Source organism: Chiloscyllium plagiosum, unplaced genomic scaffold (genome assembly GCF_037043375.1).
Source record: "Chiloscyllium plagiosum isolate Xiang-an unplaced genomic scaffold, Cpla_swu_hap1 HiC_scaffold_42, whole genome shotgun sequence".
In the NCBI taxonomy this organism is placed as follows: domain Eukaryota; kingdom Metazoa; phylum Chordata; class Chondrichthyes; order Orectolobiformes; family Hemiscylliidae; genus Chiloscyllium; species Chiloscyllium plagiosum.
This window is the reverse complement of record NW_028270180.1, coordinates 105,646,634-105,718,722: the sequence shown is the minus strand read 5'-3', so window position 1 is coordinate 105,718,722 and position 72,089 is coordinate 105,646,634. Positions and strand designations below refer to the sequence as shown.

The following is a 72,089-nucleotide window of genomic DNA, read 5'->3' as shown; positions in this document are numbered from 1 at the left end:
GAGCGAGGGACACACACACACACACAGAGCGAGGGACACACACACACACAGAGCGAGGGACACACACACAGAGCGAGGGACACACACACACACAGAGCGAGGGACACACACACACAGAGCGAGGGACACACACACACAGAGCGAGGGACACACACACACACACAGCGAGGGACACACACACAGCGAGGGACACACACACAGCGAGGGACACACACACACACACACAGCGAGGGACACACACACACACAGAGCGAGGGACACACACACACACACAGCGAGGGACACACACACACACACAGCGAGGGACACACACACAGCGAGGGACACACACACACACAGCGAGGGACACACACAGACACACAGCGAGGGACACACACACACACACAGCGAAGGACACACACACACACACAGCGAGGGACACACACACACGCACACAGCGAGGGACACACACACAGCGGGGGACACACACAGCGAGGGACACACACACACAGCGAGGGACACACACACACAGCGAGGGACACACACACACATACACACACACACAGCGAGGGACACACACACACACACAGCGAGGGACACACACACACACAGCGAGGGACACACACACACACAGCGAGGGACACACACACACAGCGAGGGACACACACACACACAGCGAGGGACACACACACACAGCGAGGGACACACACACAGCGAGGGACGCACACACACACACAGCGAGGGACACACACACAGCGAGGGACACACACACACACAGCGAGGGACACACACACACACAGCGAGGGACACACACACACACACACACACACAGCGAGGGACACACACAGCGAGGGACACACACACACACACACACACAGCGAGGGACAGACACACACACACACACACAGCGAGGGACACACACACACAGCGAGGGACACAAACACACACACAGCGAGGGACACACACACACACACACACACAGCGAGGGACACACACACACACACACACACACGCACAGCGAGGGACACACACGCACAGCGAGGGACACACGCACAGCGAGGGACACACGCACACACACACACAGCGAGGGACACACACACACACAGCGAGGGACACACACACAGCGAGGGACACACACACACAGCGAGGGACACTCACACACACAGCGAGGGACACTCACACACACAGCGAGGGACACACACACACACAGCGAGGGACACACACACACACTGCGAGGGACACACACACACACTGCGAGGGACACACACACACACAGCGAGGGACACACACACACACACAGCGAGGGACACACACACACACACAGCGAGGGACACACACAGCGAGACACACACACAGCGAGACACACACACACAGCGAGACACACACACACAGCGAGACACACACACACACACACACAGCGAGACACACACACACACAGCGAGACACACACACACACACACACACAGCGAGACACACACACACACACACACACAGCGAGACACACACACACACACACACACACTGCGAGACACACACACACACGCACAGCGAGACACACACACACACACAGCGAGACACACACACACACACACACACAGCGAGAAACACACACACACACACACAGCGAGACACACACACACACACCGAGACACACACACACACACACACACACACACACACACACACACACAGCGAGACACACACACACACACACACACACACACACAGCGAGACACACACACACACAGCGAGACACACACACACACACACAGCGAGACACACACACACACACAGCGAGACACACACACACACACACACAGCGAGACACACACACACACACACAGCGAGACACACACACACAGCGAGACACACACACACACACACACACAGCGAGGGACACACACACACACACAGCGAGGGACACACACACACACACACACAGCGAGGGACACACACACACACACACAGCGAGGGACACACACACAGCGAGGGACACACACACAGCGAGGGACACACACACACACACACACACACACACACACACACAGCGAGGGACACACACACACACACACACACAGCGAGGGACACACACACACACACAGCGAGGGACACACACACACACACACAGCGAGGGACACACACGGACACACACACATACACACACACACACAGCGAGGGACACACACACACACACACACAGCGAGGGACACACACACAGCGAGGGACACACACACACACACACACAGCGAGGGACACACACACACACACACACAGCGAGGGACACACACACACACAGCGAGGGACACACACACACACACACACAGCGAGGGACACACACACACACAGCGAGGGACACACACACAGCGAGGGACACACACACAGCGAGGGACACACACACACGCACACACACACACACACACACACACACAGCGAGGAACACACACACACACACACAGCGAGGGACACACACACACACACACACAGCGATGGACACACACACACACACAGTGAGGGACACGCACACACACACACATACACAGCGAGGGACACACACACACACACAGCGAGGGACACACACACAGCGAGGGACACACACACACACACACAGCGAGGGACACACACACACACACAGCGAGGGACACACACACACACACAGCGAGGGACACACACACACACAGCGAGGGACACACACACACACACAGCGAGGGACACACACACACACACACACAGCGAGGGACACACACACACAGCGAGGGACACACACACACACACAGCGAGGGACACACACACACACACACACACACACAGCGAGGGACACACACACACACACAGCGAGGGACACACACACACACACACACACACAGCGAGGGACACACACACAGACACACAGCGAGGGACACACACACACACACACAGCGAGGGACACACACACACACACACACACAGCGAGGGACACACACACACACACACAGAGCGAGGGACACACACACACACACACAGCGGGGGACACACACACAGCGAGGGACACACACACACACACACACAGCGAAGGACACACACACACACAGCGAGGGACACACACACACACACACAGTGAGGGACACGCACACACACACAGCGAGGGACACACACACAGCGAGGGACACACACACACACACACACAGCGAGGGGGACACACACACACACAGCGAGGGACACACACACACACACAGCGAGGGACACACACACACACAGCGAGGGACACACACACACACACAGCGAGGGACACACACACACACACACAGCGAGGGACACACACACACACACACACACACACACTGCGAGGGACACACACACACACAGCGAGGGACACACACACACACACACACACACAGCGAGGGACACACACACACACACACAGCGAGGGACACACACACACACACACAGCGAGGGACACACACACACACACACACACAGCGAGGGACACACACACAGACACACAGCGAGGGACACACACACACACACAGCGAGGGACACACACACACACACACAGCGAGGGACACACACACACACACACACACAGCGAGGGACACACACACACACACACAGAGCGAGGGACACACACACACACACACACACAGCGGGGGACACACACACAGCGGGGGAAACACACACAGCGGGACACACACACACACAGCGAGGGACACACACACACATACACACACACACAGCGAGGGACACACACACACATACACACACACACAGCGAGGGACACACACACACACACAGCGAGGGACACACACACACACAGCGAGGGACACACACACACACACACACACAGCGAGGGACACACACACACAGCGAGGGACACACACACACACACAGACACACACACACACACAGCGAGGGACGGACACACACACACACACACAGAGCGAGGGACACACACACACAGCGAGGGACACACACACACACAGCGAGGGACACACACACACAGTGAGGGACACACACACACACAGCGAGACACACACACACAGCGAGACACACACACACACACACACACACACACACACAGCGAGACACACACACACACACACACACACACACACACAGCGAGGGACACACACACACACAGCGAGGGACACACACACACACACAGCGAGGGACACACACACACACAGCGAGGGACACACACACACAGCGAGGGACACACACACACAGCGAGGGACACACACACACACACACACAGCGAGGGACACACACACACAGCGAGGGACACACACACAGCGAGGGACACACACACACAGCGAGGGACACACACACACACAGCGAGGGACACACACACACACACACAGCGATGGACACACACACACACAGCGAGGGACACACACACACACAGCGAGGGACACACACACACAGCGAGACACACACACACACACACACAGCGAGGGACACACACACACAGCGAGACACACACACACACACACAGCGAGGGACACACACACACAGCGAGGGACACACACACAGCGAGGGACACACACACACAGCGAGGGACACACACACACAGCGAGGGACACACACACACACAGCGAGGGACACACACACACACAGCGAGGGACACACACACACACACAGTGAGGGACACACACACACACACAGCGAGGGACACACACACACACACACACAGCGAGGGACACACACACACAGCGAGGGACACACACACACACACAGCGAGGGACACACACACACACACACACACAGCGAGGGACACACACACACACCCACAGCGAGGGACACACACCCACAGCGAGGGACACACACACACACAGCGAGGGACAGACACACACACACACACACAGCGAGGGACACACACAGCGAGGGACACACACAGCGAGGGACACACACACACACACACACACACACATAGCGAGGGACACACACACACAGCGAGGGACACACACACACAGCGAGGGACACACACACACACAGCGAGGGACACACACACACACAGCGAGGGACACACACACACACACAGCGAGGGACACACACACACACAGCGAGGGACACACACACAGCGAGGGACACACACACACACACACACACACACATAGCGAGGGACACACACACACAGCGAGGGACACACACACACAGCGAGGGACACACACACACACAGCGAGGGACACACACACACACACAGCGAGGGACACACACACACACACATAGCGAGGGACACACACACACACACACACACACAGCGAGGGACACACACACACACACACACACACACACACAGCGAGGGACACACACACACAGCGAGGGACACACACACACACAGCGAGGGACACACACACACACACACACAGCGAGGGACACACACACACACACACACACAGCGAGGGACACACACACACAGCGAGGGACACACACACACACACACACAGCGAGGGACACACACACACACACACAGCGAGGGACACACACACACACAGCGAGGGACACACACACACACCCACAGCGAGGGACACACACCCACAGCGAGGGACACACACACACACACAGCGAGGGACACACACACACACAGCGAGGGACACACACACACACAGCGAGGGACACACACACACACACACACAGCGAGGGACACACACAGCGAGGGACACACACAGCGAGGGACACACACACACACACACACATAGCGAGGGACACACACACACAGCGAGGGGCACACACACACACACATCGAGGGACACACACACACACACAGCGAGGGACACACACACACACACACACACACACAGCGAGGGACACACACACACACAGCGAGGGACACACACACACACACACACACACACAGCGAGGGACACACACACACACAGCGAGGGACACACACACACACACACACAGCGAGGGACACACACACACAGCGAGGGACACACACACACACAGCGAGGGACACACACACACACAGCGAGGGACACACACACACACACAGCGAGGGACACACACACACACACAGCGAGGGACACACACACACACACAGCGAGGGACACACACACACACACAGCGAGGGACACACACACACACAGCGAGGGACATACACACACACACACAGCGAGGGACATACACACAGCGAGGGACACACACACACACAGCGAGGGACACACACACACACACAGCGAGGGACACACACACACACACACACACACAGCGAGGGACACACACACACACACACCGCGAGGGACACACACACACACACCGCGAGGGACACACACACCGCGAGCGACACACACACACACAGCGCGAGGTACACACACACACACAGCGCGGGGTACACACACACACACAGCGCGAGGGACACACACACAGCGCGAGGGACACACACACAGCGCGAGGGACACACACACAGCGTGAGGGACACACACAGCGCGAGGGACACACACACACACACACAGAGCGAGGGACACACACACACACACAGAGCGAGGGACACACACACACACAGAGCGAGGGACACACACACAGAGCGAGGGACACACACACACACAGAGCGAGGGACACACACACACAGAGCGAGGGACACACACACACAGAGCGAGGGACACACACACACACACAGCGAGGGACACACACACAGCGAGGGACACACACACAGCGAGGGACACACACACACACACACAGCGAGGGACACACACACACACAGAGCGAGGGACACACACACACACAGCGAGGGACACACAAACACACACAGCGAGGGACACACACACACACACACACAGCGAGGGACACACACACACACACACACAGCGAGGGACACACACACACACACACAGCGAGGGACACACACACACAGCGAGGGACACACACACACACACAGCGAGGGACACACACACACATAGAGCGAGGGACACACACACACACACACAGCGAGGGACACACACACAGCGAGGGACACACACACACACAGCGAGGGACACACACACACACACACAGCGAGGGACACACACACACACACACAGCGAGGGACACACACAGCGAGGGACACACACACACACAGCGAGGGACACACACACACACACACACACAGCGAGGGACACACACTCACACACAGCGAGGGACACACACACACACAGCGAGGGACACACACACACACACAGCGAGGGACACACACACACACACAGCGAGGGACACACACACACACAGCGAGGGACACACACACACACAGCGAGGGGCACACACACACACACACACACACACACAGCGAGGGACACACACACACACAGCGAGGGACACACACACACACACACACACACACAGCGAGGGACACACACACACAGCGAGGGACACACACACACAGCGAGGGACACACACACACACAGCGAGGGACACACACACACACAGCGAGGGACACACACACACACACAGCGAGGGACACACACACACACAGCGAGGGACACACACACACAGCGAGGGACACACACACACACACACACACACATAGCGAGGGACACACACACACAGCGAGGGACACACACACACAGCGAGGGACACACACACACACAGCGAGGGACACACACACACAGCGAGGGACACACACACACACACAGCGAGGGACACACACACACACAGCGAGGGACACACACACACACACACAGCGAGGGACACACACACACAGCGAGGGACACACACACACACAGCGAGGGACACACACACACACAGAGGGACACACACACACACACACACAGCGAGGGACACACACACACAGCGAGGGACACACACACACACACACACAGCGAGGGACACACACACACACACACACACACAGCGAGGGACACACACACACACAGCGAGGGACACACACACACACAGCGAGGGACACACACACACACCCACAGCGAGGGACACACACCCACAGCGAGGGACACACACACACACAGCGAGGGACACACACACACACAGCGAGGGACACACACACACACACACACACACAGCGAGGGACACACACAGCGAGGGACACACACACACACACACACACATAGCGAGGGACACACACACACAGCGAGGGACACACACACACACACACAGCGAGGGACACACACACACACACAGCGAGGGACACACACACACACACAGCGAGGGACACACACACACAGACACACACACACAGCGAGGGACACACACACACAAACACACACAGCGAGGGACACACACACACACACAGCGAGGGACACACACACACACAGCGAGGGACACACACACACAGCGAGGGACACACACACACAGCGAGTGACACACACACACACAGCGAGGGACACACACACACACAGCGAGGGACACACACACACACACAGCGAGGGACACACACACAGCGAGGGACACACACACACACAGAGCGAGGGACATACACATACACACACAGCGAGGGACACACACACACACAGCGAGGGTCACACACACACACACAGCGAGGGACACACACACACACACAGCGAGGGACACACACACACACACACACACACACACAGCGAGGGACACACACACTCACACACACCGCGAGGGACACACACACACACACACCGCGAGCGACACACACACACACACCGCGAGCGACACACACACACACAGCGCGAGGCACACACACACACACAGCGCGAGGTACACACACACACACAGCGCGGGGTACACACACACACACACAGCGCGAGGGACACACACACAGCGCGAGGGACACACAAACAGCGCGAGGGACACACACACAGCGCGAGGGACACACACACAGCGTGAGGGACACACACAGCGCGAGGGACACACACACACACACACAGAGCGAGGGACACACACACACACACAGAGCGAGGGACACACACACACACAGAGCGAGGGACACACACACAGAGCGAGGGACACACACACACAGAGAGCGAGGGACACACACACACAGAGCGAGGGACACACACACACACACAGCGAGGGACACACACACAGCGAGGGACACACACACAGCGAGGGACACACACACACACACAGCGAGGGACACACACACACACAGAGCGAGGGACACACACACACACAGCGAGGGACACACAAACACACACAGCGAGGGACACACACACACACACACACAGCGAGGGACACACACACACACACACACAGCGAGGGACACACACACACAGCGAGGGACACACACACACACACACAGCGAGGGACACACACACACACACACAGCGAGGGACACACACACACACACAGAGCGAGGGACACACACACACACACACACAGCGAGGGACACACACACAGCGAGGGACACACACACACACAGCGAGGGACACACACACACACACACAGCGAGGGACACACACACACACACACAGCGAGGGACACACACAGCGAGGGACACACACACACACACACAGCGAGGGACACACACACACACACACACAGCGAGGGACACACACTCACACACAGCGAGGGACACACACACACACACAGCGAGGGACACACACACACACACAGCGAGGGACACACACACACACACAGCGAGGGACACACACACACACACACAGCGAGGGACACACACACACACACACACACACAGCGAGGGACACACACACATACAGCGAGGGACACACACACACACAGCGAGGGACACACACACACACACACACAGCGAGGGACACACACACACACACACAGCGAGGGACACACACACACACAGCGAGGGACACACACACACACAGCGAGGGACACACACAGCGAGGGACACACACACACACAGCGAGGGACACACACACACAGCGAGGGACACACACACACAGCGAGGGACACACACACACACAGCGAGGGACACACACACACACACAGCGAGGGACACACACACACACAGCGAGGGACACACACACACAGCGAGGGACACACACACACAGCGAGGGACACACACACACACACACAGCGAGGGACACACACACACACACACACAGCGAGGGACACACACACACACAGCGAGGGACACACACACACACACACACACAGCGAGGGACACACACACACACACACACACAGCGAGGGACACACACACACACACACACACAGCGAGGGACACACACACACAGCGAGGGACACACACACACACAGCGTGGGACACACACACACACAGCGAGGGACACACACACACACACACACAGCGAGGGACACACACACACACACACACACAGCGAGGGACACACACACACAGCGAGGGACACACACACACACAGCGAGGGACACACACACACACAGCGAGGGACACACACACACACAGCGAGGGACACACACACACACACCGCGAGGGACACACACACACACACAGCGAGGGACACACACAGCGAGGGACACACACACACACAGCGAGGGACACACACACACACAGCGAGGGACACACACAGCGAGGGACACACACAGCGAGGGACACACACACACACAGAGCGAGGGACACACACACACACAGAGCGAGGGACACACACACACACAGAGCGAGGGACACACACACACACACACAGCGAGGGACACACACACACACACAGCGAGGGACACACACACACACACAGCGAGGGACACACACACACACACAGCGAGGGACACACACACACACAGCGAGGGACACACACACACACACAGAGCGAGGGACACACACACACACACAGAGCGAGGGACACACACACACACACAGAGCGAGGGACACACACACACACACAGAGCGAGGGACACACACACACACACAGAGACACAGCGAGGGACACACACGCACAGACACACACAGCGAGGGACACACACACAAACACAGCGAGGGACACACACACACACACACACAGCGAGGGACACGCACACACACACACAGCGAGGGACACGCACACACACACTCACACAGCGAGGGAGGGACACACAGACACACAGTGAGTGAGTGATATGCATACACACACATACAGAGCGAGGGGAGGACACCCTCACACACAATAAGAGGGGCACACATACACACGCAGCGAGGGTAGGACACGCAGACTTAGCAAGTGGTGGGACATGTGCTCAGAAAGCTAGAGGGCACACACACAAAGTGAGGGAGGGGGACATGCAGACATACGCACACACAAACACACACAGCGAGGGGACGCACACACACAAAGTGAGGGAGGGGGACATGCAGACATACGCACACACAAACACACACAGAGTGAGGGAGAGAAACGCAGACAGTGAGGGAGGGACATGCTCACACACAGCGATGGAGAGACAAACACACACAGTGAGGAGAGTTACACACACACAGCGAGGGAGGGGGACATACATGCATACACACACACAAACACAGAACAATGGAGGGACACGTGTAATCGTCCAGCTCTCACTCCACTCTGCTCCCTCACAGGGTCACCTTCTCTGTGACTCCCAGGTACAACTAGGCCTCGATCCTCAGTGCTGATTTATATTCTCCCAGGTGTGAGTCAGCCTCAAGCTCCTGCTCCAAGTTGCTCCCTCACACGGTCACTCCCTCTGTGACTCGGTGCGGATTTCGAGCCTCCTGCTCTGCGTTTTATCCAAATCCAGGTCCCAGTCGGCCTTGACCCTCGCTGCTGATTTATATTCTCCCGCTCTGTGCTGCTCTCTTTCAGGTTCTCTCCCCTTGTGACTCCCAGGTAATGGTCGGCATCAAGCCTCAGCTGAGATTTATAACATCCCATTCCGCACTGCTCTCTTACAGGATCGCCGTTGTGGCTGGAAGACAGTGGGAAAGAGGAGGATTAGACAGAGCAGAGGGTGTAACAGTGATTGAGGGAGCTGTATGGGGATGAAACAGGTTATCTGGGGAGCCAGGCAGACCTGCAGAAACTAAAGAATGTTACTGGAAGATATAGCGAGAGTTGCAGACACTGAAGAAGGCAAAGGAAATAGAGAGATGGTGGCTTGTTCATGACGGAGCTTTGTAGAGTCTAAAGGGTTCAAAGTTTGGGAGAAGATTTGTAGCTCGGGTGCTCCTTGTTGTGGTTCTGTTCGCCGAGTTGGGAATTTGTGTTGCAGACGTTTCGTCCCCTGTCTAGGTGACATCCTCAGGGAGCATCCTGTGAAGCACCTCTGTGATGTTTCCTCCGGCATTTATAGTGGCCTGTCCCTGCCGCTTCCGGTTGTCAGTTCCAGCTGTCCGCTGTAGTGGCCGGTATATTGGGTCCAGGTCGATGTGCTTATTGATTGAAACTGTGGATGAGTGCCATGCCTCTAGGAATTCCCTGGCTGTTCTCTGTTTGGCTTGTCCTAATATAGTAGTGTTGTCCCAGTTGAACTCATGTTGCTGGTCATCTGCGTGTGTGGCTACTAAGGATAGCTGGTCGTGTCGTTTCGTGGCTAGTTGGTGTTCATGGATGCAGATTGTTAGCTGTCTTCCTGTTTGTCCTATGTAGTGTTTTGTGCAGTCCTTGCATGGGATTTTGTATACTACATTGGTTTTGCTCATGCTGGGTATCGGGTCCTTCGTCCTGGTGAGTTGTTGTCTGAGAGTGGCTGTTGGTTTTGTGCTGTTATGAGTCCGAGTGGTCGCAGTAGTCTGGCTGTCAGTTCGGAAATGCTCTTGATATATGGTAGTGTGGCTAGTCCTTTGGGTTGCGGCATGTCCTTATTCCGTTGTCTTTCCCTGAGGCATCTGTGGATGAAATTGCGTGGAGTTTGACCCCACCCCGCAGCTCACCAATAGGATAAACAACACACTGACAAACCTGCAAAAAAAATCGGACAGATAATCAGGTTTGACCGACAGAGAATGAAACCTGAAAGCAACACACCCTCAGATTCTATGGACTACCTAAAGTGCACAAACCAGACATCCCACTCAGACCCATAGTATCACGACCAGGGACACCATCACACAAACAGGCTAAATAACTACAGCAGAAACTGAAACACCTGATCAGCGGATCCAGACACTTTGTACAGTCAACACAGGAATTCTTGGACACATAGACAAGGAAGAATCTATGGTCTCATTCGATGTAACAGCACTGTTCACCTCTATCAACAAAACCCTAGCCAGAGAAACAATAGCCAACCTGCTGGACATGCAGAACAGACAACAGGACGGTGAACCTATCAAAAAAGACTGCATACTCAAACTACTGGATCTGTGCCTCACAACACACTTCACATTCGACAACCAAATATATGAACAAATCAACGGCACACCCATGGGCTCACCCATCTCTGGACTCATAGCAGAAGCGGTAATGCAAAGGTTAGAACAAACAGTCTTAACGCAAATTCAACCCAAACTCTGGGTCAGATATGTAGATGATACCTTTGTAATCATTAAAAGCAGAGAAGTAGAGAACACACACAGGATCATCAACGCCACACTCACAGGAATCCGATTCACTAGAGAGGAAGAAAAGGACACCCAACTCCCATTCCGAGACGTGATGGTACAGAGAACACCGAACGGAGAATTCACCACAAAGGTATACAGGAAAGCCACACACACAGACCAAGTCCTAAACTACGAAAGCAACCACCCCAACACACACAAAAGAGGTTGCATCAAGACACTGTTCAAAAGGGCCACAACACACTGCAGTACACCAGAACTGCAAAAAGAGGAAGAAGAACACCTCTACAATGTATTCGCCAAAAACGGATACCTGCGCAATTTCATTTGGGATTGTCTGTATGGAGTTGGTAGACGACTGTCCTCTGATATTGATGAGGGCAGTGCAGATGATGTGGTTTATATGGAGTTCATTAAGGTCTTTGACGAGGTCCCAGATGGAAGGCTGGTTCAAAAGGGAAGAGCCCATGGGATCCAAGGCAAGTTGGTAAATTGGGTCCTCAATAGGTGGAGGGTTGTTTTTGTGATAGAAAGCCATTATCCAGCGGGTGTACCACAGGGATCTGTGCAGGAACCATGGCTGGATGTTACGTACATTAATCGCTCGGATGGGAAAGCAGAAGGAATCACTAGCAGGTTTGCAGATGACATAAAAGATGGAGGGTGTTGTCTACAGTGAGCGGGATGGACTCAGGCTGCAGTCTGATATCGATCAGATGATAAACTGAGCAGAGTAATGGCAGACAGAGTTTACTTCTGATCACTGTGAGGTAATGCACTGTGGGAAGTCTAATAAATAAATGATATACATCATGAATGGTAGGTCCTCTTGGAGTACTGAGGAACACAGGGATCTTGGTGGGCAAGTCCCTGGATGTCTGAAGGTGTCAGCACAGATAGACAGGGTGGGGAATACACCTGAACTGGGAGCAGGAGGGGGACCCACATCCTGGTGGGGAGCGTTGCTGGAGCTGCTCGAGAGGATTTAAACTCGTCTGGCAGGGCTGTGTGACCCCAAAGAGTCGTAAGGCCAGAAAGAAAGTTGAGGCTGGTACAAATGTTCAAGACAGGAATATAAGTAGACAAGGCAGGCAAGAACATAGCAGACAATGAGGGAAAACTGGTGGATTAAACTGCAGTTATTTCAATGCAAAGGGCCAGACAGATAAGGAAGATGAACCCAGATCATGGATGGGAACATGGGATTGGGATACCATAGATATTACAGAAACACAGCTGAGGGAGCAACAGGACCAGCAGCTCAATGTTCCGGAGACGGATGCTACAGGAAGGATAGAACAGGAGGCAAAACAGGAGGAGAGCTGGTGGTTTTGATTGGGGGAAACATCCCAGCAGTACCTAGAGGGAGTATTCATGCAGGATCGCCCAGTTAAGCGATAGTAGTGGAAGTGAGAAATAAAAATTGGCCATTAGTTTTCTACGGTCAGACTACAGCGATAGGCAATGGGAGATGAAGGAGCAAATATGTCAGGAGATTTCAGATATCTCTTAGAATAATAGGGTTTTAATGATAGGGGATCTTAACCGTTCCAAACCTGGACTGGGATTGCTACTAAGTTAAGCATTTGGATGGAAGGAATTTGTTAAGTGTGTTCCGAAAACTCCCAGTCATTATGTAAGTGTCCCAACTGGAGAATGGGGCTAAACCTGACCTCCCCTTGGGAAACAAGGTCGGGAACGGGACTGAGGTGTTAGTGGGGGAGCACTTGGGAAAGTTACCACAATTGTATTAGTTTGAAAATAGCGATGGAAAAGGACAGGCCTGGTCCACAAGTTAAAGTTATTCAATGGAGCAAGATAGTATTAGACGTGATTTTTAAAAGTAGATCTGGGGAGGCTATTTGCAGATAAAGGGAAGTCTGGCAAGTAGGAATATTTTAAAACTGAGATAAAAGGAGCGTTCAGCGCCAGCGTGTTCCTGTTAGTGTGCCGCTCAATGCTGACTGAATTAGGAAACACTGGCTGAGTTTCAAGGCTGTGGTCAAGAAGAAAAGGGGTCACATGTCGATATAACTGGCTGACTCAAGGGAATCCCTTCAGGAGCATCGGGGCTGTAGAAATACACTTAGGATGGAAATCAGGAATGTAAAAAGGGGACATGAGATAGCTTTGGCAGAGAAAGTTAAGGAGAATCCAGAGACTCTACAAGTGTATGAAGAGCAAAAGAAGAGCTAGGGACAAACCCGGTATCCTTAGTGATCAATGAAGCCAATGATGTGTGAAAGTACAAGATCCGAAACAAATATTTCACTTTGGAACTGACTGTGGATAGAGACTGGGGCGCTCAGGGAACTAAACAGTGTTTGGCCTGACTACTATTGGAATACTGTGTGCAATTCTGGTCTCAATGTCATCGGAAGGGTGTGTGGAACATGAAAGGGTTCAGAGGAAATGACCAAAGATGATGCCAGGGTTGGAGGGTTTGTGCTTCAGGGAAACGCCTGAATAGGCTGGGGCTGTTTTCAGTTGAACATGGGAAGCTGAGGAGTTAACCGATAAAAGGTGTTTAAAATCATGATGGTCATCGACAGTGTCAAGAGACAAGGTCATTTCCCCAGGCGAGGGAAACTTTTCAAAGGGATCGAAAGGACAACTGGCTCCCGCAGAGTGGATGGAATAAGCTGCCAGAGCAAATAGTGGAGGCTGATAGAAATACAGTTAAAAGGCATGTGGATGGGTGTATGAATAGCAAAGGTTTAGAGGGATATTGGCAAAATTGTGGCAAATGTGACTAGAAACGCGATGCAGGAGTTGGTCCGAAGGGCCTGTTTCCGTGCTGTACATCTCTATGACTCAAAGTCTTGAAATGAATCCACATTATAGAAAAGGAGGTGCTGGAGGTTTTAAAACACAAAGGTAGATAAATCTCCAGGACCTGATCAAATGGATCTCAGGACATTGTGGGAAGCTGGTGAAGAAATTGTAGGGCCTCCAACAGAGATATTTGTACCATAGAGTGCTATGTGTGATAGGCTGTTAGACTGGAGGGTGCCATTTGGACAGTGAAGAAGGTTTTCTGAGATTACAAAGGGATCCTGATGAAATGTGTGAATGGCTGAAAAACTGTAGATGGAGTTCAATCTGAATAAATGCGAGGTAATGCATTTGGTACAACAAACATGTGCAGGACTTATCCAATTAATGCAAGACTTTCGCTGGTGTTGTAGAACAGAGGAACCTCAGCTACATAATTCTTTGAAGTTTGCAACATGGAGAGACAGGATAGTTTAAAAAAGGTTGCTTGCCTCACTTGCTTTCATCGCTCAGTCCTTTGGATATAGGAGTTGGGAAGTCGCATTGAGACTATACAGGCCATTGGTGAGTCCTCTTCTGGAATACTGTGTCCAGTTCTGGTCGCCCAGTTATAGGAAGGATATTATTAAGCTGGAAAGGGTTGGGAGATTTACTGGGATGTGGCTGGGTACGAAAGGCTTCAGTATAAAGAAAGGCTGAATAGGTTGGTATTTTTCACTGAAACCTGAATATTGACAGATGACCTCATAGAAGTTTATAAAATCATGAGAGGGCTAGATAGAGTTAATGGGAGTTGTCTTTTCCCATGGACAGGGGAGGTTCAAGACAAGGCACTACATTTTTAAGTTTAGAGGAGAGACATTTAAAAAAAAGACATGAGAGGCACATTGTTACACAGAGGGTGGGTTGTGTGTGATATGAACTTACCAAGGAAGGGGTGAACATGGGGACAGTTACAATGTTTAAAAGACATTGGGATTAGTACAGTAGTAGGAAAGGTTTGAAGGGATATGATCCAGGAACAGGCAGGTGGGATGAGATCCATTTTAGAGTATGGTTAGCGTTAACCGAACAGTGCGGTCTGACTCGGACTATGATTATAATTTTGTGTCATCAATTGAGAAAGGCTGCAAGAGAAAGCCAGGGAATTACAGACTGATAAGCGAGACATCATGGTGGGTCAGTTGTTGGAGGTCATTCTGAGAGATAGGCCATCCATGCATTTGTAAAGATAAGGCCTGATTACGGACAGCCAGCATGGCTTTGTGCATGGGCAAACATGTCCCACAAACTTGACTGGAGTTTGCTCAAGATGTGACCAAAAAGATAGACGAAGGCAGAGCAACAGACGTTGTTTCTAGCTTCCGCAAACCCTTGTTCAGGATGTAGCATGATACATTGGTTAGTAAGGGTAGATCACAATGGATCAGGGAGAGCTTGCCAACTGGATACAAAATGGGATGACAGTGGGAGACAGAGGGTGGTGGGAGAGGGTTGTTGTTCAGACTGGAGGCCTCTGACCAGCAGTGTGCTGTAAGGATTGGTGCTGGGAGCACTGTTGTGCACCACTTACATAAACAATTTGAGTGAAAATATAGGAGTCCCTGTTAATATGTTTATAGATACCAAGATTAGTGGAAGAGTGGGCAGGGAATATAGTTATCGAAGGGGATGTTAATCAACTGGGCCAAGGAATGAAAGATGGAGTTTAATTCAGGTGTTGGATTTAGATAAGACAAACCAGGGAGGACTAACACGGGTAATGGTTGGGCCCTGGACAGTGTTGTAGAAAAGAGAGAGACCAAGGGGTGCAGTTACATTGTTCCTTGGACTGGCATCACAGGGCGACAGGGTGTTGAAAGCAGCAATTGGCACACTTGTCTTCATTGGTCAGAGCATTGAGTACATGAATTGGAGATATTGGTAACACTGTCGTCAATATTTCTCCTGGGCAGAGGAGGCCACTGGGTGACCTTATAAAGGTTTATGAAACCATGTAGGGTCTACGTAAGGTGAATTGCCAAGGGTAGGTGATTCCAAAGCTAGAAGCATAAACGTGAGGTGAGAGAGCAAGGATTTGAAGAGGGAGCTGACGGACAACATTATCCGCATAGATGGAATGGGCCGCCAGAGGAAATGGTAAAAACAAGAACAATTACAACATGGAAAAGACCCTCGGGCAGGTACGTGGAGAGGAGAAGGTTTGAAGGGATATGAGCCAAACACAGGCAAACGCGACTGATTCCATTTAGGAAACCTCAGCCGAAGAGTCATGCTTCACAGAAACAGACCCGATGTCTCCAGTTATTGGAGGAGGAGACTATCGAGACAAGGCATGTTGTAGAGACTGAAGCAAGTTACAGCGATACGGATGGTCATCTGGACTGGAGGTTTCAAATCTGTGAAATAATTGGTGAGAGGGGAGGAGATGACAGAGATAGGAACGGTTATAGGAGTTAGAATGATTGAAGACACTGGTCCTCAATACAAGTCATAGATACAATGTTGGAGAGGGAATAGGGAACAGAAAGATCCCAGGCAGCATTACCACCCTCTCGTGGGAGGCCTGCTTTCCCCTCAGTTGTTCTGATGCTCCCTAAGAAAGCACAGGTCTGGACTGATAACTGGGAACTCCTGATTCTGTCTCATTACAACAAAACTTGCAGCAGGCGTGGTGATTAAGCCTGGGGTGTGTCTATACTGTGCTCCCCCTCCAGCACTTTCTCTATGTCATGTCTTGTTAGCTGATGTTTGGATCCCCCTTATTACTTTCTGCTCTGTGCACTGGAATGATCTTACCTGGCAGCAGGATTTGTTGAAGACTCCCGACCTCCCTGACTTTGTCTTTCTGGCTGACCAACCATCGTCCCAACCAGCAGTTGGCAAGTCTATTGAGTGAGGAACTCCATGAGTACCTGTAGAAATAAGACACAGAAATAGGCAGAATGGGAAATTAGACTAATGCTTTGAGGGTTACATATATAGAATGGCACTGAGCCCACAGAGATCTGGAAAATCCCAGTCTCCATTCCTGACTGTGCTGCCTCATCTCTCTGGAGTGGAGAATTCTGTTGGCTCATGATCTGGAGTAGCTTCAAAGGTGAGAGACGGTGACAGAGGCAGCAATTAGACCCACACAGTGAGGGATACTGAGTCACATCACCAAAGTGCCGGGTCAAACAATTGTGCAGGAAGAAAGGGTCTTGATTCATGTTGCACTGGGATATATAAACTGTGAGCAGACGAAGTGATGGCCTCGTGGCATTATTGTGTGACAATTTATCCACAAACTCAGCAAGTGTTCTCTGGACACAGGTTCAAATCCCAACATTGCAAATGATTGAATGTGAAGTAAATGCTTCAAAAACGATGTAATTAAAAACCTGTAAATGAGTATTAAACAATTGCTGATGTTAAGAAAAATCCATCGGGTGCATTCCTGTCTTTAGTGAAGTAATCTAAGATGGGACTGGGATATCACAGGTTTTACAGAACAACAGCTGAGGGAGGGACAGGACAGGCAGCTCAATGTCCCAGGGGACAGATGCTGCAGGAAGGACAGAAGGGGAGCTGAGAGAGGAGGAGAGCTGCTGGTTCTGACTGGGTGAACCATCCCAGCAGGACTGAGAGAGGATATTCCTGCGGGACCGCCCAGTGACGCTGTGTCCGTGGGATTAATCAGTAACAATGGGTCTTCCCTTTCCTCTGATTGTTCTACAGACCCCGAGAGCCCCGCCCTCCTGCACCTTGACCTTCTCAACATGGCGGCCCTGAGGCCCGCGCTCCCTCTTCCCTCAAACAAATGGCGGCCGTGACACTGGGCCCCTTCCCTGATCAGAGACCGCCGCCCCTTTACACGGGCCTGGAGTATTATTTTCGCTCTTTTTACCTGTTTTCGGGATGTGTGAAATCTCTTCGCTCTTTTCTCCCAGCGAGGCTCCCACACACCGGCTCTGAGCGCCGCTCTCTGAAACCGATGGCAGCCGCTGTCGGAGAAAGCAGCTCCATGTGTCTCTCTCGGTGGCCTGATCGATGTGACACTGCGCATGCTCTGCATAGAAACCAAACTGCGCGTGCGTCTGAGGTTATCGGTGAGTTGATATATGATATTCCTATCTGCACAGAATCATGGGTGAAATATTAGTCATTAACAATTGCTCTGTCGACTTACAGTCATAGACATGTCTAGCTTGCCAATAAATTGTTCGTCCCAATTCAACCATACCGGCCAGGTATATAAATTACCAATCGTTCTGGGAATTTGAAAATAAGTTTCTTACTCGAGTTGTGTAAATCGATTGGAAATATGTATGTTATCAGATTTACATCTCAACTATTTCTTAAAATGTCACATAGATTTATGAGAGAGGTTTAACGCTGTACCATGTAGTGAGAACGATCAATCGTGCAAAACACTTTGCTTTCTGACCAATCCTGAAGCGTTCACTCCCGAGAATGCTTTGGCCCCGCTCCTCACTCACTCTGGTTGGAAGACCGGCCGCTGCTCGGTCCTCTAGTTCCGCCCCTTCCTCCCAATTGCAGAGTTGATTCAACTGGCCAAGCAAAAGAAACATGAAGGGACAAGGGAAGTTAGAGTCGATGCCTTCTGATGCGGTGAAAATATCCTAATCTTGGACCGAGAGGCCAGAGATTAATTCACAACTTGTGCAGGTTTGTAATAACATCTTTGAACAGGTTCATTAGGAAAAACAAGGGAAGTCCGGAACAGCACTAAAACAATAACAAAACCCATGCAATATGGTGGGACTCTCAATGCTCAGATGATTTTAGTCTTTACCAAGTGTTTCAGGGGCCCAGTTGGTCCCAGTTCAGACTGTTACACTCCTTCTAGTGCACAGCCAAATACCACAATTGTGTGGCAAAGTGTTGTGGTGGGAGATAGAGGTGCTTTTCTGAAAGGCGTTCGGTTTTGGAGGTGATAAGAATTGAGAAGGAGTAGGGTTTTGTATGGAGTTACCTGTTCCCCTCCTGTTGCAGCATCTTATTATTGCCCTGATTCTACCTCGTACATGTTTGGTAGATATCAGTGACATTTCGTAAGCCCACAATACAAGATTTGTCACTCTGTTTAAGACACCAGAAATCTCTTGTAGCACTATAGTCATAGAACAATACAGCGCAGAATAGGCCCTTTGCTCCTTGATGTTGCGCCAACCTGTGAACTATTTTCAGGCCAACCCCCTACACTATCCCAAAATCATACATGTGCTTATCGAAAGGATTGTTGAAATCTCCATAATGTGGCTGAGTTAACTATATTAGCAGGTAGTGCATTCCACGCCCTAATCACTCTGAATAAATAACCTGCCTCTGATATTAGTCTTAAATCTATCACTCCTCAATTTGTAGTTCTGCACCCTAATACGCAATGATGTCATCATCCTTGAAAAAGACCTGCACTGTCTACCATATTTCAGCCTCTGATCATCTTGTATGTCTCTATCAAATCCCTCTTGGCCTTCTTGCCAATGAGAACAGGTTCAAGTCTCAACTTTTCCTCATAAGACCTTCCCTCCAGACAAGGGAACAACCTCGTAAATCTCCTCTGTACCTTTTCCAATGCTTCCACATTCTTCCCGAAATATGGGCACCAGAACTGCACACAATATTCCAAGTATGGCCGCATCAGAGTTTGTATAAGTGCAGCATGATATTGTGGCTCAGGAATTCAATCCCTCTACGAACGAAACCTCACACACCGTATGCCGTCTTAACAGCACTATCCAACTGGATGGCAACTTTCAGGCATCTATGTACATGGACCCCAACATCCCTCTGCACATCCACACAACCAAGAATCTTTCCATTGACCCAGTACCCTGCCTTCCTATTATTATTCCCAAAGTGCATCACCTCACATTTAGCTGCAATGAACTCCATTTGCCACCTCTCTGCCCAATTTTGCAGTTTATCCATGTTACCCTGCAACCTGTAACATTCTTCCACACTGACCACTTATTCCACCGATTTTAGTGTCGTCTGCAAATGTACTAATCCATCCACCTATGCCTGCATCTAAGTCATTTATAAAAATGACAAACAGCAGTAGTCCCAAAACAGATCCTTGTGGCACACCACTAATAACCGGACTCTAGGCTGAATATTTTCCATTAACCACCATTCGGTGCCTTCTCTCAGAAAGCCAGTTTCTAATCCAGACTGCTAAATCACCCTCAATTCCATGTCTCTGCATTTTCTCCAACAGCCTACCATGTGGAACCTTATCAAAGACTTTACTGAAGTCCATGTATACCATGTCAACTGCCTGACCATCATCTACATGCTTGTTCACCTTCTCAAAAAACTCAGAGGATTGTGAGACACGACCTGCCCTTGATGAAACCATGTTGACTATCTGAAATCAAATTGTTGTTTGCTAGATGATTATAAATCTTATCCGTTATAATCATTTCCAATATCTTTCTGACAACAGAAGTAATGCTCATTGGTCTATAATTACCTGGGTCATCTCTACTACCCTTCTTGAACAAGAGCACAACATTTGCAATCCTCCAGTCCTCTGGTACCAAACCTGTAGACAATGACGACTTAAATATCAAAGCCAAAGGCTCACCTGTCTCCTCCCTAACTTCCCAGAGAATCCTTGGATAAATCCCATCCAGCCCAGGGGCCTTGTCTACTTTCACTCCTTCTAGAATTGATAACATCTGTTCATAACTAACCTCGATCCTTTCTAGTCTAACATCTCTTACCTCGTTCTTCTCCTCTACAATATTCTCCTTTTTCCTGAGTGAAAACTGATGAGAAATGTTCGTTTAGCACCTCTCCAATCTCCACAGGGTCCACACTCAACTTCCCACTTCTGTCTTTGATTGGTCCTATTCCTACCCTATCGCTTTATTCCTCACATACCTATAGAATGCGTTAGGGTTCTCCTTTATTCTATTTGCTGAAGACTGCTAGTGTCCTCTTTGCTCTTCTTAACTCTCTCTTTAAATCCTTCCTAGCTGATATGTGCTTCTCCATCACCTCATCTGTACCATCTTGCCTCATCAACACATAAGCTCCAACATCTTCTTAACAAGAGATGCAATTTCTGCAGTAAGCCACAGTTTCCTTACCTGATCACTTCCTCCCTGCCTTATAGAGACATACCTATCAAGGACACGCAATATCTGTTCCTTAAACCAGCTCCACATTTCAATAGTCTGCATCCCCTGCATTTTGCATCCTAATTCTTGCTGAATCGCATTATAATTGCCCCAGCCCCATTGATAAATCTTGACCTGTGGCATGTACCTATCCCTTTCCAATGCTAAACTAAATGATCACTCTCTCCAAAATGCTTACCTACAACTGAATCAAACTCCTAGTCTGGTTCATTACCAAGGACCAGATCCAATGTGGCCTCATCTCTTGTCGGCCCTTCGGCATAGTGTGTCAGGAAACCCTCCTGTACACATTGGACAAAAACTGATCCATCAGACATACTAAAGTTATAGCATTTCTAGTCAATGTTGGGAAAGTTATAGCCCCCATAATGACCACCCTGTTACTTTCACGCCTACCCAGAATAATTTTGCTAATCCTCTCTTCCACCTCTCTGGAACTCTGCGGAGGCTTATAAAAAACTCCAAGCAGTGTGACCTCTCCTCTCCTGTTTTTAACCTCAACCCACACTACCTCAGTAGATGAGTCCTCATCAAAAGTTCTCTCAGCCGCCGTTATACTATCTTTGACTAACATGACATGCCTGGACCCATTGCAGAGCTTCAAACTCCATGAGGCAGCCATACTCTGTATGACAGACAGGCTCAGTCTGGAACCTCCTCTGTCCTGGAGACCTTATACACTGCCTGCACTCCTCCGTTTCCCCTTTGCATGTTCCCTTTCCAACCCACCCCACCTGCATCACTCCACAATTGGAGCTGTCAAGGGCAGAAGTCTGTCAAATACCCTCCCTAACCTTTTCTATCCTCCTTTAAGATTTTTTTAAAAATTATTCTCCTTAATCAATGTTTTGATCATCCATGAAGCACCTTAGGAGATTTGCCATTGTGAAAGATTCCATACAATGCAAGTAGTTGTTGTTATTGCCATACATTAGGAGAAACAGGAATGATGCATTCAAAATTATAACAAGAAATTCACTGATAGGTGCAGTGTGTAGGTCACCAAATAGTAATATCACATTGTGATGGGCAATAAACAAAGAAATAACTAATGCCTGTAAAAATGGTACGGCTATTATCATGGGTGATTTTAATCAACATGTCGATTGGTTGAACCAGCTCAGTCAGGGTAGCCTTGAGTTTGTTAACTGTATCTGTGATAGTGTTCAACAAAACTATGAAATGGAACTGACAAGGGAGCAGGCTATCCAAGATCTGGCCCCTGTGCAATGAGGCAGGAATGATTATTGACTTCAGAGTTAGGGGAACCCCTTGGAAGACGTGATCTCTGTATGGTTGAATTTAGAATAGATATGGCAAGTGTGAAGGTAAAATCTAATACCTGGGTCCTGTGCTTGAACACAGGGAACTGCAATAGAATGAGGACGAAACTGGATAAAGTAGACTGAAAACAATGATTTTATGGTGGGACTATTGATGACCAGCAGCAGATTTTCAAAGACATGTTACAAAGTGCTCAGTAAAGGTATATTCCGGTGAAAAGGAAGTACTGTGAGAAAAGGCATACTCTGAGATGGGTATCTAAGGAAAGCGATCAAATTGAAAGAGAAGCCATACAAAGTGGCCAAAAACAGACTGAAACTTGAACTGGGAAAACTTTAAAGGTCAACAGAAAGTCACACCAGAGCTATAAAAAATAGTAAGATAGAACAGGAGAAAAATAAACTAGCACAGACTATAAAGACAGAGAGCAAAATTTCATAGAAATAATAAATAAATAAATAATTTTGAGAAAAGAATGGCTAAAGTAAATGTTGGTCCCTTGGAAAATGAGAAGCAGCATTTAGTTATGGAATATCACAATGGAGGACATTAATATCTTGCCAGTAATTAACAAAGAGACAACGGTAGGTGTGGATTTGGAAATTATCATTATTATGGAACAGCTAGTGTTGACTGTTGGAGGTAATTGTTCTAATGATAGAAAAGTCTCCTGACCCTGATGGAATGCATCCCAGGGTACGAAAGGAGATGGCAGGAGAAATAGCAAATGCACCGGCAATAATTTTCCAAAATTCACTGGACTCTGTGGCAGTCCCAGCAGATTGGAAAACAGCAAAAGTGACGACACTATTTTAAAAAGGAAGTGGACAGAAGATGTGAAATTATACACCAGTTAGCTTATTCTCTGTAGTGGGAAAGATGCTTGGGTCTATTATCAAGGAAGAAATAGCAGGGAATCTCGATAGAAATTGTCCCATTGGACGGACACAGCATGGGTTCATGAAGGGCAGGTCATGTTGGACAAATATTTCAGAATTCTGTGAAGACATTACGAGCAAGGTGGACAACGGGGACCCAATGGATGTGGAGTACCTGGATTTCCAAAAGATCTTCAACAAGGTGCTGTGCAAGAGGCTGTTGCATGATATAAGGGTGCATGGTGTTAGGGGTAGAGTATTAGCATGGATAGAAGATTGGTTGAATAAAAGAAAGCAAAGTGTGGGGATAAATGAGTATTATTCTGGCTGGCAATCAGTGACTAGTTGTGTACTTCTGGGATCAGTGTTGGGACTGCAAATATTTACAATTGATCCAGATAATTTGGAGGTGAGGACCACATGTAGGGTGTCAAATTTTGCATATGAGACTAAGATGAGTAGCAGAACAAAGTGTGCGGAGGACTGTGAAACTTTGTAGACGAACATAGATACATTGAGTGAGTGGGCAATGGTCTGGCAAATGGAATACAATGTTCATAAATGTAAAGTCATACTGTTTGTTTGGAGTAACATTACAAAGGAGATTATTACTTGACTTTTAAAAAGTTGCACATTTGCTATGCAGAGGCACCAGGGTATCCTTCTGCATGAGGGTTGGTCACCAGGTACAACGATCCATTCAGAAGGCAAATGGAATTTTGTCCTTCATTGCTGTAGGGATTGTGTTTAAATGCAAAGATTATGTTCCAGCTGTGTTGGGTGAGGTCACACCTGGAGTACTGCATGCAGTTTTTATCTCCTTACGTGAGGGAGGACGTACTGGCTCTAGAGGGCGTGCAGAGGAGGTAAACTAGGTTGATTCTGGAGTTGAGAGGGTTGGCTTAACAGAGACTGAGTAGATTGGGATTGTGAGAAATAAAACTCACAGTATAATAAATTTCAGTTCTAGTCAAAATCTGAACCAGCGAATTTTATTGGAACCTTCTTGCAAGAAGGGGTGACCAGTGGGCACACACATTCAGGGATTGCTTTACAATGTATACAGTTTTGATTTTCGGTATTCCCCATTTACCTCATAGGTCTTCATACCTATCAATCTCCCTTATTGCGTTCTGCCACTACCCAGGTGCGCTCTGCCATTATTACTTCCCCCTTATCCAAGCTGGCGACCCTCCCCTCTGTAAGTGCTGACATAAGGGAGATTTTGCTAAACCTCGATCTTGATGTTCTTTTCACTTTATCTGTTTGCTTGTAACATCTTCTATTGTTCATAGGTACATTCCATTGCTTAAAATACATTTTAACAATATGTCTTTTCTTGCCTAGTTTATGCGCTTCAGCTATCTCAGCTCTTTTGCTGAAATTGTAAATTATTTAAACTATCATGATGGAAGAAATTATTTGCAAGAATAATTATGCACTAAAGTTACTCAATTATCCACAATTATATACTAAAGTTAGTAATTATTTACCTATATCCCACAATTATACACTGAAGTTAGTACTCAATTTCGCTGTTCAATGTTCGCAGGAGGACAGTAAAACACTGTTTTACCTATATCCCACAGGATTGTATTCATTGTAATTCAGAAGAATGGAAACATATAAAATAATGTATTGAATGGAAAAAACAAAAGTAGTGAGAATGTTTCCACTGGCAGGTGAAGCGAGGGCAACATGGCATCATCTCAAGATTAGAGGCAGCAAATTTAGCACTGAATTGAGAAGGAACTTCTTAACCACTATGGAATTAATTGCACAGGAAAGTAGTTGATGCTAGTTCAATAAACGTTTTTAAAGCTAAGGTAGATTTTTATTTTAAAAAAAAATAATCAATTAAGGGATGTGGTGAGAACGCGGGTAAATGGTTCTGCGTTCACGAAATGATCTTGTTGAATAGCAGAGCAGGCTCGAAGGGCAGGACGGCCTTCTCCTGTTCCTAGTTCTTTTGTTCTTATATTATGCATTCCTCCCTCACTCGTGACTTGCAGGTGCTGGTTTTCGATTAGGATGGACAAAATTATAATTCAGTGAACACCACTTTAGAGTCCAACAGGTTTATTTGGAAGCACTAGTTTTGCTGCTTTTTCATCAGGTGGTTGTGTGATTTTTAACATTGTCCCTCTCGTAAGTTATGAACAGCAGCAGAAGCCACAAAGCAGTGCGCATGCTCTAACCAACAATGGGCCCCGGGTGATTGATGTCAGCAGCGGACCAATGGAAAGACGGGGCAGAGCTGGAAGACCTGGTCCTCCAACCAACCAGAGTAAATGGACTAGACTATACCACGTGATTATCCTCGCCGTCGGCGCGCGTGTTCAGGACGTGTGGCTGGAGGGCTGTCGGTAAGGAAAGAAATAAACAGCAGGAAGTGGGAGGATAATGGTGTAGGTATGGGCTGAGAGGTTTTACATACATTTGGTGCACATCGGAAAACACAAATTTGAAACTTACAGTCCCGTTTTTGCAGCAAAGGGGAAAATGCCTCATCGAGTGATCCCGCCCGAGTGAGCGCCGCCATCTTTATTCGGGGCAACGACTCACTGGACACGCGCGCAGCCGCCAGCTTTGTCGGGGGCAACGTTTAGAGGGGTGTATGTGCAGCTCTCCCTGATAGAGTCATGGGGCAGGATTTACACAGAGCACATTCAAACCCAGGGAAATGGATGCTTTTTATTCTGGATATGTCTCGTCATTCATTTAAAAAATTTTGATGTGAAGAGAGGCGGTACAGATAGTACGTTTGCAGATGACACCAAAATTGGAGATATTGTGGACAGTGAAGAAGGATATCTCGGAATACAATGGGATATTGATCAGATTGGTCAATGGGCTGAGGAGTGGCAGATAGGGTTTAATTTAGATAAATGTGAGGTGTTGCATCTTAGAAAAGCAAATCAGAGCAAGACACACACTGAATTGTAAAGTCTTGGAGATTCCTGCTGAACAAATAGACCTTGGAGTGCAGGTTCATAGATCCTTGAAAGTAGATAGAATAGTGAAGAAGTTGTTTAGTATGCTTTCCTTTATTGGTCACAGCATTGAGTAACGGAGCTGAACAGGACATTGGTTAGGCCACTTTTGAAATATTGTTTACAATTCTAGTCTCCCTCCTATCAGAAGGAGGAACTGAAACATGGAAGGTTTGAGAATAGATTTTCAAGGATGTTGCGAGTTGGAGGATTTGAGTCACAGGGAGAGGCATAATAGGCTGGGTCCATTTTCCCTGGAGTGTCATAGGCTGAGGTGTGATGTTATAGAGCTTTATAAAATCATGAGGGGCATCGATAGCATAAATAGACGAGGTGTTTACCTTGGGTTCGTGGAGCCCAGAACTAGAGGATATAGGTTTAGGTTAAGAGAGGAAAATTCAAAAGGAGCCTAAAGGGCAACTAAAATTGGAACACTTAAAAAGCATTTGAATAGGAAGGGTTCAGAGGGATGTTGGCCAAATGCTGGCAAATGGGAATAGATTAGGTTAGAATATCTGGTTGGCATAGACGGTTGGACCAAAGAGCCTGTTTCAGTGCTAGTCATCTCTGACTGTGATATCATAAAAGTGAACACTGTTCTGATTCTCCTCTGGTCTCCTTGATGTCCACTTGTTCATTATCTTGCTTCCTCAGTGTCTCGTGTGTATTTTTGCTCTGTTTAGTATTTTACTATTATGTTCACAGACCCTTTTGTAAATGAATTGTCTACTGCTGCCCAACTCGTGACCATATGCTTCTCATTATCAGGTTTTATTTCTCACAATGTCTTTGATAGTCAAGAAGTCTGTTTTCCAATAAGCGAGTAAATTTTCTTTCTATTTCTAACAGCCAAATTCTGCACCATTTTCGTTCTCTATAATTCATATTGCACTCCCTGAAAAATCGTGTGTATTTCTCCTTCCACAGGTACCAGTGATCAATGCCAAAGCCCTGGTGCCTGTGGAGAGGGTAATATTTGACTTCTTGTACTGCTGCAGTTTGGATGGTGAAGGTGCTCCCACAACGTGGTTTGGTAAGAGACAGAACAGATTATTCACTCAGCGATAGTGAAGAGTAGAAGATACCGGTAAAAATCAGTACGTTTTTAATTTCACAAAAACATTGTTGAGAACTTTTGACAAAAGGCCAAAGATGGAGAATATTATGCCAGTGCTAGAGCAGTACATGTCTTGGTGGGCAGCAAGTTCTGGAGCACAGCCATCAGTCTTATGGCCACAATGCTGGCAGGGCCCAGAGCCTTTACACTATTTGACCATTTCTTGATCTGATTTGAAATGAATTTTCAACTAATCCAATTCACATCTGTGTCAGGGACCAATGGGGAAGCTCATTCACTTGGCACTGCTGGCTGAAGATTGCTGCAAATGCTGTTGTCGTATCTGTTACATGGATGATTGAGACCCTTCTGCCTGTAGGGATGGGGATATCTGTGATGCTTCCTGCAGTGAGTTGTTTAATTGTCCATCACCAAACATGTGGCAGAAATGCAGAGCTCAGATCTGATCCAGTGGTTGTGGGATCACATAGTTCTATTTGGTGTTGCTTGCACTGTTTGGCATGCAGGTTTGGTAGCTGCACCAGGTTGACACCTCAATTTTATGTACTGGTACTGCTGCTGGCATGTCGTCCAGGCTGAGAACATGTCTCTTTAAAGGAGCTGAAGTCAAACTCTCAATTTTTGGAAGGATTTTTATTAAACCTGATTGAACATTTAAATCTTAGAGCATAATCTTTGCTTTTTTAAACAAAATGTGTACGAAACATCCCACATCTTGGTAAAGGTTCAGTTCAGTCTGATACATAGAGCCAAAGGTCAAGCAAACATCACACTTTCCATTCACTTCTACAAAGGGGTGACATCACATTTCTTCAGGATTTAAAGTAGTTTATAAATTGTTTGTAAAATCATTGTCACGTCAAAGAACTGGACAATAAATGTCATTGTATACAATAAGAGTGAAGCCTGTGACAGCAGATTTAGCTTTGGAGGGCAGTGAATGTGCTTTCTAAATTCTGGGAGCCCTTTGGGAGACTGCTCCCAGATGGTGATAGTGAGCATATCAGGAATATACTGTTTATATTTGGGAATCCTTGAGAGACAATCTGTGGTTTCAATAGTATTTGGCTTCCGTTGTTGGTGTACAGTAAGCAATTCATAAAGTTACTTATGTATTGTTGTTTTCAAATCTTCAAGGTTGCCTTCAATAGTGTGAGTGCATCGATTGTAAATATTTGGAATATTCCAGAACTGCCCAGTGCTTGGCAAATTCAGGGGGGACAAAAAAATCACATTGAGTAATTTGAAATTAACAATCCAAGAGGACTTAACCACTGAAGTATTCAAATCAAATAGTTAAATGGAATGCTCACATTTAAAATACCTGTTATCCATAGGAATGGATGGACTGACAGGATTGGGACCAAATTCCTAGCTGGGGCGTGTGAAATGTGCTTTGATAAAGTCACCTGCATTTACCAACAATAATTTGGCAAGCTCGGAAATTTAAGAAACAATACAAGTCTCATTGCTGCTCCAGTCGGGTCCCAAGATCTGTGCAAAAATAACAATGTTCAGGTTTATTGCATACACTCTGAAACACGTGTTCCTTCTACAGATCCTGCAAGTTTCCCCAATGAGCATAGTCAATCCAAATGATGTTGCTAACTTTGGCCAACTCATTTCTTTACAAGCCTCTATAACCTGAAGAATGACCAGAAGCAATTACTCCCCATATGTGGGAACATTACCGACGAGGATTATTTCCTTCAGAATTGACTTCCATATATTCAGTGCCCAGAAAAAATAAAAAGCTTGTGATCTTTAATAGAGCAATGAGTCGGGGGGGGGGGGGGGGGGGGTAAAACGCTAAACTTTTCTTGCTGAACAATCAAGCTGCCTAAATTTTAAAAATGAACACTTCTTAATAGTTCACTAGATCCTAACGAAATATATTGTGCAAAACAAATCACATGATACATAGTTATTCAGATAATAAAACAAGTTTGTTCATTGAAGAACCCAGAGGAAAAGGTCATGAAATAATGTGAGTTTGATATACCTCAATCATCATTGCAAGTGTATTCTCTGCATAAATTCTCCTTTTCCTCCTCGAAGTATTCAACTTCTTGAATAATTGAGAGAATGAAGTCACAGTTGCACAACACAAACTTCGACCCTTCAGTCCAACTTGCCCATGCTGACCAGATATCCAAAATTAATCTAGTCCCATTTGCCAGCATTTGTTCCATATCCATCTTAACCCCTTTCTACTGATTATCAGTTTATTTTACTTTATCAGCACTTGAAATACTGACATTTTTTTTCTCCCAACATTGGTTAAAGAAATCATAAGTTCATTCATCCAAGTTAATTTTGTAATCTTTCACAAAGAAACAAGTGAGAACAACATATAGCTGAGTGCAAAACAAAATACTGCAGCTGTGCGATATCTGGGAACACTCTGAAGCTGAGGCACTGATACTGCACAAGGTTGTCAGCACGGTTTCAATTACTGACAATAATTTAGTAATCTCGTAGACTTCACATAGTTAAGGTAAATGTGAGATACCTGAATTTCATGTATTTGTTCCTATTGCACTTTTGAGAAGATTAAACCAAGAATAATTTTTGTTGATCAAAGGAGAAAGTGACGACCAAAGAAGCTGGACATCAGAGTCGAAAAGTATTATGCTGGAAAAGCACAGCAAGTCAGGCAGCATCCGAGAAGCAGGAGAGTTGATGTTTCGGGCATAAGCCCTTCATCAGAAATCACAGACTTCAGAATAATAACTGGCATAGACTTATGCCAATACATATGTAGCAGGGTCAGAGCATGTTACTATCAGATTAGAGACTAATTTCAGATTTGGTACCATTCAGTGCAACATTTCAGTATGATATTTACTTATGTAACTAAAAGAGAAGTTGTCTAAAATTAGAAGCTCTAGAATGATTATAGAATTAAACCTGGAAATAAAGCTAGTGAACAAGAATGGCAAAGTGAAGTCCCATCAGTATTGCCTTGGGCAGTGTCAAGTAAGAATTTGACAAGAGTTGCCACTTTGTTGTAACCTGCAGTCTGGCCAAATTGCAGCAAAAATCTGTTCAATTTTATCTGCAAACTATTGAATGCAAAATCCTCCTTGCACAATAATAAGGCAGCATTTTGGAATGTCATTTTTAAAATATATTATTTTCAAAGTTACTCACAATTAAGAGTGATCACTTGGTACTGTCTGCATAACACAGTACGAAAAGGAATTAACAAATAAAACGTTATAACCCAAATTCAGAGTCAATAATTCATTGATATTGCATTGGTCCATCATTTATAAGTAATCAATTTTTAAAAATAAATACAGATACATTTACTAACTATATTGGAGTACAGTCAAGTTTCTTACTGAACAGTGACAGGATTGGACAAAGTCTGCATGGATTTTAGAGAGGGGAATCATACTTAGCAAATCTACTGAAAGAATCTACAGAGTCGAATATGAAAGAAAGAAATTGCAGGACATTTAGAAAAGCTAATCATTAAACATGGTAGACTGGGTTTTGTGAAAGAGAAACTATATTTGACAAATTTACGACAGTTCATTGAGGAGATAACAGGCAGGGCTGATAAAGGGCAAGCCAAAGATGTTCTGTATTTGGATTTTAAAAATGTAAATGATAAGGTGCTACATATAAGTTAATTGCACGATTTATGAGCTCATGTTATCGGGGTAATGCATTGGCATGGACTGAGGATTGGTTAACCACACTGGCTGTTGGTGAGTCCTCACTTGGAGGACTATATACAATGTTAGCTCCCATATTTAATAAAGGATAAACCAACATCGGAGACCATTCAAAAAAGATTCACTTAGCTGCTTCGAGGACGAAAGGGTTGACCTATCAAGAATAGATAAGCAGGGTTGATCTTATGGAATCAAGATTCTGAGGAGCTTGACAGGATAGATGTTGACTAGATCTTCTAGCACCAGTGAAGTCTCAAACCAGGGGACATTACATAAGGGAACATTCATTTTAGAAAAAGTAAAGATTTTTTTCTCTCAGTGAATGGCTAGAATTTTCTCACCCAAACTTTTGTGACTGTTAAATGTGGGAGGGGAATGGTTGAGTTACTCTTCGGAGGGTTGTTCTGGATTGTTGGGCTGAAGGGCCTGTTTCCACACAGTAGGGAATCTATGATTCTATCTCAAATTATTTTAAAAGAGGGCAGATAGATTTTTGAAAGATTGAGCAGTTGAGGGCTATGCGGATCAAGCATAAAAGAGGTGTTGAGGTCTGGGTTGGCCCAGCCATGATCTGATAGAATGGGGGAACAAGCTGAAGGCGATGAATGCCCTCCTCCTGCTCCGATTCCTTGTGGCTCCGTTTCATGTTTTTTGTCTCGAAAGAAGAGCGTGATACAATGTGCTTAAGGTCTCAGATGTGAAAATGGGGTGTTTATGTACTGATTCAGATGGCATTGATTCATCAATCACAGCTATACAGTCATGAGTAGGAAGGCAATTCCCTCCATGAATAAAGAAAATCTGCAGAGCTCACACAAAGGGAATTCTTACCCTCAGTAAACTCTCCCATCACATTACCCATCATATCAGCGAAAACAGGACACACTCCGCATGTTCTCGCCAACAAAGGGACTCCGGGTGATTGATGTCAGCACCGGACCAATAAAAGGACGGTGGGCGGAGCTGGAGGACCTAGCGGGAGGTTGGTCCTCCAACCAATCAAAGTGAATGAAGGGCGGAGCTAAACAACCATGTGATCACCCTCGCGCGCGGCGCAGAGTCGCTGTAATGAATGCTCGGGAAGTTATGGAGAGAAAGGATACGGTAAGGAAATAAATAAACAGGGAAACGGGAGAAACTCTGCGCTGCTATGAGCGGAGAGCTATTACAAACAAATTGTGCACGTCGGAAAACACAAATTTGAACATCCCAGTCCCTTGTTTGCAGTAAATGAGGAATGGCCTCAGCGCGGCTGCAGGCCTGAGTGAGCGCCGCCATCTTTATTCGGGACAACGATTCACTGGAAACGTGCGAAGCCGCCATCTTTGTAGGGGGCAAGGTGCAGCCAGGCGCATGTGCAGCCTTTCTCTGGTATAGAGTCATTGTGATCATAGCAGCCCATACTGCTCTGATTCACCTCTGGGCTCCCTCATGGCCACTTTGTCAATATCTAGCTTCCTCAGTCTCGAACCATGGGTGTATTTTTGGTCTGTTTACTACTGTATTATTACTTTTATAGACCATTTGTAAATGAGTTTTTCACTGCGGCCCAGCCCCTGACCATGTGCTGCTAGATTATCAGATTACTTTTTTCTTGAATATTTTTGACAGTCAAGAATTCTTTTTTCCAAAAAGCAAGTGTATTTTCCTTCCATTTCTGACTATGAAATTCTGCACCATTTTCATTCCCTGTAATCAATTTTGCACTCCCTGAAACATCAACTGTGTTTCTCCTTGCACAGAAACCAGTGATTAATGCCAAAGACCTGTTGCTTGTGGAGAGGGGGATGTTTGACTTTCTTGTACAGCTGCAGTTTGTGTGGTGAAGGTGCTCCTACAATGTGGTTGGGTAAGTGGCATTATAGATTATTCATTACAGCAACAGTGATGATTTGAAAATAATGTCCAAATCAACAACAGTTTGTATTTTTATTATCATGCTTATAATTCCACAAAAATACTATTGAGAACTTTAGATATAAGGCCGGAGATGGAGCTATTAGGTCAGGTGACCAAAAGCATTGCCAAAAAGCAGGTTTTGAGGGATGTCTTAAAGGTAGACAGCAGACCTGTGAGGTTTTTGCTGCGAATTTCAGACCATACTGCTTCAGCAACTGTAGAAACAGCCACACAGGTGAAGTAATGAATTAACAAATGGTTGGAGTCTCGAAGAAAATGAGTTGTCGGGGTCTCAAAGTGTGTGTGGTGCAGGGAGCTAGGGATTATCACAGCCAGGAATTAAATCAAGTGTGAGAATTTGAAATTGAGGGATATTGGGCAGGTGCTGGCAGGTGAGACTAGATTGGGTTGGGGTATCTGATCGGTATGGACGGGTTGGACCGAAGGGTCTTGTTTCCTTGCTGTACATCTCTATGGCTGTATGCTGTTGATTATAATTAGGAGCCTTTTGATGAATCAACAAGCAGAGATTTAGACTTTCTTGAGATTACAGGGAGGTTGAATGTGGGAAGCTGGCCCTGAGTGTGTTTGGAAAATGAAGTCTGGAGATAACACAAGGTGGATGGAAATATATGAGCTGAGACAAGGGTGGAATCAGCTAGAAATAGTGGTCTTGGAGTGGGACTGAGCTGTCACTCTCACCTCGCTTCTGGGATTCATCTGGTTGCCAGATTGTGAATCAGGGCGGTAACACAATCGGGAGCTGAGTGGCCGTGGTGGTGCCTAAAATGAGTGTCACTCAGCTGGCTGTTGCTGAGCAGCTGCTGCTTGGTAGCCCTGTTGATAACATCTTCCATCACTTTACAGCTGACCGAGTGTGGACTGATAGATGGAAATTGCCTGGGTTGGATTGCCCTGTGTTTTTGTGTTGAACATCCCTGGGCAATGTTCCACATTGTCGGTGGATGCCAGTGCTGGAGAGGTACTTGGCTCGGTGGGTGGCAAGTTCTGGAGCACAAGCCATCAGTATTATTGCCAGAATATTGACAGGGCCAGTAGCCTTTAACTACTTAACCATTTCTTGATGTTATTCAAACTGAATCGAACTGGCTTAAAACTCACATCTGTGATGTTAGAAACCACTGGAGAAGGCTGAGATGGATCATCCCACTTTGCACTTCTGGCTGAAGATTGCTGCAAATGCTGTCATCTTATCTGGTGCATGGATGTGTGAGGCCCCTCCATCAGTAAGGGTGGGGATATCTGCGATGCTTCCTCCAGTGAGTTGTTTAATTGTCCATCACTGTTCACAACTGGGTTTGGCAGAACTGCAGATCTCCGATCTGTTCCATTGGATGTAGGATAACGTAGCTCTGTTGCTTGCGGCTGATGCTGTTTAATGCAGGTCGTTCTGTTTGATAGCTTCACCATGTTGGCACTTCATTTGTAAGTCTGCCTGGTGCTGCTCATGACATGCCCTCCTTTACTGTCCATTGTGATGGGTGAGAGCGGGATTTACAAACCCATGAGATGACAGATTGTGCTGGAGTGCAGTTCTGCTGCTGTTGATGTCCCACAGTGCCTCAGAGATACCCAGTTTGAGATCCTACATCTCTTCGAAGTCTGTCCCATTTAGAACAGTGATAGTGCCACTCAACACAATGGAGGTTTTTCTCATCTTTAAGGCAAGACTTGTGTCTCCAAAAGGAATGTGTGATGGTCGCTCTTACCGATACGGTCATGGACAGATGTATCTGAAGCTGGTCAATTCATAACAATGAGATCAAGTATGTTTTTCCCTCTTGGTTCCCTCACCACCCTCTGCAGACTCAGTTGAGCAGCTATGTCCTTTAGGACCTGACCAGCTCAGTCAGTAATTCTGTTGCAGAGCTAGTCTCGATTGTGGACATTGAAATCCTGTACCCAGAGTACGTTTGACACCATTTTACTTCCTCAGTGCTTCTTCCAAATGTTGTTCAACATGAAGGAGAAGTGATTCATCAGCCAAAGGAGGACGGTACATGGTAATCAGCAGGAGCCATGAGACTTCCTGTTGTCCGGAGTCAATGCTGAGTACTCCGAGGACAAATCCTCCCTGTCTGGACACCACTGTGCCACCACCTCTGCCTGGTCTGTCCTGCTGGTGGGACTGCACATATCCAGAGATTTCAGGAGAAAGTGAAGACTGCAGATGCTGGAGATCAGAGTCAAGAGTCTGGTGCTGGAAATGCACAGCAGGTCAGGGTAATGAAGGGCTTAAGCTCGAAGCGTCGATTCTACTTCTTCTTGGATGCTGTCTGACCTGTTGTGCTTTTTCATCACCACAATCTCAATATTTAGCGATGGTGATGGTGGTTTCTGGTCATTGTCTGTAAGGGTTGATTTCATGAGTATGAATATGTCAGGCTGTTCCTTGATTGGTCTGTGAGACAGCTCTGCAGCCTTTGGCACCAAAATCCAGATGTTAGTCTGGAGGACGTTGCACCATCGAGAGGGCTGATTCTGTGGTTGTATTAAATGGTGCCTTCTTAGATGCCGAGTGGTCCATCCAGTTTCATTCCTTTGTTGAGACTTTGCAGTGATTAATACAGTGAGTAGCTGGCTGGGTCACTGTCAGGTTTCCAGGGTTTTTTCCGCCATTGACAATGATTCCATGGAGATCAGGAGATTCCTAATTCTAGTTATTTTTTCTTGAATTCAGATTCCACCATCTGCCAAGATGGGATTCTTACCAGGACTTCAGTCATTTGTTTTAATATTTTGGATAACATTTAAATACATTAGGTTTGTTCACTCGCTTTAAATATCACTTACCCAGGTTTTGTTTCTTTGTGAAACACTGTTCATCATCCTGTGTCCTCCATCCTTCTCTCCAACAGCAAGAGTTTGGAGCACATGGAGTTTCTCTGTCACTAAGACTGAGATAATCCGATCTGCTGCTTCCCTCCCTCCCACTAGCCCACTGAGTCAAACTGCCTCACATGGTGTTCCCGGTTTTTGTCCAAACCTACATCTTTCTCCAATCTCATCTCATGTCATGCCTTACCAGTGCTCATCTTGACCCTTTACCCTAATATCACTAAACCATAGACTTTCCAACTCTCTTTTCTCCTCCTCATCATCAGTCCCCCTCACCGATTGTTCTGTCTTTTCTGGTTATGTCCTTCTCTCCCATTCTGTGAAAAACTAACATTTGACCTCACGGTTGTTGGAAAATCCTGCTCCATCTCCACTCTCCCTTTCCTTTCTGAATTCCTTGCATTTGGTGTCCCCCGTGGATCTATCCTTGGCCCCTCCTATATCTCACCTACATACTGCCAGGAGGTGACATTGTGCAAAAGTACCATGTTGGGTTTCACATGTACAATGACAATGCCCAGCTCTCCCTCCCCATCATCCCTCTCCATTACTCCACTGTTACTCAGTTATCAAACTGCTTACCACGCTCCCACTACTCGATTAGGTGCAGTTTCCTCCAATGAAACATTGTAATGGTTAAACCCGTTGCCTTACAAATTCCTTTCCCTTACGGCTGAGCCTCTCCCTCTCACTGGGAACTATGCAGGAGAACTAGACTCGCTGTTATATCTGACGCGAAGTTGACCTTCTGATTAGACATCTACACAATCCCAAACACCAGGAATTCCAATCTCTTAAACGTTGCTTGTCTCCTCCTCACCCCAGCTCCATTGCTACTGAAACCCCTTACCCTTGTCTGTGTTGCCTTAAACTTGACGAATCCAAAGCAGAACCCTTGATTCTGTGACTGACTCAGAATCTGGTTTCAGACTCCCCCCTCAGTATTTACCCTCAGACACATCAGTATTGATTCTGTCAAACCCCTTAAGAATCTGGTGGTGCGGTCTGATTGTATGTAGTGTAAATGGCAGAGGATGATGTGTTGTATCTGGGCGGAAGGTAAGGCCTTGGGCGGGGGGGGTGGGGGGGGGGCGTGTTCTATCTTTGTTGCAGTTGGAGGTGTGGATTTCAAAGGCAGAGGTGCGGGATGTGGAGGAGATACATTGGATGGTATTGATCACATGGGAGGGGAAATTGCATTCCTTGAAATATGGGGCCATTTGATATGTTCTGGGTTCACTGGAATACTGCAGTAAGCATGAGACAGATGTTGGCCAGGGAACAGGCTCGTGTGTTTAAAGTGGCAGGCAGCTGGAAGCTCGGGGTCTGTTTTTGCAGCAGAACGTAAATCATCAGTCGCCATTTCCGCCACCTCCACTGAGATGCTGCCAGACACAGGTTCCTGTCCCCTCCATTAATAGCAATGCTCCCTCCCAGCCAGATCGTAATCCATTCCTTTGTCTTTCCAAATGTTCCGGTCTCTCTTTGGGTTCTGTCCCTGCCTATTATTTACTCTTTAACCCCTATCTCCTGCAGTACAAAGATCTGCAGGTTAGTTGAACTGGCCAAGCTAAATTTCCCATAATGTTCAGGGATGTGTAGGTTAGGTGCATTAGTCAGGAGAAATATACAGTCATAGGGAAGAGGAATGGGTCTGGGTGGGATACCCTTCGGAGGGACGCTGTGGAACGTTTGGGCCGAATGGCCTGTTTCCACACTGTCAAGATTCTAATTTTCCCAGCTCCCATCGGTTCTGAGGAAGGGCCACTGGACAGATTTCTGTTCCCAGATGCTGCCAGACCTGCTGAGCTTTCCCAACACCTTCTGCTTTTTGTTCCTGATTGACACCATCCATGCACCTTCTAGGTTTGATTCAGACAGGGGGAGGATCCCACCACTGACCTCATAATGGGGTCCAGCTGATTGATGGCAGCTTTGGACCAATAGGAAAAGGTGGTGGGACTGGTGGACGAAGTGGAACCAGCTGGTCATCCAAACAATGGGAGTGAATGAGGGGCGTTACCAGTGGGATGACACGTCACCAGTAACTCTGCCTGTGCAGTGCCACGTGACTCGGACGTTGGTGAATGTGGGAGACACAAACAGGGAAGGGGAGAGTGGCCTTGGAGACGGAGATAATGAGTCACTTTAGACTGGGAAGTTTTAATTACACTCTGTGCCGTTCGTAAGTCTGAATTCGAAACTCTTAGTCCCGAGTTTGCAGCAGATGGGAAAATGGCTGCGGCCCTCAGGTGATAATAGGTCCTGGGATATGGCCGCCATCTTTATTGGGGGCAAGGTACAGTGAGGCCCCTTCCTAGGATGGGGGTGTGTGTACGATTTGAAGAGAGGCATTTACACATCAAGCACATACCAAGAGAAAAGTATGTTTTTACTATTCTTCCTGCACTGACTGAGTTTTGTTTTGTTAATTCATTTCATAGGATATTAAATCAGAATAATTGAGGCTGGGATCTCAACGCAAGTTTTTGCAGTCAATGGAGTCATCAGGATCTGAACATCTTTGGCATTTAACTGTGGAAGGAGAAAGGTTTATCTGTTCTGTTTGCGGGAAAATATCTCCAATATTTTTGTTCAGCAGAATTCGTGGTTGGTTCACCCTTTGGGTATGTACTCTGTTCTCGTCCCTGCAGCTGAGGAAGGAGATATTGGCCTGAGAGGGCGCACATATTTATCCAAATTGCACCTCGTCTCTTTGTAAGAACTGTCAGATTTAGACCCAATCACCCACTTCATGATGTTAACCTGTAATCTCCTTATTATCAATTACCTGCAAACGTCTCATTACAACTCCTTTTGGAATCAAATTCTAGCACCTTTCCGGGTGGAATGTTCCAGATTCGAACAACTGTCCATTCATCCAGAAACTGCTGAAGTCCATGTAGACTCTGGAGTTACAAAAGGCTGAATTGAAAGATGAGTTGCTGTTCCTGAGCTCCCATTGAGATGCATTAGAACAGTACAGGAAGCTGAGGAAATTGTAGGTGTGAGCTGACAATGAAAATGAAAAGGCAGCACTAAGAGTGCTGCTTGGCTCAATGAGAGTGTTTTGGTGTTGGATGTAAACAGAGTGAGGTGAAACTGGGAGAAGATGAAGCTGAAACTCAGTTTTAGTTCAGCCCATTCAGAAATTCACATGATCCCAAAGGGAACAGCCAGTTTTTAAGTGATACCTGCGGAGTATTTCTTAACAGTTTTTAATGTATAACATAACAGCTTAAGTAAAGATTAATGCTTTTGATTATAATGGAAATGTTTGTGTGAAAGAAGGTTGCTAGCTCATTTAAATTCTTTTAATGGGTGTAACTAGGTGAATGAAGAGAGACATTGAGACAGGAACCCTCAGACCAGTGGTGTGCCACACTTGCACAATGTGGGAAATAAGGGAAGCTTCCAGTATCCCTGATGGCGATTTGTGCAGGAAGTGGGCCCACCTGCAGCTTTTCAGACCTGGAGCTGTGACTGGACTCACTGTGGAGCATCTGCGATACTGCGAATGTTATGGACAGCACGTTTAGTGAGTTAGTCACATTGCAGGTGAGGGCTACACCGGCAGAAAGAGAATGGGTAACCATCAGATCAAGAAAATAGACAGGAAGAGAGTGCAGGTTACCCCAGTGGTTATCCCCTTCTCAAACAGATACAGATATACCACTTGGGATTCTGTTGGGATGTTACGGGTGGGGTGGCCTCTCAGAGGAAATCAGCAACAGTCAGGGTCATGACACCACAGAAAGCTCTGCTGCACCGAACGGGAGGATAGAAAGTGGCAGGGATATAGTGACAGGGGATTCAATAGTTGGGGCACAGGCAGGCACTTCTGTGGCCACAGACATGAATTCAGGATGGTATGTTACCTCCCTGGTGCCAGGATTCGCGATAGCTTGGATAGGCTATAGGACATTGTGGAGCTGGAGGATAAACAGCCCGTGGTGGTAGAATTGTCTCACTATGAAGACCACGTATTATGTAGATTCTCCACTGCTTCCCACTCCTGTCTGCTTCGAAAAGAGAAAATCACAGAGAAACACTGAATAAAATGGGCGGCACGGTGGCACAGTGGTTAGCACTGCTGCCTCACAGCGCCAGAGACCCCGGTTCGATTCCTGCCTCAGGCGACGGACTGTGTGGAGTTTGCACATTCTGCCTGTGTCCCCGGAGGGTTTCCTCTGGGTGCTCCGGTTTCCTCCCACAGTCCGAAAATGTGCTGTTTAGGTAAATTGGCCATGCTAAAATTGTCTGTAGTGTAAGGTGAAGGGGTAAATGTAGGGGAAGGGGTCTGGGTGGGTTGCGCTTCGGCAGGTCGTTGTGGACATTTTGGGCCGAAGGGCCTGTTGCAACACTGTAAGTAATCTAATCTAAAATGGGGTCAGAGTCTCTGGTATAAAGCTGTTGAACACAATGCCCCCATCTTATCCATATTGGTCATCAAGCACACATACCCGGTATGATCACCTGTTGATATTTGAATAGATGATACATGTTCAGTTAATTTTTTGATGAGGAAAATGAGCAGAGAGGTTTAGTAGGAAATTGTGGAGCTCAGGGTGCAGGAATCTGAGTTAAGAATGGGCTATCCTCAAGGCTGGAATTAGAGAAAGGCACTTAGCACAGAGGTTTGTGGGGCTCGAAATTACAAAGATAGGGAGGATTGTGAGAATGGATGATGTTACAGAGACAGATGTTTTGTGATACCAGAGATAGTGAGGGTTCTGAGGCTGGAGAGGAATTACAGAGATAAGGAAGAGTTGTGAAGCTGATGAGGTGACAGTGATAGGGAGAGTTGTGAGCATGGAGCAATTTACAGAGACACCGAGAGTTAGAGTCTTAAAGTTATACAGCATGGAAACAGACCCTGTGGTCTAACCAATCCATGTCAACTATAATTCCAAACTAAACGAACTGCACCTGCCTCCAAATATTTCCTATTTTTGAACTTTTGCAGATGTCTTTTAAAGATTGTAATTGTATGCACAACAACCATTTCCCCTTGCAGTTCATTCCACAAATGTAGAAATACCCTAATATCTATTAGGATATCTATAAAATATTTATAAAACATCCTAAAATCTATTTAAAACCTTTCTCATCTCTCCTCAAAATGTAAGCACCCGAGTCTTGAATCCCCCTTTGACCCCCCAGCCATTCACCCTATCTACACTCTCCGTGATTTTATAAACCTACGGTCACCCCTCAACCCCCTACACTCCAGTGACAGAAGTCTCACCCTATTCAGCCTCTCCTTCAACACCATCCCTCTATTCATGGCAACATCCTGGGATATATCTTCTGAACTTTCTCCAATAACGTTCTTCCTATAACACGGGAACCAGAACTGGACGCAGTACTGCAGAAAAGGCCTCCCCAGCATCCTGTAAAGCCTCAACATTACGTCCCAATTCCTGTACCCAAAGGTCTGAGCAATGAAGGTAGGTGTGCTAAACACCTTCGGAACCACCCTGTCTACATATGACACAAGACCTGAACCCCTCGGTCTGTTTGTTCTGTATCACTACTCAAGGCCTTACTTTTAATTAGTGAAATTAATTAATGAAGCCATAGGAGATGTTTATTTTATCAAAATGTAATATCTTACATTTATTCAAATTATACTCCATCTGCCCCTCTTCAGCCCATTCACCCAATTGATCAAGATCCCTTTGTAATCATAAGTAATCTTTGTTACTGTCCACTTTTACAGTTTTGATGTCACCCACAAACAAACCATACTTTGTATATTCTTACCCAAATCATCTACACGCATGGCAAACAAAAATGGACCCAGCACAGATTCCTGTAGAACACTACTGGTCACAGGCCTCCAGTCTGAAAAGCAACCCTCCACTATTACACTCTGTTCCTACCGTTAAACTGGTTTTGTATCCAGTTGGCAAGTTCTTCCTGAATCCCATGTGATCGAACTTTACAAATTGGTCTCCCATGAAGAACCTTGTCAAATACTTTACTAAAGTCCAAATAAACGATGTTTAACACTCTTCCCTCATCGATCTTCTTGATTACGACCTTAAAAAGCTCGATCAAGTCTGTGAGACACCCCTTACGTCACCATGTTGACTGTCCCCAATCATTCCTTAACTCTCCAAATACATGTAAACGCTATCCTTCTGAATGACCTCCAACAGGTCACCCACCACTGAAGTCAGACTCTGAGGTCTACAGTTCCGAGCCTTCTCCTCCTATCCCTTCACAAACAAAGATACAACATTAGCTACTCTCCAGTCATCAGGTAGCTCACCCGTAGTTATCGGTTGTAAAAATATTTCTCCATGGTCCCCACAATTTCCTCCCACCCAAACTGTTCCCGTCCTATCATTTCAGTCACTTGCCCTGTCTGATCAGCCAAGGAAAGGTCAGGTGTTGTTTGCTTTCCGATAGGAACATTTACATAATGATAAAGAACATTTTCTCGAACTCGTTCAACAAACTCTTTACCAACCAAACCTTTCACACTGTAGTAGTCCCAGTCAAGTTTGCAATATTAAATCACCTACTATTATCACCTTATTGTTCTGACTTTATATCTCAGATCTCTCTGTATGTTCCTTTCGTTCACTCTGATTATTGCAGCGTCTATAGTGCCATCCGACCAAGGTGATCATTTTTTAAATTTTGAAAACACGATTTTATTTTGAAAAAAGCTCTCCTCCGCGATTTAAAAATGAATCTATTTTGTTTATTCACTCAGTTGATGAGGGCAGTTGAGAGTTAACTGCATTGCTGTGGGTCTGGAGTCACCTGTCGGTCAGACCAGGTGAGGGTGACAGTTTCTTTTCATAAAGGACATTACATAGAACATAGAACATAGAAGAATACAGCGCAGTACAGGCCCTTCGGCCCTCGATGTTGCGCCGATCCAAGCCCACCTAACCTACACTAGCCCACTATCCTCCATATGCCTATCTAATGCCCGCTTAAATGCCCAAAATGAGAGAGAGTCCACCACTGCTACTGGCAGACCATTCCATGAACTCACGACTCGCTGAGTAAAGAACCTACCCCTAACATCTGTCCTATACCTACCACCCCTTAATTTAAAGCTATGCCCCCTTGTAATAGCTGACTCCATACGTGGAAAAAGATTCTCACTGTCGACCCTATCTAAACCCCTAATCATCTTTTCCACCTCTATCAAGTCACCCCTAAACCATCTTTTCTCCAATGAAAACAACCCCAAGTGACTCAGCCTTTCCTCATACGATCTTCCTGCCATACCAGGCAACATCCTGGTAAACCTCCTCTGCACCCGTTCCAGTGCCTCCACATCCTTCCTGTAGTATGGCGACCAAAACTGCACACAATAATCCAGATGTGGCCGCACCAGAGTCTTATACAACTGCAACATGACCTCTGGACTCCGGAACTCAATTCCTCTACCAATAAAAGCCAGTACGCCATATGCCTTCTTCACCGCACTATTTACCTGGGTGGGAACTTTCAAAGATCTGTGTACATGGACACCAAGATCCCTTTGCTAATCCACACTACCAAGTATAAGTGAACCAGATGGGTGTTTTCTAAGAATCGACAATAGTTTCATGGGCATTATTAGCCTTATCATTCTAGATTGTATTGAATTCATATGCCACCATCAACCATGTTGGGATTCTAACCCTAATCCTCAGAACATTACACATATTACTCGTCTAGCAAGAATACCATTAGGCCATTGCCTCCCTTTTTAACAGTGTTTTTTTTTAAAAAGTTCCATCATTCTACGTGTACAATTTGTGATAAAATACTGAAACGTCCATGTGTCAGCCTCTCCAAAAGGTCACTCAACATAAATCTGTTTGGGGGGAAATATTTCACCCTTTTTTTTGTTTTTTTTTCATTTTACATTTTTGATATAAAAGAAACAAAAATGAATCCAAACGAAAATGAATCCAAATAAAAATCTTATGCCACGGACATGTAATTTCTGAAGCTGGAGGGGGATTACAGATACACGGAGGGTGGTGAGGCTGGAGGGGGATTACAGAGACAGGGAGGGTGGTGAGACTGGAGGGGGATTACAGAGACAGGGAGGGTGGTGAGGCTGGAGGCGAATTACAGAGACAGGGAGGGTGGTGAGGCTGGAGGGGGATTACAGAGACAGGGAGGGTGGTGAGGCTGGAGGGGGTTTACAGAGACAGGGAGGGTGGTGAGACTGGAGGGGGATTACAGTGACAGGGAGGGTGGTGAGGCTGGAGGGGGATTACAGAGACAGGGAGGGTGGTGAGACTGGAGGGGGATTACAGTGACAGGGAGGGTGGTGAGGCTGGAGGGGGATTACAGAGACAGGGAGGGTGGTGAGACTGGAGGGGGATTACAGTGACAGGGAGGGTGGTGAGGCTGGAGGGGGATTACAGAGACAGGGAGGGTGGTGAGGCTGGAGGCGAATTACAGAGACAGGGAGGGTGGTGAGGCTGGAGGGGGATTACAGAGACAAGGAGGGTGGTGAGGCTGGAGTGGGATTATAGAGACAGGGAGGCTGGTGAGGATGGAGGGGGATTACACAGACGAGGAGGGTTGTGGGGCTAGAGGGGGATTGTTGTCCAAACATCACTGTGGTGTACATGGACTGCAGAATTTCAGGAAGACAGTCTACCACCACTTTCTCCAACACAAATAAAGGTGGGCAATAAATACTGGTCTGGACAGCAAAGACAACCCCCAGTAAATAAAATCAAGGACTGACCTCTCTGAGCTGACTGGCTGTGAAGTTATAAACCTCTCTGGAAATGGAGCGAGCAGAGAAGAGAAACAGTGACGTTTCACAGCTGCCCTCAGAGAGACCTCACCCTTGGAAGTACTCAGAGCCGGGGATCAGCTCAGTGAGTTTCAGTCTCTTCAAATATCAATCTTAGTCGGTTTTATTTTATTAAATCTACAATAGTGAGTAAGGTGAGGGTTTCTTTTTAATGTCTTACGGTCTCTTGATTAAATGTTTAAGATATAAAACGTAAGCATTAAGTTATTGTCTGGCAGTATTTTTCGAGAATTAAGAATGTGCCTTTGTCTTAGTCTGTAGGTTCTTAAGGCAGAGAGTTGCTCTGTTGTAGAGTGGCGTGCTGTTCCTGTCGGATGTGGGAGATTACGGAGAGTCTCCACGATCCTGATGATTGTCTGCAGGAAGTGTGATTGCAAATCCTATTGGATCGCATGGATTTGTGGAGGAGTGATTAAAGGCAGTGAGGAATTGACAGGAGCCTGGGGGTGTGATAAGGGGCAGTCTCAGGGTTGCAGGATACTGCAAATACAGTCAGGTAGGTGGCTTACCTCCAGGAAAGCTAGGAGGAGTAGATACATACTGCAGGAGTCTCCTGTGGCTATCCCCATCTCAGACAAGTATACTGTTTTGGAAAATGTAGGTGGTAATAGACTTTCAGGGGAATGTAACACTGATAGCCAAGTTACTGGTACTGAGACTGGCTTCTAACATAATGTGAGGTATAACCAGTTCCATACGATCAATAGTGATAGGGGACTCTCCATTCAGGGGTCCAGTCTGCCGTTTCTGCAGCTGACTGTGAGACATCAGAATGGAGTGGTGTCTCCCTGGTGCCAGTGTCAAGGATGCCTCACAGAGGAAGCAGAATATTCTCAAAGAGGAGAATAACCAGTGGGAGATCATTGTACATTGGTACCAATTGCATAGGAAGGGGAAATCATGGGGTCCTGACGAGCAGGGAGACTTGCTAGTGCCACTCGGGAGGCATTAGACCAGTGAGGGAGTCGGGGTAATCCTAAAGAGATAGTGAGAAAAAGGTATGTCTGAGGCTGGTACTGTTCACATGTCAGACTGTTAAGGCAGGCAAGAGTATGCCACAGAATGAGTGGGACTGACCAGTTACACTGCACTTATTTCAATGCAAGAAACCTGACAGGTCAAACAGATGGGCCCAGGATATGGTTTTGAACAACATGGCCATGGAATATTATAGCAATTACAGAGGCATCACTCAGGGATGGATAGGACGAACAGCTTAATGTTCCAGGGTATAGATGCTATAGCAAGGATAGAAAGGGAGCAACAGAGCAGGGGGAGTGATGTCCTTTATTAGGGATAATGTTACGGCTGGACTTCCGGAGGATATTCCTGGGAGTACCTCCAGGCAGTTATTTGGGTGGTACTGAGAAATAAGGAAGGGGTGACCATCTTACTGGGATTGTATTATAGACTCTCTCCAAATAGTCAGCGGGGAATTGAGACACGACTTTACCAGGAGACCTCAGTTATCTGTAAGAATAATATAGTTGCAATGATAAGTGGTTTTAACTTTACCAACATGGCCTCGGAGTGCTGTAGGGTTAATGGCTTGGATGCAAAGGTATTTGTTCAGTGTGTACGAGAACATTTCAGATTCAGTTTGTAGGATGTACCTACTAGAAAAGGAACAAAACCTGACCTGTTTTCTTTATTCATTCACAGGATGAGGCTGTCACTGGCTCGGCCAGCATTTATTGCTGCGTTTACACAGAGGGCAGTTAAGAGTAAACCACATTGCTATAGTTCTGAAGTCCCATGCAGACCAGACCAGGTAAGGATAGCGTTTTCCTTCCCTAAAGGTCGTGAGTGAACCAGATGGGTTTTCCAACAATTGACAGTGGATTCCTTGTCGTCACTAGATTATTTTTTCCAGATATTTATTGAATTCACGTTCCACCATCTGCCGTGATGGGATTCAAACTCGGGTCCCCAGATCGTTATCTGGGTCTCTGGATTAACTGTATAGCGATAATTTCACTCCGTCATCACTGCCACTTAGGAAATGAGGCAATGTGAGTGACTGAGTTATCAGTGGGGCAGCGCATCAGCACCAAAGATCCCACAGTATTGTGGCTCAGTAGTTAGCGCTGCTTCCTCAGCACCAGGGACCTGGGTTTGATTCCAGCCTCAGGCGACTGCCTGTGTTCAAGTTGACACATTCTCCCCAGTGTCTGTGAGGGTTTCTTCCGGGTGTTCCAGTTTTCTCCCACAGTCCGAAGATGTGTAGGTTAGTTGGATGAACCATGTTAAATTTCCCATAGTGTCCAGATGCAGTATATGAGGTTTTGGGATGTGCAGGCAAATCTCTGCCTGATGTGAAAAGATCCTTTTGAGGCCTTGGACAGAGGTCAGAGGGAGGTGTGGCCGCACGTTTTACATTTCCCATGGCGGCAAGGGAGGGTCAAGGGTGTGGAGCATGGGTTGGTGGGAGGGTGTGGACCGAACATGGGAGGTGCAGAGGGAATGGTCTCTGCGGAACACAGATAGGGTTGGGGAGGGAAATATGTCTCTGGTGGTGTGGTCTGACTTTAGATAGCAGAAATAACAGAGGTTAATGCGCTGTATCTGGAGATTAGTGGGGTGGAAGGTGAAGACCGCAGGGTTATATACTTTATTGTGGCTGGAGGGGTGGGATAAAGGTCGGAGGTGTGGGAAGTGGAGGGTATGTGTTGGAGAGCACTGTTGATCAACTCGGAGGAAAATTACCGTCCGTGAAGTAGGCCTTTCCGGGATGTCCTGGAATAGAATCCAAAGAGATTAAACAAATATATCACAGACGAAAGATTAACTGGACCAGAGAATAGGACCCCTTAAAGGTCAACAAAGCTGTCTTTGGAACCACATGGGGTGCGAAAGATATGCAAATATTTCACTTCTTTTTTACTGGAGAAGTATATGGAAGCTCGAGAGTTTGGAGAAATAAACAGTGATAACTTGAAAAGTGTCCATGTTACAGAGGAGGTGGTACTGGATGTCTTAAATCGCATCAAAGTGGATAAAGCCCTGGAACCTGATCAGGTGTATCGTGGAACTTTCTGGAAATCCAGGGCAGTGATTGTTGGGCCTCTCCTGATGTATTTGTATCGTTGATAGCGACAGGTGAGGTGGTAAGGAGAGGCCATGGGACAAGAGAACAGTGAGCCTGAAGTCAGTGGCAGGCAAGTTGTTGGAAGGGATTCTGAGGGACAGGATATCCAACTATTTGGAAAGGTAAGGAATGATCAGGAAGAGTCAATGTGGCTTTGTACATGCACAATTGTGTCTCACTAACTTGAGTGAGTGTTTTGAAGTGACAAAGAAAATTGATTAATCCAGGCGGTGAATGTTGTTTATATGGACATTCAACAAGCTTCCACAAAGCAGACTGGTTCGCAGGGTTAGATAACATGGAATGCAGGGAGAGCAAGCCATGACAAAACTGCCTTGAAGGCAGGAGACAGAGGATGATGGAGGGTTGCTTTGCGGACTGGAGGCCTGTGAGCAGCAATGTGCTGCAAGGATGGATATTGGGCCCTTAAATAAATGACTTGAATGTGAATATATGAGGTCAGTAGATTTACAGAAGACACCAAAATTGGAGGTGTAGTGGACAGTGAAGAAGGTTAGTTCATTTAAAACAGGACCTTGATCAGATGGGCCATTGGAGCAAGGAATGGCAGACGGAGTTCAATTTAGATAAATGTGAGCTGTTGTATTTTGGAAAGGCAAATCAGGGCAGGACTTATACGCTTAATAAAAGTCCTGGGAAACATTGCTGAACAAAGATACCTTGGAGTGCAGTTTCATATTTCCTTGAAAGTCGAGTCACATGTCGGCAGGGGAGTGAATGCAGCATTTGGTACGCTCCCCGTTATTGGTCAATGCATTGAATGCAGCTGTTGTGACGTCATATTGTGGCTGTCCCGGGCACTGATTAAGGCCCTTCTGGAATTCTGTTTTCAGTTCCAATCTCCCTGTTCTTGGAATAATTTTGAGAAACTTGAAAGGGTTCAGAAAACATTTGCAAGGATTTTGCCAGGGTTGGACGGTTTGAGCTATTGGGAAAGGCTGAATAGGCTGGGACTATTTTCCCTGGAGAGTTGGAGGCTGAGAGGTGATCTTATAAAATCATGAAGGGCATGAATAAGGTGAGCAGTCAGGGACTTTTTCCAAAGTTCGGTAGGTCCAGAACTAGAGGGTACAGGCTTAAGGTGAGAGGGAAAAGATTTAAAAGGGATCTAAGGGGCATCTTATTCATGTTGACGGCATTGCAAGTATGGAATGAACTGCCAGAGGAAGGGGTGGAGGATAGTACAATTGCAGCATTTAAAAGGCATTTGATTGGGTACATGAAGAAGAAGGTTTTAGATGAATAAGGGTGAACCGCCGGCAAATGGGACTCCATTAACGCTTTCCGTTATTGGTCAATGTATTGAATACAGAAGCTGGGACGTCATATTGTGGCTGGACGGGACATTGATTAAGCCACTTCTGGAATTCTATTTTCAGTTTGAATTTCCCTGTTCTGGGAAGGATGTTATGAAACTTGAAAAGGTTTGGACGAGATTTACAAAAACGTTGCCAGGATTGGAGGATTTGGGCTACAGGGAGAGGCTGAATAGGCTGGGGCTATTTTCTCTAGAGAGTCAAAGACTGAGAGGTGACTTCATGGAGATTTATAAAATCACGAGGGGTGTGAATAAGGTGAGCAGCCGGAGTCCTATTTCCTCAGGTTAGGTGGGTCCAAAACTAGAGCACATGGGTTGAAGTTGAGAGGGCAAAGATTTAAAAGGGATCTAAGTGGCAACGTTTTCAAGCTGAGTGTGGTGTGTGTATGGGAGGAGCTACCAGATGAAGTAGTAGAGGCTGATAAAACCACAACATTTAAAAGGCTTCCAATTGGGTACATGAATAGAAAGGGTTTTGATGGATGCAGGCCAATAGATGGTAAATGGGAATCCATTAGTTTAGGATTCCTTGTTGGCACGGACGAATTGGACCGAAGGTCTGTTTCTTTGATCTTAATAAATTAAGATATATTCCTCTATTGTGTGGAGAGCTAGCTGAAGCACAGATAATTATCCTTGGAGCTGAGAAGGTGAAGCAGTGATTTCGATCTGGTGCAGATTTGGTTCCAAGGTCTTGAATTTGCAGAGAGAGAGAGAGGAATTTTTAACACTTTCACAATATTTAGTAACCACATTCAAGTAATTGGCAAATAATACAAGGTGAAAATGTGAACACTATTTTACTCATAAAGTTCTGAGCATTTGGAACAGTCTGAAAGACACAGATTCAGCAGGTTTTCTGAAACAGACTTGGAATTTTGCTTTTTAAGGAAAGATTTGGGGGGCTGTGGGCACATGGGAGGGGACTTGGGACAGACCTGGAGCATCTCCAGATGGAGAGAGTACAGCCCCAATGGGCTGAATAGCCCCTAGCCACTGTGCTCTGTGATACCGCCCCATTCACTGTTAATGATGAAGCTCATCCCAGGGCAGAGAGAGGGATTAGCCCTCCACTCTCATCACAATGGTGTCCGGCTGATTGACGGCAGCTCTAGACCAATGGGAGGAGAGTCTGTGTGGTCCTGCAGCCAATGGGATTGAATGAGGGGTGTGGCCAGCAAGACAACACATGTCCATGAGCTGTGCAGGTGCAGTGTCACTGTTTGGGGATGGGAGAGACAGCAGAGACTGGGACAGATACTGTTGGACCTGAATTACAAACTCCCGGCAAATTAAAACCAAAAGAACTGCGGATGCTGTAAATCAGAAACAACAACCAGGAGGTTCTGGAAAAGCTCATCAGGTCTGGCAGTATCTGTGAAGAGGAATCAGAGTTAAAGTTTAAGATCCGGTGTCCCTTCCACAGAACAGATGTTACTGAGAAAAAAAAGTCAGTTTATGTGCAGAAGATAGTGTGGGGGGAGGATAAAAGGAGTAAAGGATAGGTGGGGATAGAGTGAGAAGAACAGTTGGATAAAGGATAACCATCTGGCTGGGGGAGGGTGACTAGTTGTTAATGGAGACTGTTAATGGCTAACCATAGGTAGTGTGTAATGGCAGGCTGTGAGAACAAGGACTGGTGTGTGGGGTAGGGGGCTACAACATGAGGTTGTTAACCTATGGTTAGCCACTAACTGTCTCCATTGTAAGCTGTTGCTCACATATATCACTCCACGATTGGAGGTGCCGAGGACACAAACCTTTGGAATATCCTCCCGAACCCCCTCTGTCTGCCTTAAAGATGTATCTAAAAATCGTTCTCTTTAATCAACGTTTCCATCATTCGTGAAGCATTTTAGGAGATTTGTCAATGTGAAAGACTCCATACAATGCAGATGGTTATTGTTATTGTCTGACATCAGGAGAAACAGGGATGAGCCCTCTCTCTCATACCTAATGAACAGCAGCAAAAGCAGGAAGCACTGAGCATGCTCCAGCCTACAACGGGCCTCAGATTATTGATGTCAGCGCAGGACCAATAAGAGTGGGGGAACGGGGGCTAGAGGTGCTAGTTGGTCCTTCAACCAATCGGAGTGAATGAGGGGCGGGACAATACTCAACCACATGATACACTTCACTGACAGCACAGTGTTGTTGTGACCAAGGCATTGGAAATGTGTGAAGGTGAAGGGCAGGGGAAAGGAAAGACATATTGACCAGGAAGAGGAGGAAGTCTTCATGGTATGGGATGAGAGGTTTTATAGAACTTAGTGCACATTGTAAAACACAAATTTCAAAATCCAAATTCTGCACCATTTTCCCTCCCTATAATGCATTTTGCACTCCCTGAAATATTAACTGTGTGTTTCTCCCTCCACAGATACCATTGATCAGTGCCAAAGCCCCATTGCCTGTGGAGAAGGTGATGTTTGACTTCGTTGTACAGTTGCAATTCGTGTGGTGAAGGTGCTCCCACAATGTGGTTTGGTAAGAGCTGTTATAGATTATTCACTCAGTGACATTGAAGAGTTGACAATGTATGTGCAAATCAACAACAGTTTGTTTTTTTTATCATGTTTATAAATCCACAGAAATATTGAGAACTTCTGACATAAGGCCACAGATGGGGATATTAGGTCAGGTGATCAAAAGAATTGCCAAATAAGCAGGTTTTCAGGAATATCTTAAAGGAGGAAAGCAGGTCTGAGGGCGTTAGGGTGGGAATTCCAGACCGTGTTGCCTTGGCAACAGTAGAAACAGCCAGACAGTTGAAGCAATGAATAAACTCATCGTTGAGTCTGAAAGAAAATGAGTTGTCGGGGTCTCACAGGTTGTGTGGTGCAGAGAGACAGGGATGTTCACAGCCAGGAATTACATCAAGGGTGAGAATTTTAAATTGTTGCTTGTTAATAGGAGCCTTTTGATGGATCAACAAGTTTCGGTACAAGTGAGCACTTGGGCAGGAGGGTTTTAGATACTCTTGAGATTACATGTAAGTTGAATATGGGAGGCTGGCCAGGAGTGTTTGGACAATGAAGTCTGGAGATAACACAGGGATGGACGAGTATTTCGGTCAATGAGCTGAGACTAGGGTGGAGTTGGGTGATGTCACTAAAGTAGAAATAGTGCTTTTGGAGTTGGGCTGCTCCTCCTCCTCATCACTCCCCCTCACCAAATCACATATTGTTCCTTGTTCTACCTGTCTGTCTTTTCTGGTTATATCCTTCTCTCCCATTCTGCTACAAACTAATATTTGACCCCACCGTTGTTGGAAAACCTGCTCCATCCCGCCTCTCCATTTCCTTTCTGAATTCCTTGTATTTGGTGTCCCTCAAGGATCTCGCCTTGGTCCCTCCTGTTTCTCACCTCCACACTGCCAGGAGGTGACATCGTCCAAAAGCACCGTGTTAGGTTTCACATATACACTGACAATGCCCAGCTCTCCCTCCCCATCATCCCTCTCCATTGCTCAGTTATCAAACTGCTCATCACACTCCCACTACGCGATTGGCTGCAATTTCCTACAACGGACCGTTGCAATGATTAAACTCATTGCCTTCTGTTGCTATTACAAATTACTTTCCCTTACTGCTGAGCCCCTCCCTCTCCCTGGGAACTATCTGAGACAGAACCGCACTCTTCACAATATTGCTCTCATATCTGACCCCAAGGTGACCTTCTGATCAGGCATCTACACAATCACAAACACCAGAAATTCCAATCTCTTAAAATGTTGCTTATCTCCACCTCATTCCAGCTCCATTGCTAATGAAACCTCTGACCCGTGTCGGTGTTGCCTTAAACTTGACGAATCCAAAACAGAACCCATGATTCCGTGACTGACCCAGAATCTGGTTCCAGACTCCCTCATGATGGGAAACATCCTCCCAGTATTTACCCTGTCAAACTCCTTAAGTATCCTGCATTTTACAATGAGATCCCCTCTCATTCTTCCCAAATCCAGTGAGTAGAGTCCCAACTTCTTCAGTCTTTTCTTAAAAAATAATCCCTGCAAACCAGGGATCATCCCAGTCAATTTTCTGTGAAACGCCTCTGATAAAATGACGTATTTCCTTAAATAAAAGGACCAAAACTTCTGTCATTTCTCCAGATGTGGTCTGACTCGCACTTTATAAAGTTACTCTCAGGTATATACACCAAACAACTTCCTTTAAACTTGCACAGATGTTGTTGGAAATGCTCAGCAGGTCATGCAGCATCTGTGAAGGAAAATCAGTTAAAGTTTCTGGCCTGGTCACCCTTCCTCAGATGCGTTAACTCTAATTTATTTTCGCACCTGCTGTTAGACCTGCTAAGCTTTTTCCAGAAACTTCTGTTTCTCTTCCTGGTTTCCAGCATCTTCAGTTGTTTCGGTTTTCACATCCTTTAAACTTGCCATCTCTCCTCTAGAATTTGTCATTTGCACATTGGAAAAAAGATTCACATTTGTTTGGTCTCCCCTACCCTGGGAAAAAAGAAACCATGACTAGTCACCCTATCATTGCTCCTCATAATTTTATAAAGTTCGTTAAAGCCACCTAAAGTGTCCAGTGCTTCAGGGAAATAGCCTCAGCCTATTCAGCCTCTTCCTATGGTTCAAATGTTCCAATACTGGCACCACAAGGTAAAACTTTGCTGAACTCTTCCCAACATTTTTCCTGTAACAGGGAGACTGGAATTGAAAGCAGTCTGGGGATTCCAAAAGTGGCCGAGCCAATAAACTGTACAACCGAAACATGATCTCCCAACTCCTATCCTCAATGCACTGCCCAATAACAGCTAGCACACGGCACACCACCTACACCAACCTGTCTACCTTCAACCACACTTTCAAGGAACAATCAACCTACACTGCGTGGTCTGTTTGTTTGTCAACACTTCCCAAGAACTTGCCATTAAGAGGTTGAGTCCTATTCTGATAACATCTTTCTGAAATCAGGGAGACCACAATTGAATGCAGTATCCTAAAACTGGCCTCACCAATGCCCTACTCAGCCACAACGTGACCTCCTAACCCCTATACTCAGTGACAGAATCCCCACAGTGTGGAAGCAGGCCTTTCTGCCCATGAGACCATACCAACCATCGGAACAATATTCCACCCTAACTCTGTAACCTAACATTACCCAAAGCTAATCCATCTAAACTGCATGTCTTTGGAATTGTGGGAGGAAATTAAGAGCACCCAGAGGAAGCCCACGCAGACACACGGGGAGAATGTACAAATACCACACAGACAGTGGAATCAAACCAGAGTCCATTTATTGACCAGCACATTCCATTAAAGGTCAGTGTCCCAAATGCCACATTCAGCACCTGATCTCCCTGAAACTCCACTTTCCAGGAGTTGTTCTGAGCCCTTCAGAGGAAATTAAGGTGAGGAGGAGAAAACACGAACAGGGTTGAGTTGTAGATCTATAAAATAACTCTCCATCTTCCCCCTCTCTGTTCCCCCCTGCCTCCCCCCACTCTGTCTGGTTCCCCCCCTCCTGTCGGTCAGTCCTTTGTCGGCTCCCCCACCTCGTCGGTCGTCCCTCCCCCGTTGGTCTGTCCCACAATCTGTCAGTCTGCCCCCCATCTTTTGCCCCCTCTGTCTGTCCCCCCTCTGTCAGTCGCCCCCCTGTCGGTCGCACACCCGTCTCTTTCCCCCCTCCATCGGTTGCCGCCCCTCAGTCTGTTCCCCCTCTTTGTCTGTCGCCCCCCCCCCCCCCCAACCGTCGGTCGGTCGCCCTCTCTGATCCCCCTGTCTGTTCCCCTCCTCTCTAATCCCGCTTTCTGTCCCCATCCATTTCTTGCCTCCCCTCTCTATCCCCCCTCTCTGTCCCCACCCATTTCTGTCCCAACCCTCTCGATGCATCCACCCTCTCCTACCATCCGCCCACCCCCTCTCTGCCTACCGTCCCCTCTCAGCCCCCTAGTTCTGTACTTCCCCCTCCACAGGGAAAATATCTTGTCTATTTACCCTATCCATGCCCGGCCTGATTTTAAAAATCTCTTTCAGGTCACCGTTCAGCCTCTGACGCTCCAGCGAAAACAGCCTATCCAACCCTGGCAACATCCTTGTAATTCTTTTCTGACCCCTTTCAAGTTTGAGAACATCCATCTGATAGGAAGGAGACCAGAATTGCATGGAATATTACAAAAGTTGCCGAATCAATGTCCTGTACAGCCACAATATGACCTCCCAACCGCTACACTCAATGCTCTGACCAAAAAAGGCAAGCAGACCAACTGCCGCCTTCACTATCCTATCTACTTGCTACTCTACTGTCAAGGAACTATGAACCTGCACTCCAAGGACTCTTTGTTTAGCAACACTCCCCTGGAACTTACTATAAACTGTATAAGTCCTGCTAAAGTTTGCTTTTCCAAAATGCAGCAGCTTGCATTTTTCTGAACTGAACTCCTCAGCCCATTCACCCTTCTGATCCAGATCCCCTTGTACTCTGAGGTAATCTTTTTCACTGTCTGCTACACCTCCCATTTTGGTGTCATCTGCAAACTTACTAACAATACCTCTTATGTTCACATCCAAATCATGGATATAAATGGCGAAAAGTAGTGATCCAGCACCGATCCTTGTGACACTCCACTGGTCACAGGCCTTCAGCCTGAAAAGCACCCTCTGCCTTCGACCTTCGGGCCAGTTCTGTACTCCAGGCGATCTAACCTTGCTGACCAGTCTCCCATGAGGAACCTTGTCAAACACGTTACTGAAGTCTATGTAGGCCATATCCATGCTCTGACCTCAGCAATCCTCTTTGTTACTTCTTCAAAAAATATGAGTCAAATTCATGAGATATGATTTCCCATGCACAAAGCTGTTATTAGTATCCAGGATTTAACTCTGTACATTGGGGTCTGCGTTGCCTAGTTATAGGTGTTAATATTCTGGATGAAGTTCAAGTACGCCAGCATTTTGTCAGTGAGTCTGTATTGAGTCCTGTTAATGTCACCAACACAGGTGAGTTCCTTTTGAAAGGCAGTCCCTGTGTCCCTTGCCCACCAGGAAATAATGTAAGTGTCCTTACCTCTGGACTAGGAGGATCAGGCTCAGAGTTGTGCAAAAGCATCTTGAAGAGGCTGATTAGTAAACCTACCCAAGCCACCAGGCCATGCTGTCTCCCAGCTGTCCCTGCCTGAGCCTCTAAACAGAACCTTCCTGTAGTTTCTCTCCTGTCAGACTATCCCATTGCTCAGTTTTTCCAGGATTCCCTCTTGCTGCTGCACTGATCCTGTCACTCACTGACATGTCTATCCCCCAGTGTCCTCCACATTCATTCACTGTTCACAATCCCATTGACCCAGTCCTCCAGCCACGCCCCCTCCACTCGATAGAGACGGCTCAGTGGTTAGCACTGCTGCCTCACAGCATCAGGTACGCGGGTTCGATTCCGGCCACGAGCGACTGTCTGTGTCGAGTTTGCGTGTGCTCCCCGTGTCTGAGCGGGTTTCCTCCCACAATCCAAAGATGTGCAGGGCAGGTGAATTGGCCATTCGAAATTGCCCATAGTATTAGTTACATTAGTTAGTGGGCATGGGTCTGTGTAAGTTACTGTTTGCAGGGTCAGTATGGACTTGTTTGGCCGAAGGGCCTGTTTCCATACTGTAGGGATTCTGATATATTGGGCAGCAGCTGCTGTCAATCACCGGGACTCCTGTATGATCGGGAGCACGTGCTGTCGGAGGGGAGACCAGTGCATGGGTGCAGTGCTGGCAACTGTGGGAGTATGCGCAGTATAGGTCAGTGCCTGGGAAGGAGGCTGTGGGTGTGAGGAATTAATCTATCAATAGCAGCTTCATCCCTCAGGACCCAGGGGAATGGCCCCTTTCTTGCTACCCTGACATGTGATCAGACTATCAGTGGTGCAGCGTTTTGCAGAAAATTATCAGAACTCTTTTGTGAAGATTCGGGGTTGTTATGAAAAGGGACAAGGATGGGCCTGCAATTAGAATTCTAATTTGGCTCATTTTAGTAAGATGGGTCTTGGCCAGAGTGTGCAGGAAGCAGTGTATGCAGGATGGTTCTCATCTGGAGCTAGGAAACTGAATTCGAAGAGAATGTGTGAGAGAACTGGGTGTGGAGGAAAGGAGTGGGGGGATTGGTTTGGATTTCACTTCACAGAAGAGAGAAATTGTGAGACTGAGGTTTAAAGCTTTGGGGGAACAAGGAAACTACAGTTTAATCTACAATTGTCTTATGAATTTCCATCCTGTATTAACAGTGGTAACTTGTGTGCTCTGTTGTGTGGTACTGAAAGGGTGGATTTGCGGATGAGAAATACAAATTGAACTTTATGTTCAGATCTGATCGTTACTTGATCCGTGCCGATCTGAATATCATTGGCCTTTTCATCTGGAAGGAAAGGTGTGTATTCTGTCCGTGGGCGAATATTTCAAATGTCAGTGTGACTGCAAAAGTACTGAGACACAGCCAAGTCCATGTCAGCATGGTGAGTGTGGAGAGAGATTTCATTTGTTTTTGAAAGTCTGAAAAATCATGGCACATTTCCCAGCCACAACTTTGCTTTGTGGAAGGGCAAGTCTTTAATTAACCATGCAACCAGAAAGACACAAGGATACCTGCACCATGGGAAACACTATGAAAACGGGATTGTTGTAAAGGAGTTCATTCTCGATCATGGATTGTAATCCATTGGCATTGTCACGTCGGTTCCAGCGCCGTGGGGAAATACTGGAAATATGATTAATGTAATGTAGGTTTCAGTTATTAAACTGTAAAAAGTGCAGAACAATTTACAAGGATGTTGCCAGGGCTCAGAGTTATAGGGAGAGGTTGGACAAGTGAGGATTTAATGTTTAGAGCAGAGGAAACTGAGGGGGCTCTTTTCTAGAAGTGTATAAGACCATGAGAGGCATGGATAAGGTGAATGCACTCAGTCTTTTTCCCAGGAACTCAAGGATTGAACGGCTTGATTGGATCAGTTTAAGGTTAGAGGAGAAAGAATAAAAGGGAAGCTGAGGCGCAACTGTTTTACACAGAGGGTGGTATGTATACGGCATGAGCTGCCAGTGGAAGTGGTTCAGGCAGGAACACTCACAATAGGTAAAAGACATTTGGACAAATACATGGATAGCAAAGGGTCAGAAGCAAATGGGCCAAGTGCAGGGAAATGGGGTTAGTGTGGATGGACATTCTGGTCGGCATGGGCCAGTTTGGGCCAAAGGGCCTGTCTCTGCTGTAGGCTTCTATGATTCTAAGTGCATTTGCTATTTCTCCCATTAACTCTGTTGGTATCCTGGGATGTGTTCCATTAGGGCAATGAGACTTGTCTACCTTTAGCTCCATTAGCTTGCCCAGCTCTAACTCTTTCACGATAATGGTTGTTATCTAGGTCCTCACCTTCCTCGGTCTCCTTATCAATTACTGGCATGGTCTTCGTATCCTCCACTGTGAAGACTGACTGCTGTGTACTCATATTCCTGAACCCTGCTGGATAGGAATAGCTAGGCACAGAACTCTGAGAGCTCTTCTTTGAGTCTTTATTGATGAGACATGGCAGTTACCTGGATAGTGTACATGCAGAACACCTCCAGGCAGCATCAGGAAACTCCCCGCCTGTCCGATGTGCCGCTCCCATTCTTATACCTTTGTGGTTTGGGACTTTGAATAGAGACTGTCTCTCAGTATTATCTCCATGGCAACGGCAGTTAGAAAGTCTAGTTCAGCTCAGCACTTTGTGGTTAAACCACACACCCCTCCCCCACGCCCCCGTGGCTCCCTCAAGTATCTGACAGGTGCTTCAGTTTCAGTGGGGCTTTCTATCAGGATTCTCATGTGGAGGAGCCGGTGTTGGGGTGCGGTGAACAACCTTATAAACCACACAACACCAGGTTATACTCCAACAGGTTTATTTGGAAGAACAAGCTTTTGGGGTGTGCTGTGATTTGTAACTTGATCAGGATTATCTCTATGGTAACAGTTAAGTGCTTCAACAATTACAGAGGCCATATGTTCCCCACACAATAGGTTCCCCTCTAGAAGTGTAAACTGCTATTCTGGCCCTGGGGATAGGTATTAATCACTTTTCTCCCCCAATCCCATCCAGCTTTCTGTTGATCTTTAAAGTTTTTCTAATCTCCTTAGTCTTTGGCAATTTGTATGCATTTTATTTCAGTTTGATAGACTCTTATTTCCTGGGTAAAAGCAATGACTGCAGATACTGGAAACGAGATTCTGGATCAATGGTGCTGGAAGAGCACAGCAATTCAGGCAGCATCGAGGAGCTTCAGCAAAATCGACGTTTCGGGCAAAAGCCCTTCATCAGGAATCATGAAGGGCTTTTGCCTGAAACGTCGATTTTGCTGAAGCTTCTCTTATTTCCTGAGCCACCCATGGCAGATTATTCCTTTTCCTACAGTCCTTCTTTTTCCCTGATATATACTTTTGCTGAGCACTTCAAAACATTGCTTTGATATTCCCCCACAGTCCGTCAACTTCCCCCCTGTAAAGTCTTTGTTTCCAGTCTACATTAGCCAACTCCTGCCTCATCCTATTGTAGTCTCCTTTTGTTTAAGCACAGGATCTTGGGAGCGCATCTAATCTTCCAGCTTTGCATCTGTGTTCTAAGTTCAATCAGACTTATCAGAAGTCTTTTATCAGATTGCGAGGGCAGGCGATGTTTCCTGGGTGTTTTGGTTTTCATTGTCAGTGACCTTGGCTTTGTAATAAAGTACAGGATAGATATTCACAACAGCGTACACTGGACGCTGCGAATGTACGACGCAATCTAAAACCATAAATCACTGTCTCCCCTCAGTTTAAAATTGCAAAATCATTATCTCATACACATTTCCTCACTATCTAAGCTTGGAATGCTAATCCACCTGACTATCTGTCATTTTCCAAAAATCTCCTTTGGATTCAGCTTTCCAGTTATTACCGTTAGAAGATAAGCACTGGGCACAGGAGAACCAGCCCCACCATTTAATACGGTGATGATTGAGCTCACATCGGTCTCAGCTGGATTTTCCCACCTGCTCCCTCTCACCCTTCATCTCATTGCAAATTCAACATCTGTATCTCTTCATTAAATTGGCTCATTGTCCTGGCATCCACTGCATTTTGAATAGGGAATTCCACAGATTCACAACACATCGAGACAAGTACATTCTTCCTCATGAGAATAGAGTAGAGTCTCTATAGTGCAGGAATAGAGTCTCTATAGTGCAGGAACAGAGTATTCATCCATCGAGTCCACACCAACCCTATGATGAACATCCCATTCAGACCCACCCGTTCCCTGTAACATTGCATTTCCCATGGATAATTCTCTAACCGGCACGTGCATGGACACCGACAGCAATTTAGCATGGGCAATCCACCTAACCTGCGCATCTTTGGACTGTGTGAGGAAACTGGAGAACTGCACGAAACCATGCAAACATGGGGAGAATGTGTAAACTCCACACAGTCGCCTAAGGTCCCTGACGCTGTGAGGCAGCAGTGCTAGCCACTGAGCCACCTCTTCTTGAAGCCTACTGCGCCTTAATAACCTCCCTATCCCCCAATTGGTTGAATCTATGTTCCTTACGTCAGAAATCAGGTTGTCTAAGCGGATGTCTCAGTAAATCCAAGTGACAGCCCACATGTCCCATGTGTCTGAATGGGGATCCGATACACAACATCCTCCATCCCACACTTGTCATCCATGTTCCAGAGACAGGGCTCCAGTGCCTGCATGAGGACTGCAAATCCCAAATTCCGAGGCAGGGACCACACGTCTGTGGGGAAACCCGGTACTGCACACGTGCAGAATGTGGGTGAGTTTTGGAATATGTGCTTTGGGGTAACTAGTGGAAAGTATTTCACACTGTGATTGTCTGGAGGAGGAACGTATTTGCTTGTAGTATTGACCTGTTGGAGGATCAAAGTGTCACCACACCTACATGGGACCAAGTTACATTCCCAACTTGTCATAACACTGGAATCAACCAATGAGAAACAAAGGATGTGACCCATTCTCCCAGACTGTAGCTTCCTGTTCTGTCCAGGATCTGCCACCTCCCTTTCTGTTTGCTTTTGTTCCATTCTGCTGTTACATTATTGACTTGCAGCAACTGAGGGAAAGGAAGTGAACCCAGAAAGGGTGCAGCATCTAACCAGGGACAGGAAGTGGTGGCATGGATCTGTTTATCAGTAACTCTATGAGAATGGAAAGAGTGTACATTAGGGGGTAGTAGAGTCAGAATGGTGGGAGAGAGTAAGAGAGCTGGAGGGTTACAGCTTTGGGGGAAGAAAGGGGAAAAAGATATTCCAGAGAAACTAGAATTGTCTGCTCTGAATTTCTAACCTGTACATATTCCTTTATACAGGGTGCTAGATGGTGAAGATTTGCAGACTGAAACCTCAAAATCATGTGCAGATCGTGATTAAGTTAAACAACATTTGAAGAACCAAAGATAGAGAATCACTCGGCCAAAATCCTGCAACACTCTCCCTCCCAGCATTGTCCGTCTATCTGCACCAAATGGACTGCGAATAGTACAAGACAGCAGCTCACTACCATCTTCTCAAGGGTAACGAGAGATGGGGTATAAATGCTGGCTGAGCCAGTGATGCGCGTATCCTGGAAATGGTTTCTATCTCTAGTTGCTGAAACCCAATTGATGTTACTGCAGGATGATAAGGAATGCTGAGTGCATCCTCCAGGAGGCAGCACCATCACATTTCCCCTGCCTACACCCACACAGTAACATAGTAACGTCACTGGAACAAAAGGCAGTGAAACCAAAGGAGGACTTAGATATAGTTCTTCGAGGTAAAGTCATGAAAGGGGATTGGAGCACAGCAGGAACAGGAGACTGAGCTGGATGGTCAGCTGTTTCCCATTGAATGGTGGAGCAGGATTGAAAGGCTGAATGGTCTCCTCCTGCTGCTATCTCCCAGGTATGTATATAGTCATGGAGTCCGGGTCGGAAGGAGTGGGCAGGGATTCTCCAGGAGATTGCACTTCCACAATAGTTTTCAGTGGGGTGGTTTGATGAATTTTATTTTACATTTATCTTTAACACAAGGTTTGTAAATTTTGGTTTTAAAATGTTGTAAAAGTTTTTTTGCACAACAAATAAAATTAAAGAAAATAACGTAAACTGTCTGACTATAACAGTTTTAAAACTTTCAACCTTTGTAAAACAAAATCATGTCTATTCCCGGATACTATCACTTTCCAGCTACTCAAACTCCAGGGAAATATTCCCTCCCTGTATGAACCTTTGGTTTGATTTAACTGCTTTTCAGTTCTCGTTCTGTGAGCTGTGAAGCGTTCTTTTTACCCATTTCTCCGACCCAGAAATGTGATCACAGTAACCTTCCCACCATCAAAATCATCATTATGCCATTTTGCTTTTGGTTAACATATAATCACCAGCAGTGCAAAAGTGAGGACTGCAGATGCTGGAAACCAGAGCCTAGATTAGAGGGGTGCTGGGAAAGGGCTTTAGCCAAAACGTTGATTTTCCAGCTCCTCGGATCCTGCCTGACGTGCTGTGCTTTTCCAGCACCCCTCTAATCTAGACACATAATCACCAGCAGTAAACCATTTGTGTAACCAATTGAATATTTCCAAACAAAGCCCATTATGGGCCAAGCGAACCATTATAAGTGACAGAGTGAGAAGGGACTAAATCAAAGTAGAGTTGTGCGGAGGGGGCAGTGGTGGCGATAAAGCACTATATCCCCTACGGTGCCCACCTCTATCTAAAGGCATCGAGAATATTGATGCACACCACATGGTCCTTCTCCAAGGACACCCTGTTGTGTAGCGTTAATCCTCAATCATAGAATAAAATCCCTACAGTGTGGAAGGAGAGCATTGGCCCATCAAACCCCAGCGACCATCTGAAGAACATCACGCCCAGAGCATTCTATCACTGTAACACTGCATTTCCCATGGCTGATCCACCTAGTCTGCACAATCCAAGATCCTGTGGACAATTTAGCACGACTGATCCACCTGATCTGTACATCTTTGGACTGTGGGAGGAAACCAGAGCACCTGGAGGGGACCCACACTATCATGGGGAGAATGTGGGAACTCCACACTGGCCGTTGGACAAGGCTGGACTCCGGCCGTTGGACAAGGCTGGACTCCAACCTTGTACCTGATGCTGTGAAGCAGCAGTGCTACAGTCACAATTTAAATCAAAACATATGATCCCTGTTTATTGTCACATTGCTGTTTGTGGAGACTTACTGCCCAGAGAGACATCCTCAGGTTCAGAAAATGGCAAAATAAATTCAATCAACTCCAGCCCAGTTAATGTGGTTATCAACAACATCAATACTCCAACAGTGTCATCATGAACAAGGTCCTGTCCTGACTCTGTTGGACAGTAACATCAGAATCAGAGTCCTGCAGTCCACACGGAGCAGGGGGATGACCACTTCCCTGTGAGCACTCACTGGGCTCTCAGTCGTGTTGAAGATGCAGCCAATCTCTTGTCAAACAGAGGGGTGAACAGCTTCTACCCAGTGTGAACCCGCTGGGGTCTCAGGGGATGGGATGAATCACTGAATCCCCTCTCCCACACTGAGCATCTGAATGAGCTGTCCCCTGTGTGGGCTCACTGGGGTCTCGGGGTGGGGGGGGGGAGAGGATAAATCACTGAATCCTCTCTCCCACACTGACCATCTGAATGGCCTCTCCCTCTGTGTGGGCTCATTGGGGACTCCGCAGGTGCTGCATTTGAGTGAATCTCCCCCCACACTGGGGACAAGTGAATGATCTTTCCCCAGAGTGAGCTCGCTGGTGTTTAAGTAGGTCAGAGGACTGAGTGAATGTTTTCCCACACACTGAGCAGGTGAATGGCCTCACCCCGGTGGGAATGCACTAATGTCTCCGCAGGTGGGAGGTTTGAATGAATCCTTTCTCACACATGGATCAGGTGAAGGGTCTAAATCCACTGTGCTATCTCTGGTGCCTCAGCAGATTGAAAGATCGAGTAAATCCCTTCCCATACGTGGGGCAGGTGAATGGCCTCTCCGCAGTGTGACTGTGTCGGTGAGTGTCCCACTGGGAGGGTTAAGTGAATTCCTTATTCTAATTGAGCCCGTCCTCCTGTTTTCTCTCAGTTATTATTGACAATCTCACACCAGAACCTGTTCCAGAGAGTGTTCCAGAATAGGCAGAATGGTCAGCTGCAGCTGGTCACCTGACCGGTCACTGGTCCTGAAAGGTTCACTCTCCACAGATGCTGCCAGATCTGCTGAATTTTTCCAGCAATTTCTGTTTTTTTTTTCTGATGTCCCAGCACTTGCAGATGTTTAGTTTTCCAACACTCATCTTGTCTGTTGCAGAGGAGTTTATTGATGAAATTAGAGTTTTTTGAAAATTGTACGTTAGGTCACACACCAGCTATGATCATCATGAATGGCAGAGCAAAATTGAGGGGCTGAATGGCCTCCTCCTGTTCCAATGAAAGTTATCCATCGTCAGCTTGTGGTAACATTTGCCCTCACTGCTCACTTCACCTCCATGTCGAACACATTGTTACTGACTGAACAAACCTCCTGTGTTTGAAATAAACTTGCTAATGTTCAGTGGCTCCCTCTCCTGCCACCCGGGTTTAACTCTCATCATGGAATGCAGTCTCGTATTACTGCGGGAATGCCCACAAGGACTAATCCTGGAGTCTGTATCCCCTGGGATCCACAATCACCGTTTATTTCCTTCTTCCTCTCTCATTCTGGCTATTGAACTCTCGGTTTCAATCCTTTCTCCTGTCATGCTCTTCAACATGTCCATGTGGGTGGACGAGATGCAGCTGGGATTTAATGAAGGGAAGTGGGGATTAGGCGGAAACACGAGGAGAGTTGACAGCAAAGATAGTTCTCATTGTACCGGCAGAGTTTCTCCATGACCTAGTGATTGGTGAGGCACCTGAGTTTGTGGGCGGAGACAGATTCAATCAGGGATTTGGTAAGACACTCAGACATTGACCTGTCAATCTGATAGTTAACTCAGACTGACTGAAAGAAAGATGCACATTTAGACAGCACCTTTGATGATCTGGGGCAATGAAACATGCTTCCAACCCAATGATTTCAACCTCAAATCTCTGAAAACACAGACACAAAGATTTCTACTTGTAGCAGGTTGTCTCTGAGCCTCCTCTTTTCTTGAGAAAAGCGTTTTGAGCTGTTCAGCCTTTCCTGGTGATTATAACCGCTATGTTCCTGTAAGATTTGTGACTGAACCTTTATTTTCCTGTTCCTTGTGAGTGATGAAAGTAGCAGAAACATTTCCTGACCTGTGAGGGGTTTTGGTTGGAGTATTTATATTTACAAATCCATTCCCACCCTCACATTCAGTGTGAAATTGATGTAAAACTGAAGGAAATGAGTGAGTGAGCACCCACAGAATCATATGTATGAGTTGAATGAACCTGGCATGAGGAAAACATGACAACAATCACAACTAGTTAGAATCACAGAATCCAGTGGGTGCAGAAAGAGTCTATTCGGCCCATCGAGTCTGCAATGACCTACTCACCTAACCCCACATTAACCATGGCTCGCCCAACCCACCTAAATTGCACACTGCGGCCATGTTAGCATAGCCAATCCAGTAACGTTACACATCTGTGGGAGGGTCACAAATTACACCCAAATGCTGGGAATTGTGGATGAAGGCTCACAAATACTTGACTCTGACACAAATGCTCTGCTTTTCACAACAAAATCTGGGGGATACTGCAACCGGAAAAATTTCTGATTATCTCAGGAGGAAAAGAATTCAAAACTCGCGCCATTGACCCAGGGGGCGCAGTGAAAGTTACAGAGGTCTGGGAACCATCAGAAATGTAACAGGTTGTGAGCAAGGTGGGAGTGAGACAAGGACAAAAAGACAGTCTGTCACACGGGGGATGGCAGGAGAAATTAAATAGCAGAAATGGTAGTCCCTCAAGGCCACGGGGAATGGAGTTTGAGCTGGGAAAGAAACAAGGAAAGAAGGTGTGCAGCTGCCAAAGAAATATGTTAAAAACAGATTATAAAAGCATAGAGGGCAGAGTTCAGTCTGAAATTCTTACTCTCAATGGTGAGTACAAGAAGCTGTAAAGCCTGGGGAGTTCTATTACAGCCAACATATACCCAGGATTGGCCAAGTGTGCTGTAACTTTCTGATAATTTTTTTTCTGACATTTGTAGTTCAAGTCTGATGACGATAGTAACTTTTCAAATTGGACTGGAGTTTAATATTCTGGAGAAATGTCAAATAAATCACATTGATCACATTCTGCAGATCTTAGTCCATAACCCTGCATGTTCCAGCATTTCAGTTACATCCATGTCCTGCTGGTTGGACAGGACGTACAGGGATGGTGACGGTGGTGTCTAGGACATTGTAAGCTATAATTCTGTGCGTATGACTGTGTCAGCTTGTTGCTTGACTAGTCTGCGTTCCAGCTCACCCAATAAGATGTTGGCAGGGTGAGACACTACAGTTGGAGCTCCTCTGCTCGCCAGTTCCTTTCCTTTCTGCTTTTTAAAAAAATTATTTCTCTCTCACTCTCCCCTTTGCAGACTCTGACACAAGTGTCTCAACCTTGAATCATGACAATTAAAAAAAAAACATGTCTCTACAAGAAAACCAATAGAGGAAAATATATTATTCTTGCATCAACTGCATTTTTAAACAAAAACAATTTCAATAAGCACTGTATCATTTTTACCTTCAATTCTATTATATTATATTTTGTCCCTCAGTTTACCGATCTTAATAAATATCCTATCAATTTCAGAGCAACATGCTGACAAAGTATTGAACCAATTTACCTGTTTAGGTTTTAGCATTAGTTATCAAGTCATTACCATTACAATAATTGTATAATAATTGGTCTGGGTAACAAGTATACTGAGGTTCACAATTTATTTTATTTTATTGACTGTTTGAAAAATGGTACGATATATCCTTTTTTCAGGAATCTAAGAGTAATTGTTAAGGCATTTGCATGACAATAATTATAGTATACTTTAGTTTAGTCTTGCTAACAACTACAGTGAAGTTTATATTTGAATTTAATCCAATATTCCCTAGTACCTATACAGTAATATAAAAATCCATTTTATTTCCAATCAACACACCTACAAAAGAATCCATTATTTCTGATGCAACGCGCACTGTTAAAAATATGACTTTTCCTCATTTGAATGATCTGTGTAATCCCAGCCTTATAAATTTAGAAAAACCTAATTGCTTTCCCTGCAACAATTCCTGTTCATTTTTGCAGATAGCACAGTCAAATAGCAAGATGACAGTTATCATTATTCTTAAGTATGCTAATAGAATTTTGAAAATCTATATGTTGCTAATATATAATAATTGTTCATTTCAGTCCATAGAATATAGAACAGTACAGCACAGTCAGGGCCCTTTGGCCACGATGTTGTTCCGACCTTTTATCCTACTCTAAGATCAAACTAACCAACATGCCCTTCATTTACTATCATCCATGTGCCTATCCAAGAGTCGCTAAGATGTCCCTGATGGATCTGAATCTACTACCACCACTGGCAGTGCATTCCACACACTCACCACTATCGATAAAGAAATTGTCTCTGATATCTCCCCACAACTTCCCCCATTCATCTTAAAATTATGCCACTTTGTGGGGAAAAGTCTTTCATTGTCCACTCTACCTATGCCTCTCATCATCTTACACAAAGCTATCAAGTAAACTATCATCCTCTTTCACTGCAATGAACAAAGGACCAGCTCTGTCAACCTTTATTCATAAGACATGCCTTCCAGTCCAGGAAACATCTTGATAAATCTCATTTGCACCTTCTCTAAAGCTTTTGCATCCTATGTCTAATGAGGTGATCAGAACAGAACACAATATTCCAAGTGTAGTCTCACCAGGGATCCATCGAGCTGCAGCATAACCTCGTGGCTCTTAAACTCAATCTCCCCGCGAATGAAAGCCAACACACTATGCACCATCTTAATAACCCTATCACCTTGGATGTCAGCTATGAGGGATGTATGGACGTGCACCCCACGATCCCTCTGTTCCTCCATATTGTCAAGAATCCTGCATTTAATCTGAAAATATGCATTCAAATTTGATATTCCAAAATGAATAACTTCAGAAATCACAAAGAGCAGAGGTCCCAGAACTAATCCCTTCAGAACACCATTGGTCACCGTGCGCCAAGCTGAAAACTATCCATTTACTCTCACCCTGTCTTCTATGGGTCAGCCAATTTATTATCTAACCAGGTGGGTTTCCCTATATCTCATCCCTCATTACTTTCTAAATGAGCCTACCATGGGGAACCATATCAAACACCTTGCTAAAGTCCTTATACACCACATCCACTACTCTGTCCTCACCAATGTGTTTGCCACAACCTCACATGCTTGTGAGGCATAACCTGCCGCTCACAAAGCCATGCTGACCATTTCTAATCAATCTATGCTTTTCCAAATAATCATAAATCCTGTCTCTCAGAATTCTCTTCAAACATTTGCCCACAACTGATGTAAGACTGACTCATCGATGATTCCCAGGATTATCTCAATTGCCTTTCTTGAATAAGGGAATAACGTTTGCCACCCTCCAATCATCTGGTATGACTCCAGTGGACAGTGAGGATGCAAAGATCATTGCCAAAACACAGTAATCACTTGCCTCCCTTCTCATAACAACCTAAGTTATATCCTTTCTGGCCCAGGGGACTTATCTATCCCCATGATTTTTAAATATTTTCAGCACATTCTCCGCCTTAGCATCAACCTGTTCGACCATATCAGCCTGTTTCATGTTGTCGTCACAAGGAACGAGGTCCCACCCACTCGTGAATACTGAAGCAAAGTACTCATTAAGGACCTCCCCTACCTCCTCTGACTCCTAGCACAAGTTTGCTTCACTATAAGGTGTATAAATGTGGAATTATGTCTCAGCACTGAATTAATGTAAAGATATTGCAGTGTACAATCACTCGATTACTTTGAATATTGAACTGTATTTTAACTGAGAGAACACAGTTGAATTGATTTGATTATAGTTCACTTCATGCTAACATTTATTGTATTTTGAACCACAATAAGAGTTTCCTTTTTACATATATGAAACTTACTTAAATTAATCACACGTTTATGTGAAGAAAATAGAATTAACATCTGCTTGTTCCTTCCTTTATCAATGACTGTTCATTTTGAAATTGTGGAAGTTGTACATTGTTGAAAGGAAGGGAACTTGTCTTCGGCTGAATATTCACATTGAATGACTGATGCATTTTTAAAATTAAAGTACAATGATCACGCAGATTTGTCAATGTGTCTATGAAAGAATTGTCATGAGATTCCTCTTCATTTAAGACTATCATTCATTTATTCTATTGTTATTGTAAAATATTGTTTAATTTCCAGTCCATTACACACAGAAAGTACCTAATTAATTCCCATTCGAATTACTACAATAAACAGCTGATTAGTTTTCATTTGTGTAACCACTTTAACATAATATTGCAGTCCTGCCGTCCTGACTGGGAAAATTATGAAAGAAGCCTGTGGAGCTGTGGCATTGTCTCTATTACCAGACCCGATGGAAGGTTTCAAATCACACCTTCACCAGAAATATATCAAGAGCTATCTTGAATGGTGATTAGAGAGTACCTAAGCACAGACTGAGTTGCTTTTCAATCCAACATTAGATCTGCTTTTATCTATTATATCAATAATCACAAAATCTGATACTTACTTGTGTCAGGGCACCAAGAAATATGTGTTGGAAAATTCGCTTTAGCCACTTTGCTTTTACAAACGACTTACATCTGTCCCTGTTTTCTCTAACTGAAAGAAATCTGAAGAGGATTTTCACTTTTACGAAAAAAGGGGAGGTGTTTCCCATAAAATTAAATGCTTCTTCGATCTACGCCTTTTCAGTTTATGTAAGGTTTCATAATACCCTCTATTTTCGGATAGTGGGGATATCTGTATCTAATTCT

The 72,089-nt window shown here is 46.3% G+C and overlaps 1 long non-coding RNA gene across 1 annotated transcript; it reads left to right on the top strand.

The window, feature by feature from the left end:
• The first annotated feature begins 40,390 nt into the window (after positions 1-40,390).
• On the top strand, positions 40,391-64,154 carry LOC148138117 (uncharacterized). The gene is made up of 4 exons (XR_015754138.1): positions 40,391-40,524; positions 48,351-48,459; positions 53,496-53,602; positions 63,452-64,154. It is a non-coding gene; the product is annotated as an uncharacterized LOC148138117 (long non-coding RNA).
• The last annotated feature ends 7,935 nt before the right edge of the window (positions 64,155-72,089 follow it).